Genomic DNA, 72,089 nt, shown 5'->3' with positions numbered 1-72,089 from the left:
TTTGCTGGTTTAGGCTTTTCTACCCTCAATTGTTCTCTACGTGTTCAAAGTTACAAGTCATAAAAAGTGAATTTTGAAAGAATACAGTTTCTACCAGGAGAATTTTAATTACCATTTTTCCTAAAAGGAAAAACATCGAGAAAATAAATTAGCTCAATGATCATATGTACTGGGGAAAACTTATGACTTTTATTTCTCTTTCCCTCAGTCATCTTCAGTAAGTGCTAGAGTTACATTCATCATTCACTGAAGTCATAAAACAGACTAAAAAGAGGCTAAAGCTGCCTAATTACTTGCTGAAAGATTATTTCTTAGCCCAGCTCAACAGCAAAATGTACATATTGACACTATAAACTCTTCAACACGCACCTAAATTGATTAGAACCTTAACTAACTGCTCCTGATGTATTATCCTCAAATTATTATATAGACTATGACACACAGATTTGATAAATAACATCGCCAACGTTATTATCCAGAAAAGGCAGAACAAACTGCACTGCACCACGTTAATAGAAAAATAAATGAAATACTTTTTTCAGCTTTTTATTCTCTCAGGATCCAGAGCTGTTACAGAACTGAGTCCTACCAGTCATATTTCTGAAGAAGGCTAAACCAAGACTGAGCAGCTCGCCCCATCCCACGCAAGGAATCTGAGTCTGGAGAAGAAGCTGTCAGAGATTTTGGATGTGTTTAATTCAATGAGAATTTTTCATCTATTCCCATGAAGCCAAGTTTTCTCCCCAGATCTGCTGTTGCTCCAACAAGTGAGGCGTGCTATCATGTGGCTTCCCTTACTCAGATATACAGACCTAACACAGATGAGTCTATTTATGGATGATTAGAAATAAGTCTACAGAACAGAGTCCTCAAGAAAAGAACCAAAAATACTCGTCAGTGCATACCATAATCTGGAGGGGCACCTCCAATGCAAAATTAAGCACTTCACAGGACAGCTTTTCAAAGAAAAGTAAAACAGTTTCAGACCAATAACCAGTGAAAGCTAAGCAGGCAGAGGGAGCTAATCTGTGGCTTGGACATTCATGTGGAAAGGACTACGTCAGGTTTACTGCAATATTCATGAGTAGTGACTAGCATAGCTTCTGCTGACCGTCTCTCTGCCTGTTCAGGTTGGATTGAACATACTTTAGGTCCTTTACACAAAACCACACACTTTTAGTGTTCAGTTATACCACCTGAACTAATAAGATATAACAGTTCCAAAATTCATAGTCAATTTTATAAGCAAATCTTTAAGTCTCAGCCACGAAACATCCAAGAAGAAACACTCCTGTCTTGCATTAATTCATTGGTATCAGTCCATCGAAGAAAATGCAGTAAAGAACATCTGCTTCATAAATCTTCTTCATAAACAACTCACAAACCAGCCTCTGCCCTCAGAATACTATGCCCACAGCTGGCAGGATGAAGATGCCAACTCAGTATCTCGTGGCAGTACTTCTACCATAAAAGCTCACTTTGTAGACAGAAAGATTTTTCATAAGAATCCAAGATAATGGAAAGGTAGACAAGTGACAGTAAGCCTAAAAAGATGAGGTTGAATTCTGAAAGAAGGTGTCTCAGAGAGATGAGCATCCCTGCAGAATTAGGGAAAGGGGCAGATCTCTCCAGCTGACCTGCATTCATTTGGTTTTTACAGGTCTATCCAAAATTCAAATAGCCCCAAACTCTTTAAGAGCCACGTCTTTTGGGAGAGATTCAACATGACACATCCTGCAGGTCATCACAACCTTCTGTCTGTGCTAACAGGCCCAGTGGATAGCAAAAGGATTTCAAACAGGCTTTTCAAAAGAAAACACGATTCAGATTACTCATCAAAAACACTCATCATGCAAGTTACTGTGTCAAAAGAGTTTCTGGAGAAAAAGTGATCCATGAAAACATTATAATTTGTTCTCCAATTAAAGTAGCTGTAGGAGTAAGCAGGTTTTCTAAGAATCAGGCTTTGGTAGGAAAGCTGGTCAACTCACAAAAGATTTGGCCATTGAGTTGGCATAAAGCAAATGGAATAAATCAATGAAGTGCATGCAGGAGAAACGAGAATATGTCGCCATCAGGGCTACGGAAAGATGAGTTTCCAAGGTGGTTAAAAACTGCTGAAGGAAGTGTTAATACACGAGACAAAGCATCTTATTAGCAACAGATTATTTTAAATTCCCCAATTTTAAAAAGCTGATTTAAACAATGTTCAAAGCACCTCAAAAATTAAAACGGATGATTTCTCTTCTCTGCATTCATATATTAGCATATAATTTAGCATGGAATAAAGACCCATCAGTTTAATTATACAGCTAAAGACAGGTGGTTGTTGTTGTTTTGGTTGATGATGATGCACTGTAACAATAAACAGGCCCGTTATTTTTAAATTAGCATATGGGCTCTTTCTTTGATGGTACAACACCTGTGGTTAGAGTGTATGCTGAACCAGAAAATACTTCCTGGAGACATCTCCATAGACCTAAGATTTCAAATTTAGAACAACAAAAGCTGCACTTGAACCCCCTGTTGTTGGAAGGAACAGCAATTAATTATTAAAAAAGGAGCCAAAACATTACCATCAATCCTGCTGACAGGGGGTGCTTGGTGGTTACAGTGGACAGGGACAATTATACACATATCGCAGGGCTACAGACAACTTCTGAATTACAATTACAACAAGAAACTCACTACAGATATCACAGATGAATACCACTGAAAAACATTATCAGGACTGGCTTGAAACATATGTTGCATTAGGGTTGGGAGGAAAATAACGTGTACGCCAACTTCAGAAGAGATGTCTGCTCAGGTGATTCTTGCAAGTTAAAAAAAAATATTCTGCAATTCTGGAACCTCAGCAAAGAAATTACCAAATATACATATACAAATGTATGTGTACTTATTATTTATATCTTGTGTTGCAATATCTATCCTTACAATGATAATGAAGTGTGCAGTTGGGAAATTTTCTAGGGTTCAGTAGAAGAACTGCAGACCTGTGCTTGTTTTTGTTTTCTTTTTCTGATGAGATAGTCATAGCCATGTTGATGAATGCACCCAAAGAGGAGCAAGGGACCTCACAAGATGCACTGCAAACTAAGCAAGCACTGCTACTCCAGATGAGCTGCCATGGCTTGCCTATCACATGCTACAGTCTCATTGGCAATATCATCTTCAAAAGATACTCTTCATTCAAGTCCATTGCAAAACAGGAATAAAGAAGAGCAAGAAGGAGAAAACAATCAGAGCAGAGAAATTATAAATCAACTGCAGAAATAAAAGAAAAAAGCATCCTTTGAGAATGACTCTGAAATAAGACGCTGTTAGATATACAGTATGAAGCAGGAAAAAGGTCCTGTGTATCCTCTTTAATGGTTTAAATTGTCTTTAGAGAGAGAGAGTGGAAATAGTAAACTCAAACTGAGCGTATCTGTAAGACCGATTGGAAGTGACCTGACTCTCCTTTGTGTTAACAAAACGTCGGGTGAACAGAAAAATGACTAAAGTACCATCTGTACAGAGAAAATGGGGGAGAAAGATAGAGGAATATAATTGGAAGGTGATAATTAAGGAGATGTGAAGAAATCCTATAAATATAGATTCAAAGATGGAAAATTCAGCAAACAAACTTCAATAGTTGGCATTTTTTTATTCTCAGTCCAGGTTTCTTTCCATCAGTGGATCTCAAAGCAGTTTACAAATATTAGCTGATGAAATTTGCTCTTCTGCCAAGCTCCCATTGACAAAAAATCACATCTGTTAATGTAACCAAGTACCAGAATAGAGTTTAGTCATGAAGATTTGAAAAGCTTTTGAATATTCAGTTTCAAAACACTGCCTCCAAACTTCCCCAAAGTAACTGACCTGGGAAAGGAAGGCTTGCAGACTCCTCTTAAAAAGTACAAAGTATGTCTGCAGGGAATTTGTATCAACCCTGATAGATACTGATTTCAACAAAGCACTTTATTCAAGTTGAAGACAAGGACAAATATCACTTATGGATGTCTCCAACTACAGAGTTTTGGTCTCAGTACACAGAATTTAAGACTGACACCTTCACAAAACTGATTTAGATAGCCTGTGTTAAAGCAAAATAAATAGAATATAGCCTGTATCAGACTAATAGTATTCTGTGATTATACTATCTTGACACCATTTGCCACCTTTAATACAACTTCTTTTTGCCATGTTCCCATTCTTCCAGAAAATAAAATCTATAATATGTAATAATTTAGAATTAATATCTTGATTCCCTAGATCCTTTAATGAATTCAAATGCACCTAGGGAATCTAACCAAAGACATCTGTTCATGAATAGTGAGAATTATTACCAAGTCCTGGTGGAGACGGCAAGATGCCATCTCTTCCCAAAGTACCTCCCAGCTGAGAAATCAACTGTCTCCTGGCTGAATATGCTTGTGTCAAGGTTTTACCCTGTTACGTCTCTCGGGGCTACTTACTAACAAGAGCTCCCTCCCAAACTTCTACAACACCCAGAAAGAAGGAAGACGAGCTTAGCATATTTTTGTTGTCCAACTATGTATGCATGCTACCTTCATCATATAAAATAACGATGGCCTCAATTAATACTAATTACTACTCCAAAGTTTCACAAATCCCTTTTTAATCATCTTTGGGTTTAACTGATATACCCTAAACCCCTCTGTCTGCCAAAAAATTAACATTTCATTAGACAAATCATAACTTACTCCCTATTCTCCAAAATCCAACCCATCTGGAAATATTCTACCTCATCAAATGTCGGGCTTGCACAGGATAATGGAAAATTATTTTTATGTTAAAACCACACATACTTGGGTATACTGAGTATGATATATATATCTGTAGTTACAGCTGAAGATCTAGAAATGCCACCACACCCACACCCCTCCCACCATTCACTATACTCCAGAAGATGTCCAGTGCCTTAATCAGTTAACATTTTACTTCTTTCTCACTCTTTGCAAATCTTTTCTCTCGCTTCCAAACATCCATCACAGATTAATTTACCTCCACTGTCAGAAATGTAAACCATCAGCAGCTTGTTATATTGAAGAGGTTAAATGAAACTTTTGACATGACTTGTGTTTAAAATCCATCTTTAGCTGATGGCATGTCATCAGCTAGAAAATGTGTAATCAGGAGAGCAGACCTGAAAGTCTGAAAAGTCAGAGAATGTAAAGTTCTGTTGGAAGTTTCTCTTTCCTTTTTTTTTTTTTTTTTTTTTTTTTTTTTTTTTTTTTTTACTTAACATGTTTTTAAATATATTTTCTATTTTTGGCTAAAAGTGTGGCTATGGTCTGAATAGTGACTGTATAAAAATGTATCCTACCCAAAGGATCTGCTCCCTGTGCACACTGTGAGAAAAAATTTCCTGCTTCAGAAAAATTCTGGGCTAGATCTCCAGCTGCTTAATCCAGGTATGGCATTCCAACATCAGTTCAAGACCTGTCTAGCACTTTTCCTGCCTTGTATTTTTGTTAGGCGTATATAAGCAGTACATATTTAGAAACATGTTTTAATCTTTCTCTAAACTGACACTATTTTTTTTTCTTTACTTACAAGGTCCTGTTGCACAGCTGTCAACCACATATCTGGTAATACAAGGCAAGATGGGACGAGTACAACACAGGTCCATGCCTCACTCCTGCATACACAGCATTAAATGCATGTAAGGAGTAACTCTTGGTGCTTTCCAGTGTCCACCACATTCATCTTATGCATCTACAGGATTTTGCCCAAACTCTGCTTGAGGTCTTACTACCCAAACATGCTGTGCCTTAATGTCCCAAATGTCTATTTCAGCTCAGTCTCATTCACAGAAGGATAAATCAGAAACTGCAACAAGCTTCTCTTTACCTTCAGATTTTGGTCCAAACACTAAACCAGGACAACCTAACCCCTTCCATCCTTCCCCTCAAGCACCCTTCTGCCTTCCTCACACTGATAATATCATACATGAAGAGATGATATTATGATGATTTATCCAGGCCATTGTGGGGACACAGAGGTCATTATATCTGTTTTAGCCTTAGTGTACGAAGCCCACAAACTCTTAATTAGGTACCAAGGACCTCAATTCAGCCTCCACATCCAGGAATAAGCATACCGGCTTACAAGATGCACAGGCAGCTCTGATGCTCTCCCTGCAAGTTTGCTAAGGAATCAAAACAGTGCAGAAGCCCAAAGGACCAAGTCCCATTGATTCCCAAGCTACAACTATATTTGATACTTGCAGAGCTTTCACCTTTGGCTCCTTGGTCCTTGACTGATCACCTCCAAGTCACTACTTTAGCTAAGAAGCGTAGTTTACGGATGCTCAACCACTGCCTGATGCTGTACACACATTCTGATATGCTTGTTGTTTTTCACGCTTTCTGACTCACTTTTATCCATAGTACTTACATTCACCACTAAATTATCCCAACCTATTTCATTAAAATATCTCATCATCAGGTGTATTATTCTCCATTTCTACCTTTTTTTACCGCATAGGATTGATTAAATCAGCATGATGGTAGCTAAGTAGTGTTTAGGACTCAGTGTGACCACGTCTGATTTGTTCATAAAGGATTTTCCTTTCTCCGGATGTCAGAGGGGTGCTACTTGATGTTCAGTTATTAGTGCTTTTTCTATTTAGCAAATCAACTACTGAAATTGTTCCAGATTAGTTTGTTTAATCAAAAGCACCAGACAAAATGAATACAATATTGACAGAAAGAGAACTTTAAACTGTGCCATTGTGCCACTATTAGGTGCTCCAAGGTAATTCTTACAGGTTTTTTTGCAACTTGTGGCAAACTTACGATAATAATACCTTAATAATAATACCTTAAATGTATACAGTAGCTGTTCTCTGGAACTTTCCAAAGGCACATTAGCGACTATATATAGTCATTACTTCACCTACCATCAAACAATGGCTACCTCTGGGATGGAACAAAATACTTGCTTTAAGCTCTCTGCATCTTTTAATACAGTGATAGCAAGAGAAAATGAAACATCCATAGCTTTGGGTGAGCAGCTAAGGTACACACAGGGCTGATCTCCAGAAAAATATCCGCAGGACAGCATAGCCACATCCTAGTCAGAATCTCCACATCTTGCCACAAATCTCAAGCGCCTGGGATTATTCAGTTTTCAACGCAGAGAAACACCAGTTTTGTCTCTTGGTAGAGAGACAGTAAATCCATGATAATGCCCAGAGGGTTAGATTGCACCACATTCTTACAAAGAATGCATTTTTTCCATCTTGTCAGTCCACAAATTCATGGCTTCCTGATTTTTGCAATTCCAGATTTTCTGTGTGCTCAGTTGTTTTCATGAAAATTTGCACCAGAATTTGAGCCTTTCACATGTGCTTGTCACTAACTGCCTTTCTGATAGAAGTGGGAAAATTTTATCTTGCTTCTAAGTCCCCACTTGCAAAAATACCTCTTTTCTGCATGCAAACAGCAGAATTTGTTGAGTGAGAAGCCTTATTTCTGCATGTGCTCTCTCTCCCGCCCGCCAAAGTCCCTACATGGCTACTCAATTTCTTGGCTACAGCAGACACCAGCAAGTTAACAACATGTCCCTCTACATTCCTGGCGAGAATCCACAACATATCTGCTGGCCCATTCTCTTGCTCGAGAAATGCTAAATAGCATCGCTGGCATTTACATGTCTCTCATCACTTGCAATGCCATCGGTCCAAACACTCCTCTTCCCTTCCCATTGCTTGCTGAAGCAGCTGCAGCACTCAGTGATCACCGTGCCCCAAGTCCTTGAGGTAGTTCAAGCAGCAGGTTTGAATGGCCACCTCCACAGCCCTTTTCTAGGACAGAGATCTGCAGAGCGGCTTTTAGCAAGGGGACAACAGAGATCATGGTAAAAAACTGGACACACCATAATTTAGTGCCTCTCTAATGAGTAATCTACAGCAAGGAACTGCATCAGCCTTCAGAAATCAATGCATAACACTAAATATTTTTTGTAGGCACAGTGGAAGCATTAATCCTCTAGCAAGACGCAATTTGCTCTGGGACAAGGCAAGAAGCATGGGATCAGGTGACCCAGCTGCTCCTACCAAGTGCTGGCTATCACCCTGGGAAGGTCCTTGTAAAATCTCCAGTTCCTTTCATCTCCCCACAACCAAAAGGCCTTGCTGAGTTAACCACAATCTATCTTGGGTGCAGACAACCAGTGCAGTTGGTTATACTTGGCCATAACTAGAGAATAACACACTCAAGGCATCACTCCCCACCATCAATGCTCACGCAATTAGATGACTGTAAGAATATTACAGCAGTGGGAAATTACCTCATAGCTCTTGTACCTGTTGGAACAAATCCTCTGCGGGATGTTTCTGAATGGTTTGGCAAGACAGAGCCCTAAGCATGTACACAGCACCCTTTGGAGACACCACTCACACTGGTTAGGGAGATAGCTGTATTTGCAACAGCCATTTTCATACTTTGTATTCAGCTGAGGGCACGAGGTGGCACCAGACACGGGTGGCATTCAGTCCCACAGAGATGCTAAAAACACACCAGGGCACCTGACGCTGGTGCTCTGTGAGCAATGAGCTGCGAGTGTCACGGGAGGACCAGCTCTTCCTCCTAACAGAGCAAGATCTACGTGATTAACTCCTACAGGAAGGCTGCATTGTGCTGGGAGGTAATTTTACACTGGCATTGATTTGAGGTGCAATTTGAAATTCATGACAATCTATGTAAATGTGCTTGTGACACTGAAGAGACACACCGTGCGGATTATGCGTGACATCTTAAGAGCACACAGACTTTTTCATAAATACTCATACATCTGCCTTTTAGACATCCTGGACGTACTCTGCTCTCAGGTTACATCCATCATATTCAAAATAACTCCCATGATTATATCAATACATAAGAATTTAGTTCAGTCTCTAATACTATCTACAGATTTAATAATCTTCTCTGTGCAAATGTAACAGAGGATAAGGAATTTAAGGGTCACAGGTACTGATCATCCATCTTTTATATTAGGAAACATAAGAGGAAATGGGAAGGAGAGGAGAGGAATGGTTGGAGAAAGAAGGGAGGGAAGCAGCCCCTGCTCCTCTTTTCACTACTGCTTTCCCTCTTCTGTATTGCTAATAAGGTCGCTTGGCCACAAGTGTCACTGATAAGATTGCTTGACCACAAACAAGATGGTGGCGACATTCTGCTGTTACTTCTTGAATTTACATTTATTCCTTAACACCATAAGGCTGTCTGAATGCCAAGAAAACATCCATAAAGAGTTACAAATAGACACTGACATCTGAAAGCAGTGTGCTGACACCACAGATAACCTTAAAAGGGTTAAATCCTAAGTGAGTTACAGAAAGAGGCTTTTTCACGAGTGAGATAAATATGACTAATGTACTTTTGCTGGAGACAGTTAAAAATAAAACCTTAAAAAGAAGAAAAGCGTGTATTCATTTTGCACGACAGACACTATTATTTCTATGTGTTTCAGATTCATTTGCAAGTTAAGAAAATTGTGATTGAAAAAAATGTTAGCAATCACATTTACAAGCAGAAATTCTACAGAGTTGAGTCATAAACTGCCCTCTTGCCTCAGCTATATTACGCTCCAGAGTTAAATCTATTCTTGAGCTTTTTCTTCACCTCATTTAGCAGTGGGTATATCTTTTGGATTAATTAGAGCAATCCTCTCATTCAATAATAGTCAATTGTTTTCTGTTCAACCATTATGCATAATTGTTTTCTTTGATCCATACAAATGCTGGCTATTTTTCATGCTTAATTAACCGCCCCCCCCACTCCCCCTCCCTCGGCGGGGCCGGATCCGGATCGGTACCGCTCTGTACCGAGCGGCGGTGCCGGCAGAGGGCAGCCAAGCAAGAGTAATCCCGGCCGGGGAGCGAGATGCTCTCCGCAGATATTCGCCAGATCAAACAATTGTCCTCACAAGATTTTTATTTATTTATTTTTCCCCCCTCTTTTCCCTCCTCCCCTCCTTTCTGACGAGCGTCTCCTTGCCAGGCCAGCTCACTGCTCGCTTAACTGGCTCTCTACACCTGAACAGGAGGCACTGCATTTGTGAGAAAACCGATGAGATATTTAAGAGATGTGGGATTTAAGAGTCTACAGGAAGAAGAAAAAAAAAAAAGGAAGAAAAAAAACCAAAACACAACAACCCACAAAACAAACAGTGAAGGCCACAAACCAATGGCAACCAGTGTTTGCACAAGCTTGCAGTCTTACTGTGCGATCTAGTTCTGATAAATGGCAGAAATAAAGTCGTGCTCTTTATCTCCAAATTATAACAGCAAATAAAGCAAAGGGGAATGTATTTATTGCAGCGGAAGACCTGCTGGTTAAATCCTCACAGGAAGAGTAGCAGCTAAGGCCCAAATCTGAAAGCACTCATCCATGAGAAGGGATGCTCCCATGACTGTAATGTTATGCATGTTTCCTTATCTATTCATACACACGAACAAATCTATAACACATGTAAAAAGCATCTTTATCCTACTTAACAGAAATTTCTAGTGACTTAATATCTGTGCGTGTTTCTATGTACTTGTATTTTTATGTTATTCCAGGGAAAAACTATCTTAAAAAAAAATAATCAGATTTCAGCCATCAGAAGTGAATGTCATTTGCACAACAGCAAAATAACACTAAGGCATCATTTTAAAGAATAGCATTCAAAGGAAAACCAGAAGTTAGAGATCAAACTGCAAGGCTCTCTAAACTGCTGTGGCTGATAAGCAGAGCTAGAATATGTTTATCATCCAAACTACTTATTTTCATGTGCTGCCTACTGTTTTAAGTTTCTTACTTCTCAACATGCAGCTAAAATATACATACAAATACTGGTTTGAGCAACCTAATTGTCCGATTAACAGCGCACAACTTGACCAAAATGGCCAGCTGAGATGTCAGGGCTCACCACTCCCCATCGTAGCTGGATCTGCCCACTCTGCAGGTCTGGGTCCTGCCCTACTTGAGCACCCAGCAGTATCCATCCCACTGCTCCCTGCCAGCACCTACAGAGGCAGAGATGGATGACAGATCACTGCCACAAACGTGGCCTTGCCCTCACAATTCCACCAAGTTATTCCAGATTTCATTCAGTTTTGTAGTGGAATTCTGCTAACAGCAAGATTACTTCACAGGTCCATGCTACTAACACTAGGTCTGCCACTCTACATCAACTCATAGAGGACGGTTGTTGTTTTCTTTTTTCCTTTCTGCAGAATCCTCTGAGCAGTAGACAAAGCTACTGACTAAAGAATGTTTTTACAGCAGTGGAAATAATCAGTGCAAGGCTAGTTTTTAAAACCTGCTTCTAAAGTGCTTGGAACATTAAACAATTATTTATGAACACTTGAAACATTAGCTGTTCCACTTGAAACCATTGGCAGGGCTTTAATAACAGCTCAAGCAATGCTCTGGAAGCAACACCAAGGTCTCTCACTAGTCACAAACCCTTTATTTCATTTTTAAAGTTGCTGTGCACCAAAATTAAAAGGTTTATCACTGTGATTAAAACAAAATCTCATCACCAGCATGAGCATCTATTCCTTTCAATGCTCCATTGAGGCATTCCCTCACTCTGACTATTAGGCATGGCTTTGCTCTTACTCGGCTTCTTTCTAAAATGAGTTATTCCTGCAGAAATCTCAAGTGGGGCACTGCCTGCCCTGTCTCCCAGGACTTGGGCGGATTTTCACATCAAGGAGGCCAATTGACACCAGGTTAAATAGATTTCCTAATCAGGACTGCATGCTCTTTGATAATGCAAGTACCCTAAACTTGTTTTATTTATTGAAAAAGAAAAATCTTTTTCATAGGAGAGGGAAAGGGGAATTCAATGACATACTGTTCAATGACAAGGAAGACTGCATTTACTCAAGTTTGTGCTTTTTTTTTTTTTTTTTTCCAGCAATCCTCCTTTCCCAGGGAGATCCAGAAGGGTTCATTTTTATTGTTACTAACATGAGGTCCTCCCCACCCTAAAGAATCCCATCACACAGGGTGTAATAAAAGAACACAGTCACTTCCAGGGATGCTACATTTGAAGAGATAGGAAAGAAAGAGGCTCACCCACTTACAGTGCAGAAACTGCAGTATGGAGAGGCTGAGAATCAGGTATGGAGATGAGTGTCCAACTACTGGAAGGGAGAGCAGATCCTTCACTAATCCTGCTCTGGCACTCCCATCAAAATGAAATCCTAAATCCAGCCCTTTCAGTATCCAGCAGCCTAAACTTTGCCCTCCACAAAGGCCTGAAGAGGGAGAGGTTTCACTGCCCTTGTATCAATTTAACAGGCTTTCAGTTAAACATATTTTAGCCAGCATATTGGAAAGCTCTCACCCTACTCCTGGTTTAGCAGGGCATGCCCAGATTGCACAGCTACCGAGCAGGGGACATACACCATTCTTCCCCTTGTGGTTATGTCAGGGTCCATTATTAGATTTCCTTTTATACTATCACTTTTTTTCTCCTTGACTTAGGATAGAGGAAGGCAGAGAGCAGAAAGATATTTCCACCTTGACAGTAGTTGCTGATGGCCCTGCGGTGAGGGAGCCAAGCCGTGGTCACTTGGCCACGTGTGCTGCAGACAAGGCTAACAGAAAAGGTCATGTTTAGCTGTGTCTTTGGAAAAGCAGGCAGCATGGTGTTCAGAAATAACCGAGGCAGAAAAAGCATAAAGAATCTGAAAGACATGAATGCCTGAGGAAATGCAGATTTTGGGGAATCTGTGAGTAAACAGGCATATGACTGACTGAGCCAAAATATATACAGGATTTCACAATATTGAAATCATGTATCTTTGTGTTCTTAAAAATAAATTAAAACTATACCAAGACTTGCACATGGGGAGCTGACGCACGCTGGGTGCTACTCAACCCACAGCCAATGGCCTCATCATGCAGCCCCCTCACAGGCAGCCCCCAAGAAGCTTACCCACAGCCACTAGTGGAAGCAGAGGTAAGGCTGCTGTGAGCTTCAAGCTCCTGCATGAACAGCCCTGGCAGCTTTAGGGAATCACACAACAGAACGTGCATTATCTGCTGTGGACCCCACGCCCTCTTTTTAAGATGGCTGTTAACTTGCAAGAATTACAGTGGCCGAGGAGTGTAAAAATGATTTGATCATATTTGGTGATATTGCTAAGAGCAACAGGGAAAGACACACTTGAAAGAGTGGCTTGCAGTCACTTATATACCTCCTTCCACACGTTAACCATTTTTACTTGCAATAACCATGCATCAGTGCTCCTGCTGCATTATCTTATAACTCCTTTTCTTCTTTATGGTCCTTTGTGGACACATTTTCACCTGCTTAAATCTCTACATATCTAGCAGAAAAAGAATGTGAAATACATACACTTACTCTGTCCTAAATTATAAATATATTAGGGACATACAAATGTCACCACAACCCTCAAATGCAGCTTTGCTGGCTCCTGCTACAGAAAGACATTGAGTTTTGCCAGAAGCTCACCAGCCAGAACCTGGGAAGGTTTGTAGGCCTGGTGCTCTTCTTTCAACCAGGTAATTTGTAACTCAGAGTTTGCTGATCTTATTAAAAGTACTAACAGCTCTGGAGTTCAAACTTTGGACTCACAAAGCTGCCGAAAGCTGTGTAAAACAAATCTGAAACTTCACTGGAATAAACAGGATTGGCCATGTAGATCCAGACCAATATTCTTGTGAGCCATGAATCAACAGTCTAAAGACAAGCAGCTGTTTGCATTTCATCTTCTTTTCCAGTTTAAGTCAATTCAGTCCTTCCCTCTGAACTCTTCTATCATCTCTTGAAGGTGTCGGTCCCAACTCATTTTACTCTTTCCAGACATAATTACACAGATAACAGAAGTCACTGCAACACCTCTTAGGCTAGAGATGTTGGCCTCAATCCTTTTGAAATTCCCTACCCCAGCTTTGGGCATGGAAAAAAGAAAATTGATAAACTGAAATAGGCTCGGGCTGAAAAGGCAGCTTACAGCTCTTGTAGGAACTCTTCTCAGGCGCCTCTAAGCTCTGTATCACATAAATCTCACACAAGGCACTTCTGAGCTGAAGGATGCTCCTTTCAGGATGGCAAGTGGTGTACGGTGACATGCTTGTTTTTCATGAGCTCTCTGTGGTGGTGGTAGTCGCATCTTCTGACACTGAGTAGAAACACTGATTCAAATTTCAGCAGGATTCTGGGGAAACACTGCAACGAGAGACTGAACTCTTATCTTTTCCTGAATGCTTTCTGATTCAGTTCTTGCAAGCAGATGAAGCAGGAGAATCATTACACCTATTAGCAGTCCACTAAGGACTTACAAATCTATGCATATGTGGCAGAAAACATCAGGTAAACCACTTGCAGAGCAGCCAGAACTTCCTTCTATCTATGCGTATTGCATGTCCATAAGGACTGCCTTCTGCAAGAAGTTTCCCTAAAGGGAGGGACTGAAAATGCATGAGTGGCTGTGCAGCAAGTTTCATTTGCAGTCCAGAAATATCAAATGGTTTTGCAATTCAAAATGCTAACGCAGAAATGATATTAGGCACAGAGAACCTACAAACTAGAACTGAAGGTACACAGAAAGCAAAAGGAGTGAAACAGATGCTTGGAGTGAAGAAGTGCAGAACAATTTAAAATTATCCTAACCTAGTTTAGGACACTGAATTTTGGCTATGGTTCTTTCGCAGTGATTGAGTTGTAACTCATCAGTACGTTATGAAGAAGGCAAGATCATCATCTTACTGTGTGTGCTTGAGAAATCAAAATATCAGCAGCATATGAAGTAGCTGGATTTCCAGTTATGAAACACACATTTGACTCTTCAGAATGCTGGAGGCTGAATAAAGGTTAAAAACTCAGAAATAATATTGTTCCTGCAACTTTTGCAAAAATCTTTGAGAGATGAATTTAGCAATATGTGGCTTTTAATGGTGTTACATTAAACAGCAGGATTTCCATATGGCGTGAATCTGCTGAATTGTATTGAAGATGGGGATTTTGTTCCAAATTTCTATGGCATTCTGTGATTGTGTCATTAGATACTCGCAAGCCTTTGCTACAATGAAGAGTACAGAATGTGCCAAGTAAAACAATCTTGAGCGTGCCTTCCAAGGGAAAATACTGAGACTAAGATTTAAAATTTCCTAGCCCCATTTTCTTTGAAAGGCAGTAAGATCTTTTTGCTAGAAAAGGGTTAAATGGAAATGTGTCATTTTCATAATAATAATGTGTTTTATATTGAAATTTGTTCTTTGCGCCTTCTCTTTTCAGTGTAAGTGTTGGTGTGTATGAGTGATATGAGGATAAGTTTGTGAGGGCAATTACCCATTATTGTTGAGTAGCTGAGTAGTCCCCTGAGCAAACTCATGCATAATTTGTTTGTTCATAAGATACTGCAGAGCTGAGGCTGCAGTATCTTCTATGCCCCAGCTTATGGGAAAATGGAAGCGTTTTCCCACTACTCTGCATTTCTTACCCTATTGTTTGAACTCTGATCATCCTTCTTGCCCTTCTATTCTGGGCACCTTCACTGAATAGGAATCGCATATCAAGTGGGTGAAGGTCAGAAATACATCATATAAAAGGGGAAACAGTGAATTCATTTTACAAGATTCATTATGATAATAATGTCCAAATACATTATTAGCAGCATTAAATAAATCCTTTTCTAATTTATTTTTGTGCCTCTTCCTATCTGCATGTCCTTGTTATCTAAGAGAAACAGTGTGGTCTGCAAAGTTGGGGTTACAAACGTGCAGTGGTCTTGGGAAAGACAGGACTGGCTTGAGATACAATTTCAATGTTAAATAATTTTCCACTTTAAAAAAAAAACTCTAATCTTTCCTTACATGGTTTTCTCCCCTTACAGTTCTCTCTTCCTTTATCTGTAAGAGGACTTGCCCTTTTCCTCAGGTAGCAGCATCCCTATTAGCACTTCCCCTTTCACACACAAGAGCAGTCATTTCTTGCTTTACCGATTGGTTCTTCTGCAGCTTCACCCTGGAGAAGCCCCACAATTTAAATGGTGCTGTCTGCAGCCCTTCTCTTCCAAATAGCTGTATGTTTAACACTGTACTGCAGGGGCAGCGTATTTTGTTATTAAAATTACTGTAATAAGAATGTGAGCAGTTCAACATGATCCAAAAGCACTAAGGCAGGTGTATGTCTGGATTTTTAATGGTTCTCCAAAGGCAACCTCTCTTATTTTTAAGCCAAGATGTTGTACTGCAACGAGAGGCAGATTGATATCTGCATCAAGAGATACTACTATCTGCATCAAGAAATCACTTTCTTACATTAATTAATACTATTGTTTGACAGTAAATCATTAGTTTTTGCACAAGAGTTCACAAATATTTCATTAATAGTAAATCAGAAATTGCAGGCACTACCAGAAATGGTAAAAGCCACATATTAACAGGCCTGCTTGATTTGAACTGGCACAGGCTGCCCCGCGAGCCGTGGGTGCCCCATCCCTGGAGGTGTTCAAGGCCAAATTAGATGTGGCCCTGAACAGCAGTGGGTATCAACCCTGCCTTTAGCAGAGGGACTGGAACTAGATGAAATTATCTTTAGAGTCCCTTCCAATCCAGGCCACTCTGCTATTTTATGGTAAAGGAAGAGAGATAGAAACCAAAGTGCCTTAACTATTATCAGCCTCTTTCTGCAACTTCTGGAAATACACTGAAGATCTTCATTCTGGCTCCATCGAAGTTACATTCTCTAACAAATTCCAACACAGCACTTTCAAACTATCTTTTGTCTGATAAAGTTTCAGAATAAATACATTAGGGTTCCTGGCTGATTTAAATGACAAAGCCAGTTATTAATTCTGGTACAAACTTCAGATGAGCCCTCCAAGTTATGACACCTTCCTTCACATGTGGAACTCTGCCACCAGTGCTTTTATCTCCTCTTTCAGTCTGGCTGATGTTATTAGTATCAGAAATGTCGTTTGGATGAAAAGAGGAAATGGAGATGTAGCTAATCTCTTAAGAGGTGGGACCATTAATCCTGTCAGAGGAATATTTGGATCCATAGAAGTAGATGTTCTCAAGTGGTAACTGTCTCCAAAGCCAGTGCCATCACTGCAGTGCACTCAGGTGCGAGCTGAAAGCACCATCTTTGTGGGAAAGAGAAACCCATATCCTGTGAATACACAGCACGCCTAGTGCTGGTCTAAGAGCAGCCAGTGCTGAGACTTTTGAACATCATAAATGTGCAAGGAACTGGTTAAGAAGAGACTATCTGAATTTAAAATGTGATATATTTGATTTGAAGGGAGAGGTGGTAGTGGCTCCATCATTTCTTAGGTGTTGCTGATAGACTGATAATGTGTGATTAAAGCAACACACAAAGTCAAGGTGTTCTATGTTCCAGAGGGCTCTGGGATCAGGGCAGCCTTTATGCTCGAGCCCAAGAGGAACTGGGCTGCTCATGAAGGGCTGGATTCTCTTTGAAGTCTGCTTCACCAGCTGATGACAAGCTGCCAAAATCAAAAGTAAACTTAACCATGACTGAGCAAATACCTGTAAGATACTTTTACTCCACTGAGTTACAAGGAAGGAGGAAAGTGGTGGGACAAACAGGACAAACAGGTAGAAAGCCTGACAGAAAACAGGCTTCAAATGGATAATAAGGTACTGTGAAGACTGACAGCTTTACTCAGTCTCCCTTACAGATGAGGAAAATAAAAGGATTTACCCCGCTCCTTCACTGTGCAAATGGAAGGAGGAGGAGGAAACAACACTGTATTTTCAGAGTCCCTAACTGGCCATTGGCACTTGCAATACCATTTTATAGCACTAAATCACTATTACTTACTATAACTTTTTATTGTATTTTAGTGTATTAGCATATAATTATTACTGCAAATGCCAAAGAGTGAAAGGAAGAATTCTCCAAATGGCATGCCAGGAACACTCGCTAATGGGGGAGGGAGAAATAAAAATATTTAGATTAAAGAACCATAGAATGGTTTTGGTTGGAAAGGACTTTTAAAACCATCTAGTTTCAACTCCCCTTCTACAGGCAGGGACACCTCTCACTGAACTTAGTTGCTCCAAGCTCCATCCAGCCTGTATTATTCCATACCAAGTCATCTCTAAATACAAGAAATTTATGTGCTACAGAAATATGAGCTAAACAGCAACAGAAACATCCTGATGTCTAAGGTACTACAATCTGAAAACTTAAAAGTAGTTCTTGATGTTCGAGACAGTTCAGCAAAGAACTCATAAGAGCAGAGAGGACACTGGGGAATCACTTGGAAAATATGACTTGCAGTTAAGCCCTTGATCAATCAGTGTAGCGATACCGCTCCTTTCACTCTTCGGAAGTTAATTAGACACTAAGAGTAATACTCTAGAAAGCTTTGAGAGCAGATTGTGTAAAGACAGCTCCCCATATAAATCATTACTATACCTCAGCTCTGAATATCCATTAATTATTAAAGCTTTCTAGGCAAGCTAAGCAGATATTCTAAGACGCATATTTCAGAAATTTCCACATGTTAAAAATTAAGTACTGTCCAACAAGCTGGGCCAGACAGTGAGGGATCCTTCAGAGGCCTCGGCGCGATGTTCTCCTGTCACTCATCACCGCCAGATGTGTCAGGCCTGGGCCCCAACCACTGTGCACATCACTGCCCTATCCCACTGTGTGCTTTGGTTTCTTTTCCACATGTTTAGGACAGACTTGGAGACACAAACCCTCCTGTCCTTCTCTCAAGTCAAGAGAAGTCAGACTTCACTGACCCTTGGCTTTGTTTTGCAGTTTAATTAGAAGCAGAAGTCAACTGAAATGGTCTCATTTGGGATGACTGCATTAAGCCCCCTCTAAGTCCAACTTCCCTATAAGCTATTGGGAGCAGAGGTCTTCTTGTTGTTAATGAATTAATTATTTCTAGTATTTTCAGCTAATACTAAGAAAAAAAAATGCAGCTTCAGAGTTTGAGAGGTTGGCATCAAGTGCCAAATGTAGATATTTCTCATACTCCTGCAGCAGAGAAAAACAAAGAGAGAATCAAGGGACCTCATTTAGACATTGCAAATAAATAAATAAATAAACACCAAACAAATACAGGATCATTGTCCTTCTGTTCTGTTTTGGGGGTCATTTTTTTTAATACTAAATACTTGTTATCTTTATTTTTGAATAATACATAGGCGTGTTCTTTTGCTTGAACAGACAACAGATAAAAGATCAGCAATGAAAATGTTTAATAGAATGGGAGAGAATAGCAGGCTTTAGATTTGCATGCAAAGTTTTTCATGTGTGAAATGTACCCAAATAGTGTTTCAATTTTTGATTATTCAAATCAAGATACTGCAATGTTTTTGGACACTCAAGGCTTCGAGCTGTTTATTTATTCATTTTCTTTCTTTACTGCTTTTGTCCCCCGAGAAACCTAACAACTGAAATACAGCAACAGTGAGGAATATTTACTAGAGAAAACAAGCACTTCACAGGACTACAAAATTCCAGGTTTTCAAGAAGAAAAAACAACAGGCATTTAAACAAAAAAATGTATTCTGTACTACTTTCTAGTGTTACAGATAAAAGAGATTTTTGCTTTTAAGGAGACAACAAGCATACTCTCGTAAGACTGTGCTTTTCATCCAAACTAAGCTGCAAGACCTTTGCAGAAGCACACAGTAAAAAGGAGGAATGGTACTTTACAACTAAACGATGGTAAAGACTGAGAGATGATCACTCTCCAAAAGGCTTGGAGTTGATAACATAGTTCAAAAAAGCCAGGTGGATTAAAAGTGTGACGTTTCCAAGCGAGAAACATCCAGAACAAGATAGACACTGTGCTTGCTAATCAAGGGAGAGGAAAAAGGACTGGATAGCACAGAGAGAAATCAGAGTTGAGAATTTGAGTCAGACTGGTGCAAAAAATGAGACGTCCATTGCAGTAGATAGCTGTGTGCTCGGAAAGATGCTGCCCAAGGTGAAAACCACATCAAAATACCACATCAAAAGAAACACGTATGTGGGGCCATGAGTATAAAGGCTGGGCTGCTTGGGCTGCTCTTGCAATGGAGAGACAGCAGAGGGTGTTATCCTAACAGGGCAGAGGTTCGCCATGCTGGGGTCTCCCAGCTAAGCTATTGCCCTCAATGGAAATTTCACTCTAATTTGGCAGATCTTTCCGAACTGCCATCCCTCACATTTTCATCAAAACATGCAGTGCCTGGAAAATGCTGCAAAAACCTTTCCCTAGGCTTTCCGTGATAGGAGGAGCTGTCTCATGCAAATCCTTGCCTAAACCCAAGATACTAACCTGAAGTAAAAATTAGTAGCTTCAATTATACGATCACCTAGTATGTTAATGAATGAGGGAGCAGAAATAAGGTTGCCTGAGCAACCTCAGTTCTGGCATTGCTTAACATCGGAGAACTTGACTAAGCAATGGGTATAATTTTCTTTTAATATCAAGTGGGTTTCTTGGCCAGATCTAGAGAGCATTCTCCCATCACATGTTTTTAAAGGTAAGGATACAAGCATACGCATCTGCCCTCCACTGCATCAGTAGATTTGGACAGAATAGTCCAGGATTTGATGCTGCCCATGGTGCAAAGCAGCGCATACAAAACGCTAGCTGATCTTTCACCAGGGCAAATCACCCCCCGGAGTAAAGCACATTTATTCTCTTCTCTAGCTCTCCCCTGGTTTGTCTCACCAGCAGAACCTCAATGAACATTGAAGCTGGGATATGAGCTGAAACTCCACGACAAATTTTTGTTACTTTTGTCTCACACTTGCATACTGTTAGAATTGATGGCAATTTATTATTTAATGTTCAGGTCTAGGCTGATTGCAGATATAATTTTCCTCTATTCTCAGCTGCATGCTTTCTATATATAGCACTACTAGTTGTTTTTTTTCCCTTCCCTTCCAGCAACTTTGACAAATTCTTTTCAAGTTCAGGATGGAAAGAAGTGCAGTTTTCAAAACAAAACAGGAAGTGAGCCTGTTTCAAGTAAAAATATGAATTTGATATTCTTTCACCTGTGACACACCTTCCCCATGCTCCTCCATCCTCCAGCTTGTTAATATTTGAAAGAATTTGGATACTTAAATATCAGTGAATACATACAAATAACTTTAATCCTTATGATTATATTTGAAGTATCATGCTACATCAAATCAGACAATTCTCCTCTTTCATCTACACTCAAGAGAACTGTACTTTTTTTTTTCCTTGAAATTCTATAGCATTTGAAAAGAAATGTTCCTAGTTTAGACTGATAGCGCTCCAAACCATTCTTGTGTTTTCCATTACTATTTGGTTGTATTGGTATTCTGTTCCAATTAGTCTCTGTTAATGCTTCAAAGCTCTATCTTATCTGCAGATAACATCAAAGATGAGAGCTTCCAGTTTTAAATTTGGTTTGTAGTTATTTTAAAGATACAAAGGCATCATTTGTGAATAGCTGATCAAATAGAAAAAAATACTTTTTTGTTTTGGCTCCCAAAGGGCTAGAAAACTACTTTTCATTCTGAAGTTCAATTTCATTTAGACATCAGGCCTGATTTTCAGGGTGCTGCACTCCCAGAGCTTGTATTGACTTCAGTTATAGTTGTATGTGCTCAGACAGAGAGCAGATTTCCTCTTCTGCAAGGCTTTGAGACTCCAGAGTTTTTCTCGTTCTACTTGTTCAAATCACAGGCATTACAAAACATCTTACAGACGAGCTAGAAAAGAAAGATCCCAAATAACTCCCATAAACACCAAGCTACCACTTCCTTTAGGACAAGCAGTTCTTAATCTCTCCTGCTGGGGCTGTTTCATCCTAGATAGAAATGAATGAAGTCATTCTAAAGGAGCTTGAACTGAGGTTTCTTCTACCCTGGGAAGACCCTTAATATTCACAACGTAGCCGTTCTTTCTCTACTGTTGCCTTCACTCTGGCCTAACAAAGACTTAAACTTAGCAAGAGAACTGAAGAAACTAATTTCATCAGTGCTTAGCTTAAGAAGTTTCCCTGACATCTTTCTGAAATAAGCTAGCTGTTTATCTTAGCCTTTCTGATAAGAGTAATTTGGACCAAAAAAGAAATCCTTCCCATCCATACTCAGCACCTCCGAGAAGCTGACCACATTTCAATACTGTTGGGAAGAGGCTTACATAAAGCCTGAAGGGAAAACACTCAAGTCAGTTTTCTGTCTGTTTGAGAAGCACATTGCTTTCACTGACATCTCATCTGGGATAGTGCTGTTTAGGGAGGTACTCTCAAGCTTTGTTGATCAGCTGTAAGTGCTTGGATTCCTCTTCATTACAAACATTTGCCATTGACTTTTTGCATATGATGGTATACATACCAAACCACTGCAGTGCCTAACTGGCTCATAAAGGATGATAAGGATGGTGTGAGCTCACTGTCAGCAATCTCACCATGCATCCTGCAATTGTCGCCCAAGAGCATAACCCACGATGTTCACATTCCAGTGTCCCTAACACCAGTATACACTAAGACAAGGCAGCAGTTACAATATTCCATTTATTTTCCGTGTTATCTTATCCACTATTTCCTAATTTTTGCTGTAAAGCTCAAAACTCTGTCCAGAAAGACCTGCTGCAGCACATCTCTCTTGGCCCCTACAGAGCTATATTTCTATCTCCTTTACCAAACACACCAAAACCAAGCATTTTAAAAGAGCAAGCTGCCCCCTAATGCACCATGTATCAATGTTTAGGGGGGAGAAACTCTTGTAGAAGCCACTGTCCTCTCAAACACAGCCATCTACATGCATACCAATGCAGAACCGTCTGTAAAAACAGCACACTCACAGGTAATGGGGAAACAAAAATCAAACAGCATAGGAGAAGTTTCTGCTTGCAGCCAGGGTTCACAAAGGTTCACATCACATTAGGATTAAAAACATTATAAAGCCTAGGCCTTCATTTTACAAGAGTTTACAGCTGGTAGGAAGAAAATCAGCCAAAGCATACAGGAGCATCCATAGCTCCTCATCAGCTTGGATGGGGTTTTCTTATCTCTGAGGTTAGGCCTTCTCTAGGTCTCCCCTGCCCTAGCACCCCATCATTCTCTCAACTTTATTTCAGACCTGACCTCCATCTGCTTCTGATACTGTGCCCTTCATCACATGCTAGGCTCACTCCCTCCTGAGCTCTAGAAAGACAAAATCCATAAGCTGTTTACTGCCTTCACTCTTGGCACACCCACTTTTGGGTGTGGAGTGGCTTTGTTGGCATTCAATACCTTCCTGTTCAGACTGAAGTATTCCTATATAATCTTACTGGTTTGTGCTTCCTCTACGTTATTAGTGATCCATGTACTAACTTGCCTTCACCACCCTTTTCACAGATTTATTTCTTCCTTCCATCTAAACATACTCCCATTTACCAATTCAGAATGGCATAGATTGGCAAAGTGAGATAACGCCCCACACCTCTCTCTTCCAGGACACTGAGTTATTGAAAAATTACCCAGTGTCTATTAGACAGGGTGATGGGGAGTGAAGTCTTACTGTCTTTGTACTGCTCAGAGCCTCTGCAGCATATAGATCATTTGTCAGTGCCAGTTTGAGGTAATCTATATAAACAGGCTGCTTTGCATTTGAAGTTCTCACAGGACATGATGGCTCGGCTGAAAAACCATGCATTTTACATGTAATCACCAGGATAATCTGGCTGTATACCATGTTCCCACAACTTAATATTCTACCTACAGATGCATGATCAAGAAGAAATTCCTTAACTTTGACAGGGCACATCACATTATACTTACTTTATTATTGGAAATGATCACCCCAGGGTGTAAAAGGGAGCAAAGACTGTTTTATTACACTTTTTTTCCCCCACATTTATTACAGTGTAGGGTATTCCAAAGCTAGAGAGCGCCACTTGCCAGTGGACAAGTGCCTACATATTACCTGGGCTATGCAAAAGAGAAATAACTGCTTAATCTCATGATATGATGCAGAAATTTCATGTGATTCTATCTCCTGGAAATGAAACTTCGAGGCACAGAGTTCAAGTCCTCATGTAAAAAACCCCATTTGGTAGTGAAATATAACTTTGGACCCATGGATATAACCAAAGCCTCTCCCAGCTATAGCTATGCATCCTGTCTTAGAACAGTGCCTCATTTTGGACTCCTAACTAAAATGGTGTACACAAGGAAATCTTGTAAGTTTTGATCATAGCTAGGACCAGCAGCGACTTTTATTCCTCTGCTTTGATGGTTATTGCAATCTATTAAGGCTTCCTTCTACAAAGACTTGAACGCACTCCTAGTTGAGCAGACCAGAAAAATAGTCACTTCAATCTCAACAAGCACTTTATACAGTACATTTATCTGGCAATTGATTGATATTGTATCTATTTTAGCATTATGCTTTTTTTTTAAAAAAAAAAATCCTCCATATAAATGCCCTATTTCACAATATGGAAGGAAAAGGCTCAAGTGATGGCCCATAGCTATTTAATGGCTATAAAGTAAAACCTATAAAATAAAAGTTAAATGAATTATCAAACCATAAACTCCATAAACTAAAGTTCGGCATTTAAAATGGGCCATGGCTTTAAAAATTCAATTACAGCTTTAATAGAAACAAGTTTACTCAATATTTTAATGACCTTCTTGTATAATGTTTATTTTATTCCTCCTTTTCAAAAGTCTAGCACTATTGAGAATGCAAGGCAAGCCTGCCATTCCTGTGACTGCTTTAAGATTGATTAGGAAACAGAAATATTGATGTGTTTATCTAAAACAATTAAATGAGGAAAAAAAAAAAAAAAAAAAACCCAAAAAACAGCTCACAGGTATGGCTCAGTAGAAAACTAGAGTTGATTGAGATTGAGGAACAATGCATTACATCCTTCTGGATTGGAAACACTAGTAATTGAATATCAGTGATGGATAATACTCCAAGGTTCAGGTTAGGTAACTTCTGAAGGTTTGCATGTTACAGCAGGTAGAAGGATCCTACAGGCATCACGTTTGGGAATCAGCAGCTTCCAGCAGTGCTGGTTTATTGCACTCCTGGAGGCTGGCTGGGCTCAGCTCTAGCTCCTGTTGGTTTCAAGCAGACCTTAAATCAGCAACAAAACTTTGAAGATAAGTCTTCATGGGCTGTGATTTCAAACAGCAATTTTCATGGCTGTGATTTTGAAGGGGCACTGCTTGTCTCTTTTACTTTGTTTAGGAGACATTAGGATGCTAACAAAATCTCTAGTTGAGTGAATGCATAAAATAAATTTTCTCTCTAGTTTACTTTGGAAACTACCCATATCTTCATTTTAAATAGTGCTTCTTAAGTGGTCATTAACATCTGGTCCAACTTACAATCAGATAGGTCTTGGCTGTACCTCATGAAGACCAGTTGATTTTATTAGGGACAAACAAGAGCTCTGTAAGCCTATCCTACCAAATCCAGCTGAAGAATCAGCACCACTGATTAAAGCATTATAGGTGCAACAACACTGACAAAATAGGTGTTTCTGTGAGAAGCAGGGGAACTGCAATTGAAAAAAATAGATGATTCTCAAAGCTGCATCCAAGGGGAATGGAACAAAGATCTTAAAATATTACCCCTAGATGTTTCCCCCCTGTGGTTGCAATTATTCCCAAAGTACCCTGCTTAAAATAGGTTTTCAAACCATGCAAGACTAATCATTGCAATTTGGAGATGTAAGTAGGCACTTACCATGCAATTCACAATTAGCTAAAGATGGTAGAAGAATCTCAGGCATGTTGGCACAGGAGATTTAAAGAAAAAGAAAAAAAAACAAAACATTTTTTCTTGCAAGAATGACATGTGATGGGAGAGTAGAGGAAGATAATTGTCAAAACAAAGGGAGTATGTTATTATTTATTGGCCACACTTAAGCACTGGGATCTTGGATTACAGTATCTGGTGACAAACACTGCTTGAAATTTTGTAAATATTGCCTAAAAGGTAAAATAACTGGGTAATTCTGAATGTACTCTGCAATTAACAAAATTCTTTTTGGGGAAGCAGAGCGGCATTTGCTTTTTGCCCTACAGAAAAAGTAGGGAGTGACCTCTGAAGTCTTGTCCTCTTTGCTCCCACAGTCAGAGAACTATTGCTGGTAAAGACAGCCAAGGCATTTTAAAAGCCAACTAACAACCTTCAAGTTTCAAGGCAGAGGGCAGTCCAGCCCACCACATTGACCCCTGTGTTGCCCATCAGCAGGAGGGCTGCCCTCACTTGAGCCCTCTCAGTCCTGCCCAATACTCACCATGCCCTCAGCTCTTTGGGGTCTCACAGCCCCCAGCTCCCCACAGGATTAGACCTTTCTCATTGCCAAGGTAACAGCTGTAAATAGACACGTGGGGTCTAATTCCTACAGCTTTCAGTATTGCAACTTACATTTAGCCAAAACATTGACTCATTTGTCTGATTAGTCCCTATTAATCTCCTGGTTGAGTTTTTCCTCCTCTTGCAGATCTACTGGGTTATGAACTGCAGTAATAACCTTTCCAAACCAATTTCTCTTTTGCAAAGCTGTTGATTTTCCATCACTCCAGTAGCGCTGGGATGCTGATCACCCCCTGCTTTCCTACCCTGCCCTGCTCTAGAAGTGCATGCAAACAAAAAGGAAAAAAAAAACCAAAACAAAAAAACCCTCAGCAATAAGTTGGCTGATTCTGGCAGCAAGACAAATCTAGCACCACACAGCAGGCAGGAAGAGAGTGCACTGCTCATCCTTTCGGTTTTGTCAGTGTATGGGAATGCTGGACATCAACACACAGCGAGGGATTCGGCCGAAAGCACTCCTCCTCGGTGTCTGAGCCCTGCTGCCTTCACCCCCGTTTGGAAGATACAGGTAAAAATAGAGAAATGCTTTTGCTAAATGGATTCAGCAAAAATAGAAAGCAGTTAGAAGAAGCCCGGACAGCTTAATCTTATTGCTAGCAGGGATGAAAATAAACTACAGTGCACGGGCTGATAGCTCCTGTATACATAATACCCTCAGGTACTGTAACTTGCATGTGATTCTTCTCGTTACAGCAAATAAATAGTCGCAAGTGGCACTAAAGGATTTTTTTGATACAATTTGTTTGAGTTGCCTTTATAAATGTTGATCGTTATTTACATAATTATACCTCTCTGACAGCAGGCTTTACAGCTACTTTGAACCACGATAAGCAGGCTGGATGCTCCTCTGCAGCCAGACCGTGCCTGTTCCGTGTGTTGTATGTACTTCTCTTAGCAGCCTGCTATGAATGTCTCACTCATTCATTTCATCGTGTAATTTATAGTAACATTACAAAAGAAACCATCTATATTCAGCAACTATGTAATATTGATAAAGCATTTAGGAACAGAACATAAATTTAATGACAGATATAATATAGTATCAATAATCTGCAGAGAAAAAGCGTGTCTGTGTAAGTGAGCAATTCCTTAGAACAGAAACCTAAACAGAGAACATTTTTATCTGACAAATGTTAAGAGAATTCCCGATGCCCCAAAGTTCCTTCTTTTTTCCCCCCCATAGATGTCAGAAGCCAAGACAGACAGAGCAAAAGTCAAACCAGCAGAAAGTTTTGAAAATGATAAACAAAATATTTCTTGGCTGAAGAAAGGTAAGCTGCATTGCTGACTTATTAGTTGCATGGTCGTGTTCAGAAAAAAAGCCACACTAGAAATCTTACAGCTTTAAATAGGGCAAGGAGTTTCCACTGTAAACTCCATAACTTGACTCCTATGAAACATCCATATACATTTTATTTTGGTGCACAGTGGCCAAAATTGCCAAAATTCTGAGTAACCTGAAAGTTTGCTTTCCCAACATGCCTGCGTTCCTTGGGAAACTTCGCTTAACCTCGACTACAACAATATGGATGGACCATCCTCTTCATTCCTGAGGAAAAGATTTTAACTCAAACCTGTACTGAAATGGATTCACATGCGTTGAATTTCCTCAAACATGTGAAAAAAAACAACCCAAATTCTTTGGACTTGGCAGTGTGTTACCTTAGGATCAAATACTATCAGTTGTCAGCAGTTCATGAAGTATAGACTTCCAGAATTGACAGGTATTTAGTAGCTCTTCCATTGCAAATAATTGTCAAATATGGGTTTTTCTTGTAATATGTTAAACTATTTTGGAAAACAAATACACGATTGTAAAAGTTTTCTTATTACTTATCCCTATTCGTATAAAAAAGATTGTCTTGCTGGAAAAAAAGTATTTGTAAGTTAACACATACCTTATTCTAAGGCCCTCTTTGTGTAGGTTAGCTCACGATAGCAGAGTAACTTCTCTGTATTTCAGATGTATGCACGTAACTGAAGTATATAACTTAAAATGAGTCTTAGGGCAAAGGCTTCCAAGATAAGCGTGATACAAACTATGTTAGGTGCAAATTAGGGCTTCTAAATGAAAACAGTTGTATTCTAATCCTAACAAACGTCTTGACTCAACAAGTGACTTCATATTTTGAAAGCATTAACTAGGTGGGTACTGAGGAAAAGAGTGTTCACAGCAATTATTGTTATGTCATCCATAAAACATGTCTATTCTAAGCTCGTGTAGTTAATTTTGATAGATATGTAAGTTGGCATAGAGGTTGGATTGAAGTAAACCTAAATTAAAGTCTCTGCCCTGTGTTTTTTGTTGTTTCACTGGGCTTGTTTGGCTGGACAACCAAAATCCTCTGCTTGCAAGGTATCAGCTACATCAGTAGGAACTCTGCAAGCAGAAGATTTGCAGGTTGAACATCAGAAAGAACAGTATAGATGACTGAGATCTGGGTCTGATTCTACAAGATAGCATTGCAAGTTAGTTCATAAACAACAAGCACATAGATGAAATAAATACTTATTCCATCAGAATAAGTACCAGAGACTGGAACCTTACAAAAGGAGTACAGGGGAGTTTAAGTGGTCCTTAGTAAGAAAGACACTCTGAGCAGGGTTAGACCATGGGCACGAGCCCTCAGAGTGCCACATAGTTATCTAACCTCTGGTATAGATGCACTGCAGGGGCCAAATCGCATCTCTCCCACCAGTACATTCCTGAGTTGGTTTAGATTCACTGAAGCACATTCTCAATATTCTTGTAGTTCTCTCCCTCCTTAGGAGATCCATAGTCCTGAGTTTCCAGGTCATTAGTGATGTTCTAATAGTTTTGTTCTTGGAGGATGCAATCTCCTTAGAAAGAGAGACAAGTGCTGTTTGTTTGCACCTCTGCTCTAAAATGCAACAGAGAAGTGGGCCTTGAAGATCTTTTACTGCAGCTGAGTCAATAAATAGATGAAGTGTCTCAGAAGAGACAGAAAATTTCCTTGAGATATTGATATGGACATTATTTAATATTACACTGAAATTTGCTTATTAAGAAACTGTTATTGTTTCTTTGCTTAAAGCAAACATCACTTTTTTAGAGTATGCTAAAACAAACTGTCTGGAGCAGAAGCTTAAATTCTGTGTTTAAATGCTTTAAAAATACATTACATATAGATTTCAGGCATTCTAATAAGCAATGAATTGTGGAAAACAGACTTGTACTGTTTCCGTCAAGCACAGTAAGAAGACTATATGTTCTTCTAACATCACGCTTTAAACAAAAGTTATTTTTATTCATGGTTTTGTATTGATTATTTGTTCCTTCTAAAAGAAACAATCATGAACCACATAGTATCAGAAATAAACATCAAAATACAGACTAGGCTGTGGCTTTAGTATCTCTTGTAGATGCTTGTTTCTTCGTAATGCTTTGCAGACTAACAGCCCATGGACTAGTAGTGCAGCGGGTCAACCCCAGAATAAAGTATCTATTACTTGCTTGTTGGCTTTCAGCACTAGGAGAGCTTAATCTAGGCTGGAAGATGGCATTTTAATCTGGCTACTACTTATTTTCCTTCTATGTTTTTTGGAAGAAGATATCTTGTTTCAGTCTCTCAGTCTCTAAAAGCTGAAATCAAAGCCTCATTTTGAAGAAAAGCTTCCAGAAGACATAAGAGAAACCAAATCAGCCGCATAAAAAATATTGTAGAAAAGCATTAAGCCGTGCTTATAAAAATGTATCCTTAGTCAGGAAGCCCCAAACGGTTCCTACTCATGCCCCTACCTTGAGGTCACTCGTACCCCCTGCTACATTCATTTATCCCTGCCACAAGTGCACCAGAGGACTGTTGGGAGTTAAAGATGACACAGGGAAAAAATAATGCTGCACAAGACATCACAGTGTTGGAGAGAAATGTCTATAAAACCACTGCCCTAGAATGTATTTTTAAGAGGAACAACAACATATTTACCCTCCCCTTTAGTTTCTTACTTATCATGAAAGTCATTATTTGATGAAGGGCCCGATGTCCTCCACAGCAGCTAGGAAAATGTGGAACTACAGAGAAATAGTAAAAACATAACCATGGAATCAGACTGGCAGATGTGCCGTCTGGTTTTGCTAGGCTACCCAGGAGTCATAAACCAGTTCAGTGTCTCCTAGGTCACCCAGTGTCAAAGCCTGACTGAACATCAGCAAAAGAAGCATCCTGGTTTGAGGGCTTCAATGAAGACGCAAAAGTGGTCTTAGTCCTATCCCAAGGAGTCTTGAGATCAAGAATTTGCACCAGTTACCTTTTACAATAGTATGGAATGCTCCTTAGGGCTATTATTTCCAAGGATCACACAAAAGTTGAGAAAATCGTGGCCAGAGGTGCCTCCTCCACATGAACCAGGGCTTTTTCCACCGTGGCAGCAATAAGGGGTCTGAACAGCAAGCATGTGGGAAGGGAGGTCAAAGCAGAGCTAAATTCACACCCAGCTTCAACATGTGGCTTTTGGAATGCCTTACAAACATGTAATCTCTTGGTATCACTTGATGATTACAGCCATATGGATGCATAGAAGCAGGCAAGAGCTTATCTGACTGACACCAGGCTTTAAAAGCTAACACTGATCATGCACGTGGGGAAGTGGTTTCTTCCTGATTTCTGCATCCATTGCAAAAGACCGAATGTGAGGAAAAACGTGAGGGCTTAACACTGCCCTCCTATGGTTTCATCACAAACTGACCCTGGCAGTCCGAGAACACAAATCCAAGTTGCACAGAAACGAAATTTCATTTCAGGATATTCTCACACAAAGCCCTCCTGTTTTATGCTGCCCAGCTGTGTACACAAATGCCCTCCATATATAACTTCCAGGGAAAAGTTAATGAAATGGCTTCCTTGCCATTCTCCTGCCAAAAATATAGCTGAAAGGCTAATTTCAAGACTTTCTCCAAAAGAGCCCCTTTCTGCACTAAAATTCTCATAGATCAGAAACGTTTTGTCAAAAATAAGCCTGGTTTCATTGTCTTGCAAACAGTAAGAAGTCGAGCCCTGATTTCTTCAGTCGGCTGCTCTAGCCAGCAGATTTTTGCTGTAGGCTAAAATTCAGCCCTGTGCCGAGGGTCAGTGCAAGGTCAGCACTTAATCCATAAAACAGGGCTTAAGTGGTAAAAGGAGCCTCTGTTTAGGATTGCATTTCACCCCTCCAAGGACCACAGTTCATATGAAAAGGAGGATTTACTCATATCATAGACCTGGCTGCAGTGACGTTATTCACGTTATTCAAATAATACCTTATTCTAGGAGTTATCCCACCAAGTGGGATTGTGCCACACTTAGCAGTACATCCCAGAACTCTGATGGGAGAGTTTACAGCTACTCCCAACTGTACCTTCCCATAACATCCCACAGCTCACCCTGGGAGGTGTTCCTGCAGGAATAGCAAAATCCTCATTTTTGCAGCACTCAAATACCTTTTCCCCAGCATACCTCTCACCCTGGATACTCAAAGACTTTAAGAGATTTTTTGGAGAAGTCACAAAGCAGGAAGGACTTACTGCCTTAAGATGTTCTTCCAATACTCAGAAGTCAGTAAATATAACAATAAATACAACTGCATGCACACTTGGACATTTGTTTCCTGCATTTTGCTGACTTGTGTCCAGCAGCTTTTTCCCTTCTCCCAGCCTGAATTAAGTCATTGGATTGAAAAGCTTGATAGAGTTCTGATAGCAAAGAAAAACCTCTCAGTTTCATATAACAGAAAATGCCAAATGCTTATAAGACGAATGCTGTAATCCAGGCAGACTGCTTCCAGATAAGAACCACACACACACACACACACACACACACACAAAAAAAAGCACATTTAAAAACTGATGACAAGGATCCCAGCGGGCTCAAATTCCTGGAAGATGCCTTGTCAGCTTCAGGACTATGACCACATGAATTAATTGAGACAACCCTTCCTTTAAGTTGTAAAACAGTAGATTTAAGGACTCTCTTCCAATGAGGAGAGAGTAAATGAAATCTGCAATGGTCCCAGCTCACCACTCCTAATTATAGTTTTATAAACTGAGTGGTCCTTGATCTTTGAACTGGAGGATCCTTGGAGATGTAAGGCTTCGAGTTCTGCAACAAAGGTGGAATTAATGCACACTGGCACTTCTGTGGATGAGAGGATTATCTTAAAGTCACTCTCCAATGCTGGACAAGGTTTATTTAGGTTTGTCTGAATTCTTAGCTCAATCTTTCACAAGTGAAATAAATACATTGTTTTCAACTGCCAATGCAAGTCAAGACCTCAAGATGTTGTTTTGTATCATTCAGCCCTGGAGATTTTCCAGAGCAATTCTGCTCTTTATTGTGCTGGTGCAAAATTTTCCCCTTAGTTACATGAGTGCAGTCAAAAAATAAAAATAAATTAAAAAACTAACCCTGTGTAATAACACAAATAGCCATTAGCTGCTGATTTTTATTATTTAGCAGTACACACATTAAAGCAGAATCCTCATTACCAAGGACCTCCATAACACCTTCTACTTACGATAAGCTGCATCAACATGATCAGCAATGCCACTAAAGTAGGAGTTACATTGATTTGCAAAAAATTTAATTGAAGCAGCACGTTTAAAGCATACCTGTAATTATCTTAGGGCATAAATGAGGGAGGAGAAATAAAACAACATTCATGAGATGTCTTGTTTTTACCACTTCAATTAGAAGAAGGAAGGGTCAAATACAAAACTGGTTTCCTAGCTTTAAGACAATACAAACAAGAAAGATGCTTGTAGTAAGCAGAATAAATATCTTGGTTAAAAAAATAAAAATAAAAAATCTGTGTTAATAGAAACAAAATGTATTTTAGAAACTTAATTCTTAATGCTTTTGACTGTGTACCTACTCCAAATCAGGGATGTTGTTGGCATTAGTCTACAATACATACGTCACTGTCATAAAACAGTTTGTTGCTCCTCACTGACAGCCCAATCTGTTTCTTTAATCAACTTCAGCCCGCACTTCAGAAAGCTCAAAAAAGTATTATTTGTATTTCACCTTATTTTGAATAATGGAAATGTCACTGGTGTTATCCTCATTCTCTCCTGAAGGGTGAATGAGAAATATTGGATTCTAAATGTGCATTAGACACCTAAAAACTCTGAAAATGTTATTATTAGTGGACTGTTACATTATTTCAAAGAAGGGAAATTCTTAATTGCCTTAAGCTTAGAGACAGGTAATTGTAGATGTAAACAGCTCAGTGCCAAATTGAGGAGTTCTGTAGGCCTGCAAGTTTTATACACCAACATGTAGAGCATGTAGAGCCAGACTGACTGTCACACCTCTGTGTGTGAAATAGAGCAAAATCCTTACTGCTGGGGCAACAGGAGGGGGACAATCAGATGCGAAAGGTAAAGATAATTACATTATAAGAAACGGTCCTTGTCTCCTTGCAGATTTGTATTACTTTACCAAAATACAGCAGCACCTAAATACTCAAACCAAATTGCAGTAAGTGGGCTAAATCCTGGGCATGCTGTTTTTCTATTTGCCTCTGGTGTTATATCTAATGGTTCTGAAAGTTCAGACATTATGTTTTATTATGTTAGCCAAGGTTCAAAAAAAAATTATTTTTCCATCCATTTAAAATAATTATCTAGAACTAAATCCAAATGGAGAGACACTTAGACACTGTCTTCTCTAAATGTCCAATAATAAAATATTGGACGTAATAAAACCCTTATCAAAAGAGCTTTGTGGTAAGTGACTTCTTCTAGGACACTTCAGATCTGTGCTGAGAGCACATGATCGTGTGAGAGGACTTAGATTCACATCTTCCAGAAGAAGAAAACTCCAGCTCTCAGCTATCAGATGCTCTAATAGCATGGTACATGGATTCCCAAGTACATATGTTTGGGTGGACTACTCATTTCTCATTGCTCCAGAGAGCGCAAGGAAGGACACTACAGCAGCAGATAGGGCACCTTCATGGAGGGCAACAGGTTGGCTCTAGTCACACTGAGAGCATATTTACCTATCTAGCAAGAAGTGGAAAGCTATTAACAAGCTGTCTCAACTTCTCACTAAGACGTACGTGTGCTGCATGGAGGGATGAATCTAGGAGAAGCATATGCAAACAGCTGAAGCCCCCAGTTTAGCCAGGTTTCTTTATGACGTGCACCATAACTGAGATTCATCTCTTTGAAGAGAATTGCACAAAGATTTGTTATCTCCTAAGTAATACTTAAGTGGCAGAGATCTTTGCCTTCCCCCTAAACTAGATTAATTTTTATTTTATAGGATTGAAGCAGTCTCTCAGGGTCTCTTGATTATATATAGTCTCATTCTAATTTCAGTCTTTAATCTGAATAAACACATTAGAAAAACACAGACACAATTAACTTAATCATAAATTCAGATGGATTGTTTATTATCTGTCTACTTAATGTGCTTATGATTGCAGCAGTTAAACATGATAATGTTTTCTCTCACACAAATGAATATACGCAGTGTAGAAATATGTGCAGGAAGAAAAAACTTATCCCTAAATATGTCAGTAGTCTTCAGAGATAAAGTAGATGCACTGCTCAGTGTTGTGCTCTGCAGAAAAACACAAACATTGCCTTGATGGTGTTGAGACATCTGAGAACTGATTACTGACAAATTACATTCCTGCATCTCTCTGCTTAAATATGCCTACATGTAGTCTCAAAAGGAAGTGTTATTGCAGTATCAAAGATGCAGATAGCAACACTTTTCTACAGTGATGCTGCACCTGTATTCGAAAAGCAGAGATGTAGGTTTGGGTAAATAAAGTCACTTGAGTTCTTCTGAAAAAAGCACAAGTTAAAGCAATATCTTCCTATCAAAGCAAGTGTCTGACATCAGATTTAAAGAGGATGGTTATCTTAGATGATCACCTCCACAAACAGATGCCAAAATTATAGTTGGATTCTGATTCACTTTCTTGTTCCCACAGGATATCAAAAGTAAACAATTATTTCAAGCATGAGTTCAATTAAATTAGTGATTACTACTCAGGTAGGCTTTCCTGTCAGTAGGATAAATTTTTTCAAAAGACTTATGGTATAACAAAATCAAATTAAATTTGGGTTTCAAACATTCAGGTTTTAAAACACTACTATTTTTTTTTTTTTTTTTTTTTGCCCAAGAATCATTTGTCTTCATTATTTCTCAACTCTCAGGTAGAACAGCACCAACATACATAAGTTATATACAAGTACTGCAATCACTAAAGCCAAATTCAGACTGGTATTTCCTAAGCCTAAAATCCCAAGGGTTTCTGACCTGTGTACTGACAGTCAGGAAAAGTTTATTCATGGAATTCATTAAGGTTGGGAAAGACCACTAATATAATCTAGACCAGCCATCAGCCCCGCACCACCATGCTCACTAAGCCATGCCCTATATTCAGGTTAACTCTCAGCCCTGTTCCATGCTGGCTATTTGCATGATGCTCACTTAGCTCACATAAAGCTTAGAAATAAGTTCAGAGGAATCTTGGTAAAACAGCACACATTCTCAGGTATTTGCCATTTTGTAGTACAGCTTCATGTAACATACTTTTACCACGTGCACTTCTTTCAGCCATAAGCTTCAGAGAGACAGTCACTCTTGGGAAAAGAAGTTTAAATATCTCATTTCCAGCAGAACAACCTGAACTGTAATGACTTCAGGTTTTACTTACTGCCACTCTACCAGGAAATATCATCCCTCAGGCCACCTAAGAGAGACAGGGACCTTGCAAAGGACCAACAGACTCTGCAGGAACCCTACAAACCCAAGGAAGTCAGGCAGCTTTGGATCAGGCTTTGGCTGAACCAAAAATAGTCAATCCAGTGTAGCATGTAAAGCAGAGGCTAAGGAAGCAGCAAGGCAGATGCTGTGAATAATATTCTAATTTTGATTTTAGATTGTTATTTTGAAAAGATGTTCTAACCTTATATAAATTCACCAATCCTTGCTTCATACAAGGTTCTCTGGAAGCTCCTTTGACAAATGACATCCTAAATTCAGGATGGTTTTCCTTGATTCCCTCTTAGTCCCTAACTTTAGGATTAGCACTGTCCAGCAGAGATGATAATCACTATATAAAGAAAATCTAGACAGCAGTGGAAGCTCCCCCAGCTCTCACTTGGAGGGAATCACCAACAGTTGTAGAAGGGTAATATAGTCTCCCTGCCTTAAAAAAAAAAAGCAAAAAAAAAACCACCTATGAAAAATAAATAAAATATAAAACTAAGCAGTGGTTTTTACAGTATGACACAGCAGTATTACTTGCATTAGGCCAATTTACCACTTATGATAGCAGTAATAGCACTAAAAGCCAATAAAAGCGGTCTGTTCGTTCAGAGATTGGCTTTTATGGCTTATTCTAAATATTATCAAGTGAATCAAAAGCTGTCATTATAGTGTCTAAAAAGCCTTCGTACCTTGTAAGCAAACAGTGTGACTTTGACAAATAATCATTAATATGCCTGTGTGAGACCAGGGCTAAAAGAGAAAGAATAAGGAAAACCCAATATTTCACTTTACATAAGTCATTAAGATCATTTCAGTTAAATCTCATACAAAACAAAACAGTTTTATATGTAAAACACCATTGTTTCTTTAATAAAATAAACTTGTCAGGTAACTGAACAATGGGTGGTCGAACTACAATGATATATCACAATCAACTTTGGGAAAACAGGTGATGTGCATGGCTACGTAACACCTTTGGGGCACCAGGCAAGTTCATAACCCTCTAACCCTTCCTGCCAAAAGCCCTGGTGAGCACAGCATCATTCTCCCTCTTCTTGCTTCAAAAGAAAAGGGATGCTCCCATACTCCTGGAAGCATGTGATTGATGTTTTGTATCATATCTGGCCAGCAACTCTCTTGAATCTCTTGAAGAGCATCCAGGCAAGAGCCTGGGACAAACTGATTGCCTTGGGCACGACCCACCAGGGTTTATGCATCAAGTGCAAGCCCTGTGTAGTTGGTTCAAAAATTCAAGCTCAAATGTTGTATTTTAGGGAGTTTTCTTATCCATTGTCATTTACAGTTTTGGAGGCCCTTCCAGAATGGCAAGGCAGCTTGCTTGCAGTTGATGGCGTTATGAGATACACTCTGCAGCTGCACTGAGCACACAGGCTAGCAGAAACACGTGGTGCTGCACTGCCTGGGGAATTCTTCCACCCAACACAGTCTTTAAGAGCCACACGTGTTCTGCAGAGAATTTATGCAAACAGAAAACCAACAGACCTCCCTTTCCAAGCTTCCATTTTCTTTAATTTCTTCCTTCAGATTAGAGATCTCTCCAGAAACACCGTATTAACAGCAAGGTGCAAACATTCTTGGTGGAAACTGATGCCCCAGATTTTGTCTACAGTGTACTAAGAACAGTAGGAAACCATAAGGATCCTCAACATGCTTGTATTTATCTAAAGAAAGATGCATGCAACTCTATATACTTAGGACAAATAGCATTTCTTCTCTTAAAATAAACACCACTAGTTATGGGTCTTATTATTTCAGTAAAAAGAAAAGGTAAAAGCAGTTTGCTTATATACACTGAAGAATTAAGCTTTGGTCCTTTTGAACTTCTTACAGGCAGCATCCTGCAGCTATCAAGCTCCCTTTCAGACCCATTGCACAAGCTGAGCATCTCACACAAGTTAGTGCAACAGGCCTAAAGAGCAGCAGCTGTTCATAGAAATGAATTATACCAAAGTCACTCTCCTGCCACCAGTAGCATTTTGCAATAGTGATATCAGCCTTAAGCACTCCTATGAAATGGTAAGAAAAGATTTTATACACAAAAAGTGTGAACTGTTTTTTCCAGTCATGGTTCTGCCATGTACGTATTCATCACATACAGTTCTCCTGCACTACTTTCCCCAAGGCTCAATTCCCCTTTTTCCCCCCCGATAATTGAGCCCCACTTTCATCTCTGACACATTCACGTTCAGCATTATTGCTGATGAAAATCAGAGCAGAGGACTCCATGTGTTGCTGTGCAACCCAACTCAACCTGCGCAGCACTGCCACAGAACAAGACAAACACTCGGATAAGATTCTTGTATCCAGGATTTCAGAACTAATTTTGGCAACTTTGTTCCTATGCTAGGAGTTCGGCTCTGCTTCTTATAGCAGAGGAAGATGAGGAACACCTCGGTTTAGATTAGAGGCCAGTTCTTGGCTATCATGTTGGCATGTTTCTAACCGTTAGCACAGCCAAGAAACTATATCCTTTCTTCCAGAGTGGAGACCACCTGCAGACATGTATTTTTCCCCTCAAACTCTGCACAAGAGCCCCAAACTTGGCTTTAGTGCAATACATATTTTCCATTTTTTCTTCCTCTAATGAGACACATTGATATTTTTATCTGCATGTACTGTGTTTTGTTAATGGGAAATTTTTCAAGCACTATGTGGTAATGGACTGTGGGATATGGGATTATGCATTTATTATTCTCAGGAGCACTATGTGCACTATACCAGTAAGTTATAAGCAGGTTGGCAGAATAGGGCTTGAATTCTGGCAAAAGACCTCTTCCAAGTTCACTGCAATTTGCCTGTTAAGCTACATTTGGCTCTGCTTTAAAACCATATGCTGATAGAGCTATGGTTGCTTTGGTCAATCATGCTACAAACTGGCTGCACTGAGCTCTTGGTTCTGGATTAGTCATGTCTAAACCAGGTAGCCAAGGGCTGCAGAACAAGGAGTGCTGGAAGTAGCTGCCTGTTCTGGGTTACTGTGTAATAGAGTCATGATGTTAAATCCAGAGATAAGAATTGAGATAAACTTCTGCTGACAGAAGAAATAAATCTTTGCCCCTGTAGATTGTGTTTATACACAATGTCTAAATCTGAGTTTACATAAGCATGTGTCAATGAAATACACCCTCACTTTCTCCCTGCCGTAACAGGGCAGCCTAGGATTTTCCACAGTAATGAAAGGTATTTTTGTGCAACAGAAAAAGTGTCATTTTAAGATAAAAAAGCCTGCTTTCCCCTCCGAGGGAAATTTGGAGAAAAACTTTCATGGATTTGCCCTTCTGTAATATTCCAGTTTATCTGGAGCAACAGGAGGAAATAAAAACTAATAGAAAGAGACATTTCTCCTTGGATCAAAACTGAATACTTGGAAGAACACATTGTTGGACTGCTCATAAATGCTTAGAGGAAAACATAGTTGTTAGGTCAAATGATTCATAAGGTCCAGCTCCACTAAAGCACTTTATATTTACACTTCCTAACAAGGCAAAGGTGAAAGAAACTACTGCAGATTTGTCCTTTTTGGTTTGAGAATACTAAATCCTTTTCCCATTGGTGTCCCATTGAAACACAGTTGCATGAAAACAAGAAGTAAAATTAGAACTGGATTCTGCGAGTACCTTCAAATTTCTTTAGCTGCTGGGAAAGCGGCAGCAGTCACCATGAGACAGGCACAGCATTGAAGCTCACCTGTAACTTGTCTTGCAATGTACGTAAATGAACCCTACTGAAGTCACTTAGCCTGATTTCAAGTATTTCTATATGTATATTGTCCATAGTGTACACCATAAAAATCTACATTTGCTCTATAGCAAAGGCTACCTAAACTTCAGCTAGATAAGAAGTCTATTTTCTTTGTATACACAGAACAAGCTCTCTCGTATCCCATGACTATTGGTAACATTAGTGTGATCTTTTAGCTTCTAATACATATTAATTTGTAATACACAAAACCATTCAAATAAATAACTGTGCAGACTGAATAAAAAAGCAATTTAAACTTTTTTCCCTAGCTGGAGACACTTTTTACAAATAGTTCTTTTAAGTAGTCTTAATAGTATCTCTTTAATATTGCCATTAAAATTCAGAGTTCAAGAGCAGAGCAAATTTACATCTGTTAAAATAATGGAATTGACACTGATATTACATCATTGCTATTTTAAATAATCATTCTTCATAATTCTAACATGCTTGCTTTAAGTTGCAAATAAAGAGCCTGTTCCCCTCCTTTCAGTCAACGGCAAACCTCCCTTTGGCTTTCAGGGAGCAGCACCTAGCTTTAAAGAAAGGGGCCTTTGGTTGCATGTAGTGGGGTCTGACTGTGTTCACTTTTGTGCTGAAGAATAATTCACTCTGAAGGAAAAATTACTGGGGAAAGCTCTACTGAGCTCTGGTGAGATGAGATAATTGTGTTGCCTGTTCCCAAAATCTCGTGAAACTATAGAACACTCTGAAATTCAAGGGAGGTACAGTTCTGTTTAGTTTCACGAGAAAGCAATGTTTTATACAGGTGGTTTTTTTTTTTTTTCTTGTTATTTTAGTGCAATTTTGTAGTTTTCCTTCCTTAATACCATAGGAGAGCTTGTTTTAAGAGAAGCATGATGGGAACCCTCAGAAATTCAGCTTCTCCTGGGAGAACATTTGCAGTTTCACTACAGTTACATAAGTGTTGTTCTACGAATGTTTTGAACCAAACCTAAAGGAATTAAAATAATGCATCATACAGACATGGAAAGCCACCTAGAAAATGAAACCATGTAATCCTCTCCCTGATTACAGAAGAAAGCTATGTAAGGCCTTTTAATAGAGAGGGTAAAGTTTATAACCAATTTGAAGAACATTTAAAGCTGGAGAACAAAATATGTTTTTTATTACTCACCTAACACTCAAAAGAGAACTTTGTGCATGGATATTCCCACCTGTGTGATCTTCAGGGAAAAATAGCCAGAACCCATGCTACAGCCCATTATCTGTAAAGACATCACAACTCAGTCGTCCACGTGGACCTCATGTTTTCAGGAGCAGGAACGTTCCAACTGCACCAGCTCTGAGCACTGTTTGACAGGAATTTGGCCGTGGCAGAAATCAATAATTACAATTAACTTTTGACTGCCATGCTGCTGAAACGTCTTCGATGTTGACTGAAAAAATCACCACATGCTGAGTCTTAACCTTAAGGCTGTACTGCAGGATAGAGCCAGTTGGCTGTTTTCTGGGAGCCAGAGAACTTTATTAGCATTGTCATAAAAACTGAAACGGCATCAATTGCTTGTTTTATTTGTAATAGGCAGTGCCAGTGACAATAAAACATCTAGCCAACCTCTGTAAATTTAGGGTTGGAGTAACAATTGCCTTGGTGTCCTTGAGAGCTATGCATTTGAAGCGACATATGACAAATAATGTGACCCTTTACAGTGAAAAGCTTAAACAAGCAGCAACACTAAGAACAGGGAGGAAACAACAAATTACTCCATTAAAAAAAAAATAAATCAGGTTTTGAAGAACCTGGAATGCTAAGGGCCTTATTCCATGCGGAATTATTTACCCCAGTAAATTTCTTTCCACTTTCACAGCAAGATACATTTAGGAACAGAGAAAACGGCACGGTAGGAAAATGTCAGACAAAGAAGGAAGACTTGGCAAAGTTCTGCCTATGAAGGCTTTTCAGGCATTGTCATTTTGTGGTGTCTGAGTAGAAATGAGAGAGAAAACACTGCAGGGGTTATCGTACAGAGATTTTCATGCCATGTGGGCTGGGACTAACTGAGCCAGGAGGTCCTTTCTAGGTCCATCATCTGTGATTCTTTTTGGCATCATTCCTTGCCTTTAAAATACAGCTTCTTCCCCTCTGCCTTTGGCACAACTACAACACAATGTGCAGCGTAACCCAGACTTAAGAATAATCCTGAATTTCACAGTAAACCAGTGCTGTGGCCACTAAATACATTATAAATATGGCTCTGTAGGAAATTTACTTCTCTGTAGCTTCCCAGCCACGGTGCTGGGTGCTGAAAGAGGAAGAGATGCACACCTGATGTGGAGAACAGGTTGTTGGCAGAGTCCTCATCACCGAGGAAAGGAGGAATATACAGATACAACATTCTATCCCTATCTACCCAAATGTATATAGAATATGGAGACTATTTTTGTATTACACTCCAGGTTCCTCATTCCAAAACTATATTTTCTATCACTGAAACCTGCTAATCTGAAGATTTCACCTAGCTTCATGGGAGGAAATATGTTCATGTCATCTATTCTTGGTTTCCCATGCCATGACAGTGAAGGCTGGCCTGGGGTTGCTATATATGCACGCTGCTCAGGTAGCAGAACAGCTACAGCAGATTGCCTGGCACCTGCTTGAGGATGAGGTGAACGGAAAGTATTTTTGTTCCATGAGAACATCCCAGCCAAACCAGATTTTGCAGCAGACAAACTGGAAAAGTATAAACTGATGGAGAATTGAATCTTTTAATATTTTGGGATCACGAAAGGGTAAGATCAGAGATCTGAACCCAAACAGGTTTAAAATGGAGTAGAATGAAAATGGAAGGTGTTGGAGGAGGTATATCCTTCTTGGAAGAAGTATTTACAAAACGTGTAGTCACATTTTGTTAGTTCTAATCCTCTTTTAATGAAACAACTTCTGAAAAGAAGACATAAAAACTTGGAACCTGAAAGCCAATAGAAACATATTGTAAGTATGATTCTACTGCTGCCGGGTTAAGAAAAAAAAACTAATGCACTTAAAATCATCCTCCTTTGCTTTCTAATATATCTTAGGAAATACCAGATTTCCTTTTTGTTTATTTTTAAGTAGGGCAGCTATTAAGAGAGAAATTAATTACAAATTGATTTTTAAGGGCCTGGATTTCCTCTTGCATGCATCAGTCCAACTCAGGAATAGGCCTGTTCAAGCAAATGAGATGAGGTTGGTGTGAACGAATTTAAATGCGATCTGAAGCAGGCCCTAAGATATTTATGGACAGAGTGAGTCATTCTTGTTCAGGTTGCACGATTACATCAGTGGAGAATTAGTCTATCATCATGCAATGTCTGAGTCGCCCTTCTCTTATATCACCATACTTCAGAAATGTTGTGTGGAGTTCAACCATATTTCACTGCTAAAACCAGCAAGATGAAAGAGCTGAGCCACAGCTCCAGTCCCCTATGCCAGATGTACACGGACTGCAGAGAAGCTGCCCCCAGTTAAATCAGTGGATCTGACCATTCTCTGGTCTGTTTACCTACTAAAGCTTTTGTATAAATCATTTTAAGACCTTTTGCTCATTTAAAATATTAAGTAACTGTGGTTATAAAACAGTATATATCCTTTGCTCAGCATCACGCTCAAGAAGCAACTTTGCTTCCAGCAGTCTCCAGTGACACAGCTATACAAATATTAAGAGGAAACAAAATCAGGAATGTGAACTTGAATACTCCAACTTCCTCCTCACCAAACTCAGATCTGTGATAATCCTTCAGTATTTCAAACCTCTGAGCATTTTATGACAATTTGAGTCAAGAAGAAATAACTCTATGCCAGACCTGACAGTCTCATTCCCTTCTTTTAGACACACAACAGGTTTGGTGGTGCTAGCACCACGTGTGATCCTCCCACGTTGTCTCTGAGAATAGGCAATAGCAACTACTCAAGAAGTCACCTCAGGAGAAGTTGTGGTGCGCTGCTGTTGATATCTAAACTAGATTATGGGAGGGAAGAAAAAGGTGCAAAATCTCCCAGGCATCATTGGAGTCCCTGGAAAGTTTTTTCCCCTCATAGCAATGACTTTATGGCTAAATAGAGGCAGAAAGTGCAGTAGCGCATGAACTCCCCAGATACCAAGTGTTTATCAAGAAATCTGTTCCACAGCCTCATCCCATCCCTGCTTCTCTGTGCTTTCCGTGGGCCTCTCTCCCCACCAGGAGCCAGACAGGCTGTCTTCTATACATCTGTGCTCTTCTCACTTTTGGGAAATGGGGAGGAATGAAAGAAACCCCCTTCCAAGTGGAGGAGGCTGAGAGCAGTTAATTCTTGGATATAGCTCAGCAACTCCAGAAATTGTCTTAAAAGCATGACAAAGTTACATATCAGCTTATTCACAGGGAAACTCTCGGAGCATCCTATTTCTCTGCTATACCATCCATGGCAATTCAGTGGTCCAGAGGTACACAGTGCTGGAGATTTAAGACTCTTCCAGTGCACAGATTTTACCTACTGCCATTACACCTTCTCAAGATATTCAAGCACCAAGCATTGTAGAGTTGGAAATTGATGATCCTTGGAGTCCCTTCCAACACAAACTATTCTACAATTGTAGGCCTCATATTTTCGTATTCATGTCATACTTCGCTTATACTATCTAGAATTTCCCTACATTAAGTGGTGTATTTTATCTTTTCCAAAAAGCAAGACTCCTGCAGCATAGCATATCCTATAGGCAGCTCTTTTCATATCTAAGTCCAAGGATGTTTGGGGAAGAAAAAAAAGATTATATTTATTCAGAAATTAAATGAGATTAGTAATTTTGAAACTAACGCACAAATAGCAATCAGCCTCTGCTATGAAGGTCAAAAGAAAAAGGACACATTAGCAATTGAATATCTTCTGTCTCTTTAAAGTTTTAATACCTTGTACCTGTTAATAATAGGAAATATCCTTCTTCAAGAGTAGCATTTTCAAAAATTGGTAGGATCCTTTTGCTAATTCTAATCTTCTTTTAATAAAATAATTTGCTAAAAAGGATTATTAAAAAGCATGAAAATGGAAGGCCAATAGAAGTGTACAGCCTATACAATAAATAGTTAATGTATTTTCTAAATGAATGATTTAAAATAGCTATTAAAGTAAAGAGAATGAGCTTATGTTTCTAGTAATGACTTCTCTGCCTCAGAATGAAATCTGTAAATCCCTGATTGCAATTTCACATCCCAAAAGAACAAGCAGTCCTGGGACTGATGCTTATTGCCTTCATCATTAATACTAGCATACTACATGGGACTTTTATCACTAGTTTGAATATTCAGCCTTATACTTATGTATGCTCTTTATTTTAAATCTCATACAGTTATTTTCTGTCACAAAAATAAAGCCCTCCTTCAACAAGCCTTTTTTGTATGTACATGCATACATGTATACACAGACATTCAGTATAAGTACAATTTTATTCATAAGAGTGCATAATGATTCAGGCTGTGATTGTTAATAAAAATGCATTTCTAACCATCAAATTTGAGTCTATTATTCTAAGTTAATTGCATTTGCCCTAAAGAGACTTGCGACTGGCTGTCAGCCTATTTGTGTCAGTTCCATTTTATTCATCAGTCAATCTTGTCTCCTCTTTTTTCACATCCCATATATTGATCAAATAGATTTGTTAGCATGCCTCTGCAGCTTTAAAAAAAAAGTTTTTGTTATTCGTCAGGTTTATTTGATTACTGTATTAGTTTGTCTGTTATCTTAATTGTTATTTCAATAGAAAATAAATGCCCTTTGATAGTCCCACAAGATTCCCATTAAATATAATCCATATAACAAGTTAGTGGATGGAGTGAGTGTGGTAAGAAAATAAACACATTAATGCCACCTTCTAAAATGGGCTTAATCTGCAGCTGTATCACACTTGATCCAAAAGACAGGAATAGAAATAACTAGTGTGAAAGATTTTGATGAACATCAGTGCTGTATCATTGCATATTATGCTACGTATAAAATACTTCAAGAAAAAAGACGTGACGTAAAATAAACTGAGGTCATATCTGGAAGGGTGGCTTTTGTGGTTAGGTGTGAAATGGAACACTGTTATATATGACTTCAGACACCAGAAATTGAGCTGGGAAAGCTGTGAGCAAATGCAGGTGGAAACCGTTATATGGGGAACGTGTTTGATTGGGAGAAATAGCAGCTTTTTAGGAAAATATTTAATGGAGTGAAAGAAGGAAGCAGCCTTACACAGTTAAAAAAATAAATCAAAACAGCCCTTAGCAGATGCTAATCAGTGATAGCTTTGGTAGTGCCTTCCCAAACACTTCCTGTGGCCTTCTTCCAAGAGGAAGGTGATGCAGCTGTTTTGGTATGACCTGCCTCTGGTACCTTCACTATCAGCAAAACATAACACAACCCTGGCTCCCCGCTTAGCACTGAGTCCCCAGCTGCTGTATAAGCTTACATAGTGTCCGAAATAAGCATGGTGTTAAGATCAGCAATAACAAGAGCTTAATGTTTCATTGACAAGAGGTTCAAGGGTCCACGTGTATTAAGACAGTTGCTCAAGGTGTAGAAATGCTGTTTCCATAAGAAAAAAATTGAGGAAGCAGTCTTTTGCTTTACCTACAATCTTGAAGAAGGCTGACAAAGCCTTCATCTTTATGAATGTGAGATTAACCAAGTTCTCCAGTCTTTTTATAAAAAGCTGAAGAAACTCCTTTATTTCTTCAAACAGGATTAATCTTTTCATTATCTGCCTTCAGTCACCTATACATTTAGTTTCTAGCCCAAGTTATTATTTTTACCATTATTATTTATAGCCAACCACTGCAGGGTGGAAGGGCAAGGAGCATGGACTAAACATTTCTTCCAAGAAACAACTCATTCCTGGTTTAAACTCTCCTATCAAGAGGGGCTGCCATGCCAGCAGGACACTCATCTTTCCCTTTGATTATTGCAGGATTTTAGGGCAGACAGCAGCTGCTGCTATGAACACCACCCCCAAGGACACCAACCCTATTATAGCAGGAGCTGTTTTAATGCCAGTGCCTATAGCTGTGGACACTCAAAATGCCCAGCTCCAAGATGATTATTTTTCATCTGGAACGTTTTTTTTAAACAGTATTTCACAGCAAACAACCATGCTAAAGCTTCAGATGGCCAAAAATAATGCTCACATTTGCAATTGTCACAGACTGGTTAGCAATACTGCGCGATTCAGAAGTGCACAGCATGATGATAGTTTCAAGCCAAACTGTTGTGACCAGCTAGTATGGCATATAAACAGGAACAGAGAAGAATACAGCCTCAACATTTGAGACAACAAAGAAAGAGTGGAATGATTGCTACATAAAAGATATTTCAAAGACCTCCCAGAAAAGCAAGCATAAAAATCCCCAATAAAAAGGCTCAGCAAGAAAACTGTCACACCCCCTAATCCTCAACAGACTTTAACAAGATGTTTGCATGAACCAGAGATTGTCTCCTTCCCCAGAAGACAAAAGACACAGAAAACAATACTGTCTAGCATAGGATTAGGGGGCAAGAGACAGATAAAAAGGATTCCTTAACCTCACAATTAGAAACCCCAACTCTCCAGCCAAAAGGATAATCAGAAACAGACTGCAAACCTGTGTCACAATAATTGCTGCAGCTATTTTTACTCTTTGAAAGTTGATATATTTTCTGATTTTTATTATTTATTGCCACCCCAAGAAAGGTTTTGATGACCACTTAACTACAAGACAACTGCTGCTGACAAACCACAATTCAGCACACATGGCAATAACCTTTTATTCCCCATTCCTTGAATTTCCATCACCACCAACCAGGCAAAAATTAGATTATCGATGCTCATAGCAGGTATCCAGTAAATGTTTAATTAAAAGCAAAATTACCTGCACTGCACTGGCCTTCTAACAAATGGTTGTCTTACTGTGCCCTAAACCAGAAGCACACGCAGGATCCTCATGGCATAAGCATTTACTCCGGTTGAAAAGGAAACAACTTGGTTGTTATAATGAGCATCTTTAGCTTTATTTGGTACGAGGAATGTCTTTCAACAGAAGGCAGAGTACTGGCAAGTGTAGAAAACAGACTTGGAGGAGGAGGGATCCTGAAGTCTGGAAAGAAACTAGAGTCTGCAAAATTTGACCCTCCTGCAGTAGTTAAACGGTGACCATAAACTGTAATGGCCATAGAAGTTAACTGCGTAAAAGTTTAAGACTCTTTCTGAAGCTGAACAAGGCAACCACAAGACATCGACAACCACATTTACAGGGCATATATTAACTCACAGCCACTTCTTCGGTGCCAAAACAATCGCATATGATTAAGTAGTGTACATGTTCCCACTTTACAGGAGATGATTTGAGGCATGCAGGAATTCAGTGCTTTGTTCAAGCACTTGGTGAGGGACACTTAGGATTTAAGCAGTCACCATCTCCAGTGGGCAGCTGATACAGGAAAAGAAAGGTACAGCACTTTTTCAAACTGTCACTTTGTACTCTTGTGATTTTGTCTGTCTCTGGGATCTTAAATTTCTTGCTTTAATTTCCGTGGTCCCGTTCCATGCAAGCTATACATCACAGTAGGGTTGCCACATATTCTGGAGGAGATGAAAGCAAGCTACTTGAAAGCACGTAGAGCTTGGCAGGGATGCCACCTTACCTATTACCATTTGTTACAGAAATATGAAAACACATCACACTTCCTAGAAGAGTCATGAAATCAATGCATGGAACAGGCACGAATTCCCATTTATGTTAGGAATTTCAGATACAAAGCTTAGTTTGCACAGAATTCTTAGATGAAAAACAAGTAACATCATTTACAGACTTCTAAGTAAAATTTCTGGACCATGGACTAAGCAAAAGCAACTAACCATATACATCCCCAAGGCAGGTAGTACCAGCAAAGCAACACAGAATGCCAATCAGTGCAGGGAGGAGCAAAGGGTAGTAGCATGAGTAAGTTAACTTCCTCAGCAACCGAGCATCCCAAGGACTCCAGGTCTTGCCTGTGGGGTGGTGTAAGTGACCCACAGCAAACGTCCCCATGCCATCACGACCTTCATTGCTGTCCTGCAGAGAAGCCAGCTATGCTCACATTAGGAGCCTGGGAACAGGGCTGTGGCACCCTGCTTGTTGTCTCAAAATCATTTCCAGCTCAAGTTTTCCTTGTTTTACAAGCAAGCTTCTGGTTGCCACTACTACAAACTCTACCTGGGATTTACAAGTTAGGTTTTTTCTTAGTTCACACATACAGCTCCAGATCTACCAAATAAATAAAGATCTGAAATTTTTATGAGTGACACCTGCACAGCACAAAATCCCACATACTGTAGTGCAGAAATGCCACCCAAGTATGCAGTCCTTCCCTCCAAGCAGAGGAGAAATGTGTATTGCTCCAGACACCATTACATTTCTGCTTTGTCATCATCATTGATTTTATGATACTCAGATACTACAGTGACAAAAGGCAGTGCAAAGTCCTAACACAGCTAAAAACCTGGGAAACTTCATCTTATTGGAACAGAAAAATAAAGATAGGTGATCTGAATTTGAACCCCCAGCATATCACAAAACCTCAGCTCAGAAAATACGAGGGTATGAATAAGAAATGTTTAAATAATGACTTACTCTTCTTGCTTCAAAAACTGAGAGTCCAGCATCTATATATTTACCATTGATAGGAAAAGGATTGTGACAGTGCACACAGAGATCAGGCCTACATTCAGGTTCATTACCAGCATTTTCCTCGGTTGCAATTATTTTAATGACGACTTTTGCCTAATTAAGATTTTCATGATTTGGTGTAGGAAGCAGATACAACACCTGATATAGCATGTCCTGAAGCTAAGCACTTCCAATCAGCTTTAACAGGCATTAGCTTGGTCCCTTACACAGCAACGCAGAGCCATTTCCCTGATCAGGTGAAAACAACTCAGACATCAGCCAACAAAAAGACATAGCCAAGATCATAAGTTTTACTCACTCAGATTCAGGGATGCTCCAACCAGCTGAGGTCCTCAGGGAGTTGCTGCTCCTCTGCTGTGTTGTGCTGACTGTATGGAAACCGACTGCATCCCCTGGGGAAACATTACATCTCATCTGAAAGGCCAGAGAAAGCTGGGCCCTCAAGAGCAGAATTATCTCCCAGTTTCCATCTAGAGAACTTTGTTTCCTTTCTTGTGAAGTCAATCAGGAGACAAAGCCTCCAAGCCCAGCAGCCTGACTTCTAACTTCCCTCCAATAACAGTGCAGCTTTATAAAACACCGGTGTTTACATGGGGTAACAACCCCACCTCATCAGCTGAGGAGTTTTCCTGCTCAGTGAAGTCTTCCTTTCCCATTCTTGTTTTCCAGAACTGGACAAACCCATCCTCCAGCCCCATGGAGACTCAAGTAAGATCCCCACATCCTCAGCTCCTTCTCCTCAAGGTACCATATAAATATAACACTGAAATGGCCCCTTTCATGAAAGAAGAGAGCATGAGATATTCTAACTCCATGGGGAATACGAGCAAAGCGTTTCTTCCTTAATTATTGACTCATCGTGTTTCAGTTTATCTTTTACAGAAGGAATATTTTTGTTTTACTATGAATTAGTGAAATATTTCAAGGTTTAGCCCAAAATAACAGAACAAAGAAAGAATTGCTGTGCAGTTAACTTAGCCTATATACTCAAGAATACAAGGAATTTGCTTCTGAAAACTGAGCGAGAACCTCAAAGAACCAGCTCAAAAGCCAAATCTGCTTGTTTTAATTTGCTAAACCTCAGACAAAACACAAAGAAACAGTGAGTTCCTAAAAGCTGCTGTTGCATACCTTACCTGAAAAATAGCCACAACCTTACTCTGCCTTCATCCTACCTGTATTTATCTACTGAGGAAGCAATAACAGCCATGGCCTTCCTTCCCAGCTGACAGCATTTTCCTGATTGAAGGGGTGTAACCGTTCACAACCACCTCAAAACCTTCAGAGCAAGGGAAGATCAGTCAATTTTTAACCCCTTCCTACACAGCCACAGCAGATTTTGAATGTCTGTCTGCTCTCTTCTGCTGATGACCTTTGGTTGTAGAGTCCAAACAGAGCCGACCCAAACTTTTCAGATTTTGGAAGCAGCCCTCAACAGTCTTTTCTCTTACTGTTAATTGGGGAGTTGCTAATTAGAGGTTGAACACACAAGGCTGGGCCTACCAGTAACAGTGAACTGGCTCTATTAAAGTCCACATCATCCAAAAATGTTCCATAAGCATCTTGCCCCCATAAAAGTAATCCTCAACGCAGTGTCTAAGACCCTGCTGATGCAAGCCAACAGCCTACCACTATTTGTATTGCACGCACACAGGATGCAAAATTTCTCTGGTAGTTAAAGGACACTTCTGGGCTTTGGTGGGCAAGGTCAAGCCAATGTTAGTCTACTCTGATAAAGCATGAGGAGGTAAATCATTCTGTGCAACTCAGAAGTCACTCAGATGGTACTTTTGGCGTTCCCCCCCCCTCCCGTGCTTTTGTTCTGTCAGTCTGAAGAGAACAGCTCGTGTGATGTAATTTAGAATGGAGCTTTTTTAAAGCTTTCACTCAGGAAAAGCTTCAGGAGCTCTGGGGGTATAGCTTAGCTCTGAGAAACAGAAAGAAAGCAAGTTTGCATTGACAGCTTGATCCCAGAGAGAGGTGGCTGCCTGCTTGTCTAACAGGTCCTCTGGGTCTGGATGAGGCAGAGACAGAGGAGCAGTCATATTAAGTGAACGTGCGCTGCCAATGTTAAAGGAACAATTACCATTATTCTGCATAGTTCACTGTTTGCTACTGCGATTTCCTTCAATAAAACCTCTTTTCACTTGCCAATTGGAGCTTGTCATGTAACAATATTTCTTATGCACAATACACATACTAAAATGCCCCTGTGTTTTTAATACATTTATAGTTGTTAACAATAGCGGTATAGTGACAGAAAAAATGTACTTGCTTTGAATACAGAATAGACTGAAAAAAGAACAAACCAGAGACCCTCTTCTTAAGGATTAATGGGGTTAAGTTTTTCCTAAACCGAATGTTAAAGCATGACACCTCTTCCATTTCATTCACACCCAGGTCCTAGGCTGTGACCTCCTTGCTTTTAAGGGGAGGTCCATCTGAGCCTTCCTGAAACTTCTGACTTGAGGAAATGTTGAGGAGGGGCACGAGCTCCTCCAATGGGTCTTCTCATCTATCATTGTGTCTATGCAGCCCTACAAGGGTGCTGCTCCTTGGGCTTTGGCAAGCTCAGTCCCTGTGCCCAACCAGCCCCCTGTGCATGGCCCACATCAGGCACCAGGAAAGCTCTTTGAGAGTGCAGTTCCATGTGATACAGGACAATTGGTGTTAGGGAGATTTCAGGAAATCTGTAGCTCTCCACTGAAAGTCTGTATGTACAATGAAGACTTTGTACTTGTACTATACATGCCAATGCTACAAAGCCAGGCAGAAACGACCACAGTGAAGGTGCTGTGGTGAGAAGAATTTAAGTGTTTGCTGGTGATGGGGCTGAACCTAGTATTTCATGTGCTCAAATGATCAAGCAGCTATTTGGAAACATTAGGAGCACAGTTATGAAGGCGACTTTGTTCTGCAAGAAGATTCATCGTTTCTAAGAACACTGCTTTGTTCCAAACATTTTTGTATAAACAGGGAGGGACATCTTGAGTTTCACTGCTCTCTCCTACTCCATCCAGGAGTAGTGAGCGGTAGGCTGCATTTTTCAGTGTACTTTAAGAAATCATGCTGGTTTGACGGTGTTTTCCCCCACCAAATTCAAGTGCTGACAGCCTCAGATCTCCTCTGGCATTAATGCTGTGCAATGATATCTTTGTGACCGTAACTGCCAAAGACCACAGGATGCAAAAGGAAGACATTGTGTGACAAGCTCACAAATTCTGACTGTAGCTGCTCTAAAATTTCAACTTCTCAACAGATAGAGCATACCAAATATGAAATCTTTCCAAATTTAATGACAGAGAAAAAATACTGAAAAAGAAACACCTTTGTAATAAATTCAGTAGTAGTTCATCTATAAATGTCTCAAACTAAACAGTAAGCAATTGCACAGGCATGTCCATCAGTAAGATTTACCTTTAGTTACTGTGCCAGCACATTAAAGAAACCCCTGCCCACTCCTTGGCTCTCCATTCTGGTTGGGTTTGGTTTTTGAAACTTGATCATATTGGCAGACAGTCTTAACCTCACCAATGGGGAGAGCAATTAACCCTGAGAGGAAGGAAGGAAGGCTGAATTAATGCAGCAGTGCTGCTGAGAAAAGGATATAACAATAATAAGGTTTGTTTTTTCTTTCATTTGAAAAATAGCACGATCAATTCAGATAAGATAATGAATCAGAATCACCAGCTTCATGTTGAAAGTGAGAAATAAGGAGAATATAGGAGTTCTGAGTTATCTATAAAACAGGAAGAACACAAAAGAGGATGTGGAAAGACTTTGTTTCTCTTTGCTACAACTTTCCAGGGCTGTTTTATGGGATAGAGCTGTCACATGACCCAAAAGTCCAACCTAAGGCTTAAAAGCAGTGTCAGAAATTGCTGCTCCTTCAAAGCATGAAGGTGTACATGAAACACCATGAGGTCCTGCTGCCTTCTGCACTAGCTTCTCTTACTGTCATGGATAAATTTCACACAGTCACAGCAACTAGGACACAAATAGAGATGTGAAGAAGAACTTGGTAGGAAAGGAAACAGGGCCTGAGGCAGAGCGTGGAAGATCTAACCTGGAAATAAACCCTGGGGGCTCTGGCACATCTATCCTGAAGGATGCGCGGCCACGTCCTGCACCTGAGCCCACTGGTTTCTGTGACCTGTTGACCAGCTGAAGTTACTTCTCTGCTGCAGTTTCGTACTTAATCCCAAAGCTGTGAAGTTGCTGTGAAAACCCAGTGATTTATCCAGGGTGCATCAGCTAAGATCCCCAAGGACCTGGCGCTGAGCTGTGGCAGTGCATGGCTCTGGGTGCGCACCTGCAAACCATCCTGGGAACGTGCCACAAAAGCTGTTGTGAATTTTGCTATTGTGCTCCTTGGGAGCATGAATTATGTCTGGTGTCTAATGCAGATGATGATGTTTGATGCAATAGGCCCTTTTGAATTAGCGCATGAAAACCTTTTCATAAAGTGTTTGGTCTCCCCTTTTTTCAAAGTCCATTGCGACTGTGAACTGTTAAGTGAACAACATAAAATTCACACTGATCCTTTCAGTTCTTTTTTAAGCATCCTGAAATCCAGCTACTTTTTTTTTTTTTTTTCCTGGCTGTACATCCTTACTTTTTATAGTTAAAAGTAATTTTAAAGCAAAAAAGAACATAAACAATATACACTGACTCTTGACACTCCATTGCTTTCTTAAACTAGAATAATAAAAATTTGCAAATGAACAAAAGAGTGGGAGGAAGATATCTGATTTACAATGTTTTTGAGATAAAGAACACTATAAAAAAAGATCAATGTGAATAATAAAGCATTGTTAACTGAGTCATGACATTTCTATTCTCAGTGAAGATTTGAACAGTAGAGCTCTGCAAATGAGCACCTTGTGCCATTTTCAAAGTGGGAGGAAGACATATAATTATAATTTTTAAAGTGAAGAGAATTTTTTAAAAATCTCTGTTAAAAAGTTTATTGAAAAACATATCGACATATCAGTGTGACATAAATTACTTTAATTTTATTAAACTAGGAGAGGGGAAAACCTCTTTTTGAAGACTGGCTGCAGAAAGCATTCCTTGAAAAGAATTTTCTTTATTAAAAACTCTTTTCCGAAGATGAAACAGCACTGAATGTCAGCACTACCGTATATTTATTCTGTAACTCTTCCAGCAGCTGAGATCTATAAAAGAAACATATTTTCAAAACAGTTTTAACCTCCATTGTCTTGATCGTTCATATTAACGTTTTTCATGTCACCTATTGAAATCCCTTAAAGGAACCTTTTATTCAGTCAAAATTAATGAAGCCGTTTCCTTAAACAGCCTCCAGAAAGTAAAAAGGATGTAACGTTATGCGTTTTATTTGACATATGTTCTCTGCCATTTCACTTATTTGTGTGACGAGAGCAAAACATCATATATGTGTTATCAATTCTGCAGAGAAAAGTGATTTTGAAAGAGAAGAAAACTAACTGTGCTCTTGCTGTGTGTGCAGTTTAAACTCAGAGTGAAAATACAGCATTGATCAGATTACCCCAATTGAGTCATTTAGTGCCTTAGCATTCCTCAAGTTAGGGCCCAGCTGTGAAATCATAGTTGGGGCCAAACTTTGCTGCTAGGTGTGTGCACATGGCTCCCATTTTCTTCAAAGGGAATGGCACACATGGCCAATATTTAACTTTCACCTCTTCCATTTTTCAGCTAGCAGAGCCAGAACCAATGCAGGCAATTTAATAGAATTAAAAATATAGTCAAGATTTCCAAGACTTACTAGTGATTTGGGCTATATAATTCAATACACCTCAAAGCGCAGATGCTGAGCATATTCTAAAAATCAGGCCATCTCAAATGTCCTATTTTTAAGCAAGTAAAATTGTAAATCACTTTGAGCATTTTGGCCATCAGTTTCTAACAGCCAACAGGGTGCAGGATACCTCTTCAAAATTCTAAGTTCCAATTTCTGTGTTGGCTGAGATGCCTGGCGGACTTATCACTTCCCATCCCATTTTGGGCACTATGGTGTTTGCTCTCATTTCAGCCCTCTGCCATTACCAGCAGGGCTTGAACACAGCACGGATGTCCACTTGCGGTATCTGCCTCCTCAAGGAAATGTAGGGTACAGAGCAGTGAATCCTTTGGAATGGACCACATGACTCTGAGGTGCTAGTGCCTTATAGGTACATAAATATGCATCCCAAAGCAACTTCTAAGTGCCCCAAGGTATATGCAGATCTTCATTTCAGCTCAAGGTCAGGTGTAAAACTTTCCTACCATCCTTCCTGACTCTTCCCTTCGTTTTCCCCCAACTCCATCTGTTCCTCACCCATCTCCTTCCCTCCACACTCGCCTCCCTCTTCTTCCTGTGTCCATCTGTTCCATCCTTCCTCAGTACGAGCTGGGGAAGGGAATTCAGTCATTCACTGAACAGATTTCAAGACGAACACCCTCCCTTTCCCATTCTAACTTCATTCATCATGGTAAAAATCATAATGAATAGAAATGTTGAAGGTGAAAATTTATTAGGGATTGTGTTGCTTTCTTATATCAAAAGCAGTTAAAGCTACATATAAACATTGGCTTCATTCATTTTTTTAATATATGATATAATTAGTGAGAAATATTAGTGGAAGTGCTTGGTATGCAGTCCATCAACACATGCCTGTCAGAGTTTAGGATCTGGGCCAAAATTTTTTGCTAGTCCTCTGATAGATTTATAATAAGCCTATAGAAGGTTTTACAGTCAGCTGGGTCACTAATTCATAAAGTTAAAATGTATGCAATGAGGTCAAAAATTCACTATTGATAAAATGCCCCCTCCAGGGATTGCACCATTAACTTTGTTACTGCAACGGCAAAAAATAAAAATAAAAAAAGAAAAGTAAACCCAGAGCTTCTGTGAATTACCAGTCCATCATCATAAATCAGAAGAGAAGAACTTGCACAAGTTCATGATGTCATACAAATATTTATAGCCTTGTGTACTATTTCCTGTTGCCCTATTATAAAAATAAGTCTCTAGATCCCTTGTATCCTCAACCCTGAGCTCAGCAAAATGCAATGAGCATGAGACCATGAGTGCACCTATGATACTAGTCAGGATCTGCCTGGGCTTGTTGTAGGGGCAAGCCCCCATCCCACTTTGTCTCTCTGACTCCGGGTGAAGAAGGAAGAGAGACTGAATACTCCATGCACTGCATGGGAAATGGATGGATAGGCAAGTGCAAGAAAGGTGGAGGAGCTCAGCACTCACATGAGAACCTCGGGCATCTTGTTCACCAGGAGGGCTAAGCCATGGAGGCTGGGCCTTGAGAGTGTCTTCCTTCCTCCTCCTTCACTGGCCTTTCAGGAACCTCATCTAACGGCTCTAGGGTACTTGGGAATGGATGATGGCCTCCAGTTCATTGCAAATATTCCAGTCCCAACACTTTCTGTAACAAATCAAAGAACTGTTGTGCCTGTGTTGATCCCTTTGTCCTGACCCTTCAGATAAAACTTTCTCAAGGAATGAGATGACCTTTAAAGTCTCTTCTAACCCAAGCCATTCTGTGTCTCTATGAAGGAAGCATGCTTGTCTCCCCCTAAATGACTGGTGTTTGGAGAAATTTCTGTGCTGAGCCACATCTATTTACAGTATTTCTCTGTAACGTTGTGTTATTTTTCCACCAAGACAGCTGCACCAGCTCCTTGCCTCTCCCAGTTCTCCATGAGGTGATGCTGAGCAGTGAGGACCACCCAGGTAAGCTGGCAGCCCCATGCATGTGTCACATCACACCATGCAGCTGCACATCTGGCCTCCCCTCACATTGCTGCAAATAATTATTTAAAGAAAAAATGGTGTCCTTTAGACAGGTGACCAAAGGTCATTTTCTTACTTCCTTTTCTCTCTCTCTTTTGTGGAGTTTGGGTTTCATTTTTCTGAGTCTTTTCAAACCGACTGAGTTCAGTTCAAGTGTTTAAACTTACAAGTTATCCTCCATCAGGTCTGATGTAGCTCTGCTGGCTCCATCTCAGGACTGAATGGACATGGCACTCAGCTCCTCGAGTGACGAGCACGTGCTATATCGAATAGACAGGCAGTGACAGCAGTGCATAGGATAGGGAATGGCAGGGAGATCAGCCAGGCATTCCTTCAGTGTTTCTTGTGCACTGATATACGAAGATGCCTCACGGTGAAATTAAGAAGTTACACATCCTAAACTGCCAGAGTTTTCCACAGAATTCACTGTTAACCCTTGGGACTCCTTGCCCCAGGAACACAAAGCTGGGGCTGCAGCCAGGGTGGATTGGGAACAAATCCCATTCGGTGAGCAGAGCCACACACCCACTTGTCCCTGGTTGTAAGATGTACATGAGCTCTATATGGCTCTGCAGCATTGCCCATATTGCTTCAAGCCCTGTCCAGCAGAACACAGCCATCTCAGTCCCACAGTCCCTCGCCAAAAGAAAGCAGACTTAAAGCCCTTATACGCCATTGTATAAAAACTAATTTCTAAAGTATGCTAGGAAATTCTACCTCCTGTTCTCCAGGGCTGGAAGACCCTGGTTTGTGCCTGAGCCAATGAAGAGAAATAGGGGTCAGACGACCTGCTGTAAATACCAGTCTCAAACAGCACCGCTGCTCCTTGCTATTAACAAGAGGGATCTGTGGCTGGCATCAGTGGGAAGCAGGTGATTTACTTTGTGCTTTCATGAATTCAGACGCTGTTGTCAGTGGCCTGAATCACCCGGCTTAATAAAACGTCTCAATACTCACATTAAATTCCTACTATTTGTCTTTAATACAAACATGGGTAAGCAATCCCAGTTCCCTGCTATAACAGTCCAAGCAAGCCCCAGCTTCCCTGGATAAAGAATAAATTGGCTACTCCGGGATATTCTTTAAAAGTGGTGCATTAAGGGAATTTGCCCCTAACTACCTCTAACAGTCTAACCAACACAAAATAGCTTGAGATCTTTTTTATCACAATGCACCTATTTTTCCCTTCTAATCCAGTTCAGTGAGTGATTTCTACCTGTTAAAAATGGGCATCTGCAGACGTGTGGAACTGTGGACACAGGCTTTTAGAAGACAGTAACGAAGTTTCACCTCCTGCCCATCTCCATCTCTCTGCAATTTTTTTTAACATTCTCATTTAAAAGCAGTCATAAATAATACCAGCTGTACATAATATATATATTTTAAATCCTGTTTGGCTCTGCTTATTTGTTCTCATCTCTCAGCCTATTACTGCACCGTGCAGAGACAAACTATAAAAAAAGGAAAAGGAAAAAAAAGCTAACCACTTTTTTATGCTGGTCTAGCATAATCTTTATTTCTTTAAACACTTTGTGCAAACATTAAATTGATAAAAGACATAATGTAGAAGGACCCACAGCTGAACTGAAGGTAATTGCATAAAAATGAAATGGAGACCTATAATTGTACACTGCTTTAGCCTCTATCACACTGTTTTCTGGAAGCACGGATCTCGCTTGTCATAGCAACTTGCTTGTTACGGTGATTGCATGAAGACTTGATCTAGCTGTACAAGACAAGTATAACATTACTTGAAGGGAGCTTTTCAAACTAAGAGTCTGACACTAAAATGTACTGTATTTTCAAAGATATAGTGTGCTTTAGCAAACAGAAGAGTCCTTGAATGACAGCTTTTGTTACCCTTTTGTTTGATGGTGCTGCATTGAAAAATTCAGGTTATGTCTATGCCTTTCTATTTCTGGTTTTGATTTCTCTTCAACAGCACTTCAAGAATAAAAATTAACTTGAAGCATGAATAGTAGAAGTCGGTGGATACAGAAAATGTTAGTCTGGCATTTTCTGATTACTTCCGTCTGATTTTTTTCAGTCTCGTTTGTTGAATGCTCAAATGCATTCCGTGGGCCATTGTGTTGTGGCAAAATAGGGGAACTGAACAGATATATTGCAATTTAAAATATATCCAGCTTAGACATTAGGGCCAATTTCGAAAGGGGGAAATGATACAAAATGTCATTCTTGCATAGACCTTTCAATCTGACCCACACGTATTCAACTGCTCAGCCCATGTTCAGCTCTCAGGCTGGACGAATAAGATCCATTTGTAAGACTGGCACCTGAATACCAGGTGGGGCATGTGCTTTTTGGACCCACAAATCAATTATTATCCAATAATAGCAATGCATGACCAGGAGGACATTGCTTCCTCCAGATCTCTGCTACTTCCATTAACATCGCCTTTCTAGGAGATGGATTATTATTGGAAGAAAGCACAGGGGAAATTGTGATATGTCATTGATTTATAAACACTGGAAAACAGTAGTTACTGTATATATAAGTACACACAAATTGCATGAATTTTCACATTTTGGATTCAAGAGGTTAATCAAGAAGTAGGAGAGGAAAAAAACTATACTTACTGCTCTGGAAAAAAAGCTATCAACAAATTATTATAGTCAAAAAACCACAGACATATTTGTCCAGAACTCTCATTTCCTTCAATCAAGTGTGCAACCTACAGGCTTTGCACTGCTGCATCACGCCCTGAGGAGCTGCTGCCTCTTCTGCCCTTCTCAAGTCTCACCTGTGGCTTTCTGTCATCATAATGCTCACAAAACCTGACAGCTGTAGGTTTCCAAGTCCCCTCTCCGTGCCACTACTGCCTTACTGCCTCCTTCCTTCCATTTCTCCCTATCCTACCAGTCACTCCTTGCCTAAGGCCAACCTGTAGACTCTCTGGGACAGGGAAACCCACAGTTCCTTTACAGCAGACCTTGTCTTTACTGCAAGTTCACAATCTAGAAAAAAAAATACCTGCCAACAAACATTTTATAACCGTGATTTAAAACAAAAATGAATACACTGTCTTAGCATTTCCTCTTATCCTCTTCCATGGCTATCACTCTGATAAGCTCTGCCCAGCTTTGTCACTCTTGGAAACACCACTGCATGAAGTTGACAGTGGAATAAAATCTGACTATGGGTAAAATCTTATATGAAATTTTCTCTCATTCCATAAGTTAGTGGACAAAACAGAGAGGACTTGGGGTCTATATTCTCCATCACCCTGTAGTAGAAAACAACTTCTAGAAAGATCTTCACCTTTTCTTCTCCAGGATCAAATCCAGCTCCTTCTGCCTCTCCTCTTACATCAGGCACACCTCACCACTTTGCTGAGTTCCATGAGAGACAGTTATACCTCAAACCTTCACTTCTCCTAGCTCAAGCCCAATGGTCACAATTTTTTTATCCGCTCTTCTTGCAGTCTACTCATCCTGCCCAAATTTCCTTTTTTCTGCCACAAGTATAATTGTAGGAGCTCAACTGCAAGGTTTCACTCTTTATCAATCTTTTCTTGGCTTTTATTTAATATACAGCAGGCATCAAAGGTACCTGAAAAACAAGAGATAAGCAAGATCTCTCCTCTGGCTCCTTGCAGCAGAAAGCAGACTAACTGATTTAGAGTATTTATGGATCCCCTTTGAAAGTAACGTTTGCAAAACAGAGGTGTTTGTAAAGACTGATTTTCTGTATATAGCTTAAGATCAACATATCAGAAGATCAAGCAAGATAAAAAGTGAGGCTGTGCTTGATGTGAGGTGCAGGAGTTAATCAGTAGAAGATAAGAACTAATGAGGTTTTATCATCCCAGCAGTAGAGCAAATGACTGTGTTTCTTGGACTCTTGATCACTTTGGAAAATAAGTGTAACTGTACATCAACCCATGTTTATCTGCTCCTAAGTAGTTCCTCAAGGATACATTGAGCTCAGAACTCTTCTCCCCTAATAGGGACTTAGAAGTAAGCTCTGTCTCTGGTTTCTGAGATGACTCTCTGGAGCAATGACAGCATGTGAAGTATCCCATCTTCTAGCTGAATTTCGGGCCAACAATACAAGCATGTGTAGTAGCTGATGAAGTAGTAGATGAAGTTATAACAAAATTTGAAACAAAGATAATCTGATTTTCTTTGCAACAAGACATTGAACCATGGTCAGCTGGCACAGCTCCATCTGGGTACTACCTACACACACTGTTGGCTGTAAATTTAGAGAAACAAGAGCTGCTGTTGAAAAACCAAATTATTGTTTTGCATTCTCACATATCACAAACTGAAGCTAGGAAATACTCCAAATAGATTTCAGCTGAGGTTACAGTTCCGTTCTCTCTTCTCGCCTGATCCCACCCAGTGGAAGGGAGTTATTACTTAGCCTATAAATCCTCTGGTTTAAGAGGAAACCCTCGAGTGCAAGTTTACAATTGCTTGCTTGATGAATAAACTTCACATATGTAGAGAGACTGAAATCATCAAGCAGGGTTAGCCCTTAGAAGTAAACACCTATAGGCTTGGAAATTCTGCATATGTTATTCCCTCAGATCTATGCCTTAGTACCACAAACAAGTCTTTCTTTTTCCTTTTTTTTTTTTTCCTAATCCCACCAGAAAACCAGCTTACAAATAAAAAACATACAGATGAAAAGACCGTGAAAGGTATTGTCATGAGTTCTGTTGCAGAATTTAGCATGGCAGACACTTCATCAAAAGAAACCAAAAATGAGAAGAAATTGTCAGGAGCAAGCAGATCATCCATTGCTTCCCTGGAGAAATGCAGAGAATTCACCTACATTGAAGATGATGCGTCAGTTCATCAGAGAGACAGTGATGGTACGTTTGGTAAAACAAATTGCATTTCTAAATAACAAGCACTTCAGAGCACAGTGCCTATCTAACTTGAAATAAATGCTTACATGCTTAATGGGAAGTTCAAGAACGTAGCCAAAAGCAGTAATAAGTTGCTCTATTGCCATTTTCTCATTTGAGTGATGAGAATCTGTAGAAGAGAATCTTAAATTTTCAATGATATTAAAGTCATAGAAGAGAAGCTTACAGCCTACAGAGCTGCTGTGCTCCCCTACATGTAAACATACACACTGCTAAAGCATAGCCTGATCTTGGGCTATTGACCAGAGCTGTGTCACCTTGTGAGATAAAGGAGCTGGTCTTTCTAATTGTACAAGAGCATGGGTTAAGGAGCAGAGTATCTGTGATTTTGTTGTTGTTAAAGAAGGAAGCAAGAAAGAAGGGAAATGGTTGTGCCCGTAACAGACCATGGGCTATGACTCCTGGTAATGTAAATAGCATGACAGCCCTGATTTTAGTGAATAACCAGCACTTAAGAAGTTATTCCTGGTTATTAGCATAGATGTGAAAAAAACACTTATGTGAATCATTTGTAAAGTTTCTAATGTGTGTCTTATGCAATAATGGATCAGTGTTTCATATCAAGCAGCGCTGAGATCTATCATGGATGTGATAAAAATGATCCCTGAATTAAGAACTTGTGAATACAGGTCAACACAATAAACTGCAATGCTGTCATAGAACAACTACCACCTCTGTTGTAACAGCGATCCTGTAACAAAAGTGATGTCTCTGTCACTTCTGTTAGAACGCATTTAATTTCAGTGAAGGGCAGTCAGTGTTTATTGCGTTTAAGGGACTCATCCTCCAGCCCAGACACTCACTGTTTTCTGAGTTTATTGACTATCAGATCAGGCCCCTCCATCATTACTGGCACACAGGTATGCACATATGATTTCATAATCCTTAAAAAGCAAAAGGAATCAAGAAAAAAATAATTAAAAGAAAAAAAAAAAAAAAAAGCCACGCTCAGTTAATAATGTTACATACTGGATGGAAGCCAAGAGAACCAAAGGAAACCAGATTTGCGGTTGTCACTGCACACTCTGCTCTCCTTACTCTGACAAGTTACTGCTTACTTCACACACCTAAAAGGCTAAATCCTATTCGCTGGTGCATGGAGGATCTGTGGAAGCAGAGCAGTTGGAGATGTGCTGAGAGAAGAGCAGATCCAAAGCTCAGAGGTCTCACCGTGCTGGCCCTGGTGGCATGAGCAAGCTCTAGTCCAGGTTTGTGCTGAACAGAGGGCAAACTGGCAGCCACCAGACAGGAACAGGAAAAACTAGAGATGAGGCAGGCTGGCTAAATTATTATAAGTTCTTCTTTTGTGGTAATTAATCCACTTATGTAGAGAATGAGAGCTGAGGTCATTGTTCTCACTGAGATAAATGCAATAACGTCTTTTTGCAAACAGCGGGGAAAACAGAAGAGAAAACAGGAGATTGCATCTCCTTTTATGCAGTTTGTGGCTAATTTATTTTCAAATATATAAATGAATGCATAGGAATGGATGCTTAATTGCTAATATCTATTATTTATATACATTACCCCACTTAAAACAGGACAAAAAAAGCCTCACACATGCAGATTTTTCGAAATGTGTTACATCCATTATCACAGTTCATGGTGTGTGCTCTGATGGGAATTTAAAAGCATCTTTACTGCACATCACAGACTCTGTGCCAAAACATTACTTTGTTATTAAAATCTTGTGCTTTTTGTGTGTTCCTTCTCCTGGATGGAGCCCTAAGGATGGTACCTTTTCTGTGAAGATTACAGAAGCACCAATATGGTGAGCACATCAGGAAAAGAAAAAAAAAAAAGATATTAGAAAACAGATCTCTGGAGAGGAAAAAAAAAAAACTAAAAGGAAAGATCCTTAATTGATACATGATTTTGAATATGATCTCTTGTATCTAGGTATAGAAAGGAAATTTCATCAACACATTAAGAAAAATAGTCTTAATTACACCATAGGCTACTGGATAAAATGATTACATTTTCTACACTGTAAATTTCATACAATTAAATGCAGCAGTGTCACCTTATAAAATGTTTCAATTTTATAATTATTTCAGTTCATTTACTTAGAAAAAAATGTAAGCATGAATTTACTCAGTATCACCAAAATCTAGTCATTCCTATTCAACAGAACTGACTTAGAAGTTAGTTGTGCTTGTCTGAACCTAAATAGATCTTGACATATTTAAATAAGTATTAAAATTGATAGCATTGATGATGATATGCTACTTAGAAAGGAGTTCAATCACACGCTATTTGTTCTTGCTACCTGCTATAGCTGCCTTTTTTTGTATACATAAAGACACTGGAATGATTTTTAATTTTGTTTTCCATCGAGAAATCTTTCATAAAAAATAAAAAAGAAAGAAAGAAAGAAAAAACGAGCATAATTCTGGAAACTTCCTGGCAGTGAACTTTATGTTACGTGAGATAAAAAAATGCCACAACAGAACCAGTGCAGTTGAATGAGTTCACAGTTAGTCATCCCAGGGCAAGAAACGCGGATGTAACCATATGCTTTCCTGAAAGAACCAATGAAAAGACATTCGTGTTGTTGAAAGCATTTTTCTTTTCCAAAAACAAGGAGGGGGAAAAAATGGAAACGTTTGGTTCTTTGCGATCCAACAGGATTCACACCGTCAGAATCTCACACCTGCTTGGAGCCCTGCTGCACTCCACCAGCTTCCCCAGATGCCATAGTTCAAATTTGGGGTGGTAACAAATCGAGTTGTTTTTTTTTTGAGGGGAGTGAATAGAAAACAGACAGACATCATCCTTCCTGATACTGTTTTCCAATTTTTTGTCTCATTTTGGAAGTTGACAAGGCTGTAAATGAAAAGGTGGTAAAATTCGGGGGTGAAAGTAGAAGGGCCTTGGGCTGAGAATCCATCACAGTGCCCTGTGTAAATGTGGTTCTCTGTATTTACCTCTTCTCTTTGGCTAGGCCATTTAGCAGTCATTAAACAGTTCTATGGAATCAAACCTTTAATAGAAGCCAAACTGGAAGTAGATGAGGAATCTGTAATTGTTTTTTTGCCCTGTACTGTGTGTAGCTCTCATTAGATCATCTCAGTCCTCATCCAGATACCACATCTAATTCATGGGCAAAGGTCACCACCCATCCAGAACAACCAAGTACAGCAGTAAGAACCAGACCTGGAGAGTCTGAGGACCTACTCCACTCTCCACAAAAGCTTTGGGTGTCTGTGCATTGACTTCCAGCAAGGACTGAATCAGAGTACAGCAACAGGCAGCCCGGAAAAGATTTCCCAAAAAAAAGATTCAGTACCAAACTACTTGTAGGCAAAAAAATTACCCTTGAAAGACTTTTTTGGGGGGAATTCTTTTGTTGATTTTTTTTTTAAACAAAGAAATTCTTTAAAGAAATAATTGCAGCAGTCTGATTGTTTTTATCTTTTCATATCTCCATAGTGTCAAATTAAAGGAATTATCTCATTTTTGTATGATCACAGCAGCACAATATTGGGTAATCAAGCATGCCCTTTTTCTCACGTCTCCCTGCTTTTCCTTTTTCTTAGATGAATGTGCAACACTTATCCTGGCCTGCTTGTTCTGCCAGTTTTGGGACTTTCTTATAATGCTGCCTGATACCTGTGAACACTGGCTGATAGATACCTGTTGTCCATCCAATAGATACTACCAGGCCTCCGATGAAGACCACTCCAACAACGACTGCAACTGTGACTGTGACATTGATTGCAGCCTCTTTGAGTCCTGCCACGAGACTGGCGAATGCCTGGAACTTGCCATGGAGATTTCTGAAGTCTGCTATCGTTAATAGGAAAACAATTGACAACAATCCTGAAAACTGCCGGGAAGGGATTGGACAGAGTACAAGGAGACTTTTTTTTGGGAAAAAAAAAAAGATAACAGGAATGTTTTCCAGCTGGACTATGCCATCATGCTGCTTTCACCCTGGAGGTCTGTATATTTGTAACATACTGGTTCTATGATAATAAAGGGCAAAAAAAAAGGTTTCCTCCTTTGCCATAGACAACAACAGAATTCCTAAGTGCCAAGTGTGCTCAACGCATTACCTGCTGCCAGTGCAATGCTTTTATAAACCCCTAATTGCTTTAAACATGGATTTCCCCAGTTCACAAACACAGGATGAATTAGGACATTCTTTTAGGACTGATATATATTAGTTCATCTCCCTAATGGATTCATACATAAACATGTATTACACATTGTTGGTTATTATTAATAATGTATGATACAGCATCATTTTATAATTAAAAATTTATTTATTCAATCTCTTAAAACACACTTATATGTTCAGTTTAGGTAGAAAAGAAAATTAAATGAATTAGAAACCATGCTAGCTGTAATTACAGCAAATGCCTCTAAAAATCTCCAGTGAGTTTTGTGGAGGAAGCACTTTAACAGGGTAGTGCAACTCGACAGTGTATTAATGTGCGTGCCTATGGTTATGTAATAACAGGTTATGCCTATTGTTCATTAGTTGTAGAAAAGGGCTCCTTAAGTGTAATTAGCCTAAATGGGAATTGACTGCACACTTCCAGAGGAGAATTACCCCATGGATAGCCAGTAACTCCTTTGCCTGATTTTCATTTGCAAGACTCCTGCAAGCAGCAGAATATTGCCATCTATTCTAGTGGAAACAGGCATCTCCACCTGTGCACAAAAGATTACAAAATGACAGTATCTATCCTGGTTGTGCTTTCAGACTCCCTCTATCTCTTTTTCTGATGGCAGGTCTGATTAATAAAAAGGAAATACATATTGTGCATCACACATATGACAACAAAAGCATGTAAATTCAGCTGCCTCAGGGTGCAGAACGATCGTATTAAGCACAGAGGAAAATACAGAGTTGCTTGCTCACATTAGATATTTATAGACTAACACCAAAGACCATATTTGCTTTGTATAGTCACAAAACTTCTCCCAGGACCCTACTGATCTCAGTGTAGAAGTGCCTGGGGAATCCCAAACAAGAGTTCTGGACAAGATTACAGGATACTGAGCTTTGCTGAAGTCATTGAAGCCACTTGTTTAATAATCTGAGTCTCAAATCTCCAGCCGTGACACACAAATATTAAATGTATAACAATAGAGTGAATTTCCAATGTGAATTTCCATTGCTTTCTCTTCCAGAAATGAGAAAGTAAGGAGCAGGTACAAATGCTAATAATCTTTATCAAGTATCTTTCAAAGCTTTGTTACCTCAGAGCAAACGAAACGCCTCTACCATGACAAATAAAAAATGAGCTGGCTTTGTGGACAACGAACCTAGAAATGCAGCCTAGTGTACCTTGCTCCTGTGCTCCTTCCAGGACATCAGTGGGGAAAATAATAGGTTTCCTTCTTCTAATTACAAAGGCCTTTTGTGAGTTGCAGCCACCTGAAGGAAGAAAGTCATTAGTTCTTAATTGTCACACCTGTGCCAGCCTGCCAGATGCGATGGGACCCAAACATGGAAAGTGCTAACTACTGCCATCTGCAAGGCACTGTATTTGCACACCCGGGGCTGAGCAATGCTGAGTTTTAATGCTCCAGTTTGCACTCTCTTGCAGGTTTTTGATCTTAAATCTGATCATACTGAGCATTAAGACTACATTGGTAGGGCAACATTTTGGGTGTTGGAGACACCCAAAACTGCCATAGGTTATCTTCAACAAATTAGCAAGTAGGCTCATGTGAATAAAGAGATGGACCCACAACATTTAGAAGTCACAAGAGGAGAGATCTCACCCACACATATTTTCTGAGAGGAGTACCAATAGCGATGCATAATGGCAATACTTGCTCTTGATGTTGCCATCCAAAAAAGCTTTTCACTTTTGCAGTATCTGGAAGGAGAGCAAGGGGCATTAGAGGGTGATGCACACCAAAGCACAGCCAATAACATGTATAGAGGTGAAGTGTTGCTTGTTTTTTTCCAGTTCTGAGCTCATGACACTTACAATTTTGCCATACTGGGATAACCCATTATGAAACCTAATTAAATTAAGGATTACCAGTATAAAATATTCCTTTCAACTGTTCCACTATTCAAAAAAAAAAAAAAGCCTTTCTTCCTGTGTGTAGGTTGGCATACTGAAGTCATGTCTACTGTAGGGCATGAGTAAGACCAAAGATAGATTTTAAATGGTCGTGGCCACAGCCATGGCTAGATAGAAAGCTCCAGCAACATGAATTGAATCATGCTGGAAAATACTGATAACTACTAACATGATGAATAGTAGCGTTTTAAACAGTGCAGCAGTATCTTCTTGCCTAAAGTCTACAATGACACATTGCTCAGTTTCCTGTTTTAGGAAGTAGATTTTTAGAAGAATTCTATATAAGCAATGAAATCTTGAGGAATGTGTTAATATTCTTCCATATTTAATGGTTTTCATACTTTATTTCATGCAACACAGTAGAGCCGGCGGCTCATGACAACTTTGTTTTCTGCCATAAAAGTGCTAATTGTAATGTTATACTTTCATGATGCTGGGACCATTTAAAGTGTTGACACCAGAAAAACAAAAATGTTTTGTTCCATTCAGCATTCCAGAAACTGGATTTCCTGTCTGGGGAGCCACCCTATTCCTACATTAAACTGACTTCCTCAGCCAGAGAAATACCTGTTTATCAGATAAGAACATGGATATAGACATTCCAGTTAAGCAGAACTATCAGGAACAATTCGAGGCTCTCTCTGTATTTTTCCTTTACTGTGGAGAAAGGCCTGAGTGTGTGAGTAGGAGGCATTTGGGTGGATGGCTGTTCTGAACATGTTGGACTCAGTTGTGCTCCCGGAGAGATGTCAGCTCTGCAGCGTGTGAAACTGACTCCTCAGAACAACAAATAAACGTTACCATTTTGCAAACGGGAACATCGCTCTGACACGACGCCTCTCCTCAGCACCATAAATGAGCTGACAGATTGGTTGGGGGAAGAGAGAGACGGAGATAATAACGAAGATCTGTATCACTGCCTTCTACAGGAATGGACCACGGGATGCTCTCCACGGATCTCCTCTTGGCAGTGACTCACCAATCTCATCCTTAAAAAAAGAAAGTCCTTTTATCTCCTGATTCGGTTGCAAATTCTTCGCAGCTGAAGTTGTCATTTGCTAAATACTGTACTGCACCCAGCACTATCAGAGGACCCAATTGTCATTGGCTTTGGGGTGCTTCTGAAAATTTAAGCAGTTATCTCAAAGGAAATGCAGTTCTCCAACTGACCCTTGAGTGAGCCTTCCCCTTTGTAGTTCTGGTGCCTTACACTCCATGCACAGAAGTCCCTTTAGATAGGGGGCAAACAAAAATTATCCCGTGTACTTTTCTGAATTCAGGAATGGAGCGTATTATGTTATCACCTGTGACTTTCCTTTACTTCCTAGAGCATTTTAATCCTTCGTACTCTCTTAAGCAATCACAATGAGAATAACCAAGCTCTTCCAAATGTCAAGACGACTCTTGCCTTAACTCCAGTGCTGCTTAGGGATTCAGACTGCATGCTACAGCTGAGCTCTAGAAGACATTGTTTCTCAGGAAGAAAGCAAAATGTAGGAGCAAGTAAGATGCTTGCAATCCTGTTGTTATGCCTGTATATATGGAAAAACTTTAATTACTGTTTGGCTAAGAATGTATATATCTATAAAATGTATCTTTTAATTATGTGAAACGAGTGGTTCCAGTCTGTATTTTGCATTGCTGTCTTTGTCATCCATGCCAAGCTGAATTTTAGGTCTCCTAAATGAAAAGAAGGTTTCCTGTTATGCAAGAACATGAGGTTACTGCACAGACTGGGATCACCAGGCACTTCTCTACCATAACTCACAGTAACAGAGTATTAATCATGATTAATAATCTATCATTCCTGTGGTTTAAAAAAAAAAAAAGGAAAGAGTTCTTGAGAAATTGCACTTTTTCTTCCTGTCACCGCAGAGCAAAACAATTATATGGAATTCATTATTCTGCTGGTAACAATCTAGATTTTCTTAGCATTGCACACGAACAGGAATTGTTGCCATCTGATGTGTGCTCCATGGCCTGTGCAAAATGAGTTGGTGTGCACAAGCCAACTCCTAATGGATGCGTGCCCATATCACAAAAAAAAAACATTATTATAATTTGTACCCTTGGGAGAAATGCCAAGGCCTGAGAGTAAATGGAGCACTTTCTGACTCAAGTGCTAGCTCTTCCATGGTCAGAGTAGAAAGAGCACTGCTGAACTGCATCTGCTGCCTCTGTAACAGGCCTCACTTTTCTGAGATACCCCCTGGCATCTCAGATCTCCCTTCAAACACGGAGAAAAATGGCTCTGAAGGGGCATACTCAGCATGCATCTTCTCCCTCCCCCATAAAGTCGTCATGGAGGTTGCATGAGCAGAAACTGAAACAGAGGCAGTCACTGGCAGTATATAGTTTGTCCTCTTTTTAGGCACAACCAGAAGGGAGCAAAGAAAAATCTATTGTCACTAAATATAAAGTACCTACTCATAAATCCCCACCTGAAATCTGAGAAATTTACAAGCCAGAAAATGTTGAATGTCGCTGAATTATCTTCTCCTAGAGCCTTCCAGGAGCGAGGCACCACTCTCCTGATATTGAGGAGGGACCTCAGAAGACTGTAGACTTCCAAATAGCCAGTTCACAGGCGCTAGAGAATCCTGCTTATAAAATGCAAAGAAGAATAAGAAAAGAACATTTCTCACAGACACTACGTTGATGACCTGTCTCAGCAGGGCAGTTTAAGTGGCAAAGTAATCTGTTATTAGGGAACCTTGCCACTGAAGTAGTCATTCACAGCCTCATGCCACAGCATATTAGAATGAACGTGGTACGAAGAGAAAGAAGAAAACCCCACACCTGTACAAACACACAGGAAAATCATCATCAATATCATTAAGATGCAGACTCAATTTACGTGGCCAGTTTTGCCATGATTTCTACGAAGTAGAAAATAATATCAGAGAGCGGTGAAGAAAATACTATTAGATCAACTGTATAAAAAGCATGAGTGATTCCATTAGCAAGCACAGCTGAGAAAAGGCAAGATTTAAATCAAATCTAAATATGATAAGATTATACAGCCAAAGTGACATGTCCATTTTAGAAAGCACGCAGGGTGAGGTGAAGATGCAGAACAAGAGTAGGGTTTTGGTTTTATGCCATAACACGTGTTCCACCTTATAAAACACTCAAAAACCTAATGGAAGCGTGCTGCTGGCTGCTCAATTTTTTCATCTTTAGCACAGTGTATTTATGTCATTCATCTCCTCTAAGTGTCAATACGCCTTAGCACTCGATGCAGTCATTGCACACACAAGCTTGCTGCTTGGGAAACAGCAGAGCTGCCCACAGACACACTGTTTCAGCTCCTAAAAGTTTTTGGGGTGTTGTACTGTCTTTGCTCCACACGGAGGGAACAGAAAGATGTGCTGAAAGTTGGCATTAAGTAGGGGAGTCAATCATTCAAAATGAAAGGATTGGGTTTTCTGATCTGTTGTCTTTTGGAATAGGAGAGCTGGATTTTCTGTTCAAAATCAGGAGTGGAGAAGGACACACAATAACATCACCTGCTCAAAGAAGTAATCAAATACCAATGAATTTTCAAAGCCTTGATTTTACTCTGTATTTCAGAGTTCCACATAAACTATAACCCATACACACCATAAAGTCATTACTGAGAGGGGAATCGGGAAAAATCCAGCTACCTTTCCAAATGGAAATCAGAATGTATATTTTCAGCTACATTAAGCCAACTGCATGCAGCTCTGCACACTTATGTAATTCCAGTGCAAAAATAATCCATAATATTCCAGAGGAACAAATCCAATTCTTAGTCATATAAATTTTCATATAAGTCCATCAAAACCCATTCCAAAAATGTCTCAGTCTCTCTGAGCACCGGAGTTGGAACAAAAGAGCGAGCCCTTTAAAATGCCTTC

At 39.7% G+C, this 72,089-nt stretch overlaps 1 protein-coding gene across 1 annotated transcript; it reads left to right on the top strand.

The window, feature by feature from the left end:
- The first annotated feature begins 26,688 nt into the window (after nucleotides 1-26,688).
- Nucleotides 26,689-66,056, top strand: MDFIC2 (MyoD family inhibitor domain containing 2). Its single transcript, XM_048957819.1, has 6 exons — nucleotides 26,689-26,827; nucleotides 27,503-27,590; nucleotides 50,139-50,213; nucleotides 57,133-57,201; nucleotides 61,880-62,101; nucleotides 65,698-66,056. Exons 2-6 carry the CDS (start codon nucleotides 27,503-27,505, stop codon nucleotides 65,955-65,957), a joined length of 714 nt encoding a protein of 237 aa, XP_048813776.1. The 5' UTR covers nucleotides 26,689-26,827; the 3' UTR covers nucleotides 65,958-66,056.
- Nucleotides 66,057-72,089: the final 6,033 nt, after the last annotated feature.

Source organism: Lagopus muta, chromosome 11, assembly GCF_023343835.1.
Source record: "Lagopus muta isolate bLagMut1 chromosome 11, bLagMut1 primary, whole genome shotgun sequence".
Classification (NCBI taxonomy): Eukaryota; Metazoa; Chordata; class Aves; order Galliformes; family Phasianidae; genus Lagopus; species Lagopus muta.
Note: the sequence above shows the minus strand (reverse complement) of the source record. Positions and strands in the feature narration are given on the sequence as shown.

Bases quoted from the DNA above. Each gene is read 5' to 3' on its own strand.
- MDFIC2 (XM_048957819.1), top strand. From the start codon at position 27,503: ATGTCAGAAGCCAAGACAGACAGAGCAAAAGTCAAACCAGCAGAAAGT. The intron at 50,214-57,132 runs GTACCATATAAA...TTTTCCACCAAG, and splicing joins CTCAGCTCCTTCTCCTCAAG to ACAGCTGCACCAGCTCCTTG. The intron at 57,202-61,879 runs GTAAGCTGGCAG...TAATCCCACCAG, and splicing joins GAGCAGTGAGGACCACCCAG to AAAACCAGCTTACAAATAAA.